The 66,912-nt window shown below is 41.0% G+C and overlaps 2 protein-coding genes and 1 long non-coding RNA gene across 3 annotated transcripts; 1 reads left to right on the top strand and 2 right to left on the bottom strand.

The window, feature by feature from the left end:
• Nucleotides 1–15,473: 15,473 nt before the first annotated feature.
• LOC138922991 (uncharacterized) lies at nucleotides 15,474–22,646 on the bottom strand. Its single transcript, XR_011436108.1, has 3 exons — nucleotides 21,921–22,646; nucleotides 21,650–21,802; nucleotides 15,474–16,220 (listed from the first exon to the last, which is right to left on the bottom strand). It is a non-coding gene; the product is annotated as an uncharacterized lncRNA (long non-coding RNA).
• Nucleotides 22,647–35,971: 13,325 nt separating this feature from the next.
• On the top strand, nucleotides 35,972–41,415 carry LOC138922990 (skin secretory protein xP2-like). The gene is made up of 2 exons (XM_070259481.1): nucleotides 35,972–40,354; nucleotides 40,806–41,415. Exons 1-2 carry the CDS (start codon nucleotides 40,223–40,225, stop codon nucleotides 41,391–41,393), a joined length of 720 nt encoding a protein of 239 aa, XP_070115582.1. The 5' UTR covers nucleotides 35,972–40,222; the 3' UTR covers nucleotides 41,394–41,415.
• A 10,845-nt stretch (nucleotides 41,416–52,260) lies between these two features.
• LOC138915124 (zinc finger protein 892-like) lies at nucleotides 52,261–65,898 on the bottom strand. The gene is given in 5 exon segments (XM_070259406.1): nucleotides 52,261–55,179; nucleotides 61,991–62,117; nucleotides 62,994–63,060; nucleotides 63,929–64,017; nucleotides 65,767–65,898. Coding segments are annotated over 2 exon segments (1,329 nt in total). The 5' UTR covers nucleotides 62,091–62,117; nucleotides 62,994–63,060; nucleotides 63,929–64,017; nucleotides 65,767–65,898; the 3' UTR covers nucleotides 52,261–53,950.
• Between the last annotated feature and the right edge of the window lie 1,014 nt (nucleotides 65,899–66,912).

The raw sequence follows: 66,912 nt of genomic DNA, 5'->3' as shown, positions 1-66,912 counted from the left end.
ATGATAGTTTAAAAAAATTTTCACTGAGGTCATTATAGTTGATAACATTGTGAAATTGCACGTGTTCATTACTATGTGTAAGTCACCGTATATATGTGCCCCTTTACCCCTTAGGCCCACCCTTCAACCCCCTTCCCCCTGGTAACCTCTAAACTGTTCTCTTTGTCCATGTGTTTGTTTATCTTCCACACATGAGTGAAATCATTTGGTGTTCATCTTTCTGTCTGGCTTATGTCGCGTAACATTATCCTATCAAGGACCATCCATGTTGTTGCAAATGGGATGATTTTGTGTTTTTTTATGGCTGAGTAGTATTCCATTGTATGTATACACCACATCTTCTTTATCCATTCATCAGGTGATGGGCACTTGCGTTGCTCCCATGTTTTGGCTATTGGGAATAATGCTGCAGTGAACACAGGGGTGCATAAGTTTCTTTGAATTGTTGATTTAAAGTTCTTTGGATAAATACCAAGTAGTGGGATAGCCGGGTCATATAATATTTCTATTTTTAATTTTTGAGCTATCTCCGTACTGTTTTCTCTACTGGCTGGACCAGTTTGCATTCCCACTAGCAGTGCGTGAGGGTTCCCTTTTCTCCACATCCTAACATTTCTTATGTTTTGTCTTGGTAATCACAGCCATTCTAACAGGTCTAAAGTGACATCTCATTGTAGTTTTGATTTGCGTTTCCCCTGATGATTAGTGATGTTGAACATCTTTTCATGTGCCTCTTGGCTATCTGTAGCTCTTCTTTGGAAAAATGTCTCTGCCCATTTTTTGATCAGGTTGTTTGTTTTTCTGTTGTTGAGTTGTGTGAGTTCTTTATGTATTTTGGAGATTAACCCCTTGTCAGATACATGATTTGCAAATACTTTCTCCCAGTTGGTGGGTTGTCTTTTTGTTTCGTTCCTGGTTTCCTTTGCCTTGCAGAAGCTCTTTAGTCTGATGTAGTCTCATCTGTTTATTTTTTATTTTGTTTTCCTTGCCTGAGTAGACATGGTATTTGAAAAGATGCTTCTAAACTCATGTCAAAGAGTGTACTGCCTATATTTTCTTCTAGGAGTTTTATGGTTTCATGTCTTACTTTGAAGTCTTTAGCCCATTTTGAGTTAATTTTTGAATATGGCATAAGATAATAGTGTAACTTTCATTCTTTTGCATGTGGCTGTCCAGTTTTCCCAACACCATTTGTTGAAAAGACTTTCCTTTCTCTATTGTATGTTCTTGGCTCCTTTGTCAAAGATTAGCTGTCCGTAGATGTGTGGCTTTATTTCTGGGCTTTCAGTTCTATTCCATTGATCTGTGTGTCTCTTTTTGTACCAGTACCATGCTGATTTGATTACTGTAGCTTTGTAGGATATTTTGAAGTTGGGGATTGTGATGCCTTCAGCTTTGTTCTTTTTTCTCAGGATTGCTTTAGCTATTTGGGGTCTTTTTTTTTTTTTAAAGACTTTATTTTTCCTTTTTCTCCCCAAAGTCCCTGGTACATAGTTGTATATTTTTAGTTGTGGGTCCTTCTAGTTGTGGTATGTGGGATGCCGCCTCAGCATAGCTTGATGAGCGGTGCCATGTCTGCGCCCAGGATCTGAACCAGTGAAACCCTGGGCCGCTGAAGCGGAACACGCAAACTTAACCGCTCAACCATGGGGCTGACCCCTATTTGGGGTCTTTTGTTGCCCCATATCTTTATTCTATTTCCGTGAAGAATGTCATTGGGATTCTGATTGGGATTGCCATGAATCTGTAGATTGCTGTAAGTAATATGCACATTTTAACTATTTTTATTCTTTCAATCCATGTGCATGAAATATCTTTGCATTTCTTTATGTCATCATCGATTTCTTTCTATAATATCATTTAGTTTTCATTCTATAGGGCTTTCACCTCCTTGGTTAAATTTATTCCTAGGTATTTTATTCTTTTTGTTGTGATTGTAAATGGGATTGTATTCTTGAGTTCTCTTTCTGTTAGTTCATTATTAGAGGATAGAAATGGAACTGATTTTTGTAAGTTGATTTTGTGCCCTGCAACTTAGCCCTGGTTCTGGATTGCTCCCAATGGTTCTGATGGATTCTTTAGGGTTTTCTATATATAGATCATGTTGTCTGCCAACAGTGAGAGTTTCAGTTCCTCTGTGCCAATTTGGATACATTTATTTCCTTTTCTTGCCTAATTGCTCTTGCCAAAACCTCCAGTACCAAGCTGAATAAGAGTGCCAAGAGTGGGCACTCCTGGCTTGTTCCTATTCTCAGAGGGATGGCTTTAGCTTTTCCCCATTGAGTATGATATTGGCTGTGGGTTTGTCATATAGGGCCTTTATTGTGTTGAGGTACTTTCCCTCTATACCCATTTTATTGAGAGTTTTTATCATAAATGGATGTTGGATCTTGTCAAATGCTGTCTCTGCATCTATTGAGATGATGGTGTGGTTTTTATTCCTTCTTTTGTTAATGTGGTGTATTACATTGATTGATTTGTGACTGTTGAACCATCCCTGTGTCCCTGGTTAAATCCCAGTAGATCATCTTGTACGATCCTTTTAATGTATTGCTGTATTCGGTTTGCCAATATTTTGTTGAGGATTTTTGCATCTCTGTTCATCAGTGATATGGCTTGTAACTTTCTTTCTTTGTGTTGTCCTTGTCTGGCTTTGGTATCAGGGTGATGTTGGCCTGGGAGAATGGGTTAGGAAATGTTGTGTCTTCAATTTTTTCGAATAGTTTGAGAAAGATAGGTGTTAAATCTTCTTTGAATGTTTGATAGAATTCTCAAGAGAAGCCATCTGGTCTTGGACTTTTATTTTTGGGAGATTTGGATTACTATTTCCATCTCTTTACTTATGATTGGTCTATTCAGATCTCTATTTTTTCTTGATTCGGTCTTGGCAGGTTGTATGAGACTAAGAATTTATCCATTTCTTCTAGATTGTCCGATTTGTTGGTATATAGTTTTTATTGTCTTGTAATACTTTGTATTTCTGTGGTGTCCATTTTAATTTCTCCTCTTTCAGTTCTAATTTTACTTACTTGAGTGTTCTCTCTTTTTTTCTTAGTAAGTCTGGCTAAGAGTTTGTCAGTTTTTTTATCTGCTCAAAGAACCAGCTCTTAGTTTCATTGATCCTTTCTACTGTCTTTCTGGTTTCTGTTTCTTTCATTTCTGCTCTAATTTTTATTTCCCTCCTGCTGCCTTTTGGCTTCGTTTGTTCTTCTTTTTCTAGTTCTGTTAGGTGTAGGTTAAGATTACTTTTTGAGATTTTTCTTTTTTGTTAAGGTAGGTTTATGTTGCTATGAATTTCCCTTTTAGGACCACTTTTTTTCTTTTTTTGATTTTTAAATTTTTCTCCCTAAAGCCCCCCAGTACATAGTTGTATATTCTTTGTTGTGGGTCCTTCCAGTTGTGGTATGTGGGACGCCGCCTCAGTGTGGTTTGATGAGCAGTGCCATGTCCGCGCCCAGGATTCGAACTGACGAAACAGTGGGCCGCCTGCAGCGGTGCACGGGAACTTAACCACTTGGCCATGGGGCCAGCCCCCCTTTTAAGACCACTTTTGCTGCATCCCATTTGAACTTTTATGGTGTATTTTCATTTTCATTTGTCTTCAGATATTTTTTCATTTCTCCTTTATTTTCTTCATTGATCCATTGGTGGTTCAATAGCATCTTGTTTAGTCTCCACATATTTATCACTTTCCCAGCTTTTTTCTTGTAGTAGATTTCTAGTTTCATAGCAGTATGTTTGGAAAAGATGTTTGATATGATTTCAGTCTTCTTAAATTTATTGAGACTTGCCTTATTTCCAAATATATGGTCTATATTTGAGAATGTACCATGTGCACTTGAGAAGAATGTGTATTCTGTTGTTTTTGGATGGTGTGTTCTGTATATATCTGTTAAGTCCACTTGGTCTAGTTTTTCATTTAATTCCACTATTTCCTTCTTGACTTTTTGTCTGGATGGTCTATGCATTGATCTAAGTGGGGGGTTGAGGTCCCCTACTATTATTGTGTTGCTGTCAATTTCTTTCTTTAGGTCCGTTGATAGTTGCTTTATATACTTTGGTGCTCCTGTGGCAGGTGCATATATATTTATAACTGTTATGTCCTCTTTGTGAAGTGTCCTTTTTATCATTATACTGCTCCTCCTTGTCTCTCATTGCCTTTTTTATCTTGAAATCTACTTTGTCTGATATAAGTATGGCAATACCTGCTTTCTTTTGTTTGCCATTAGCTTGGAGTATCGTCTTCTCTCCCTTCCCTCTGAGCCCATTTTGGTCTTTGGAGCTGAGATGTGTTTCCTGCAGGCAGCATATTGTTAGGTCTTGTTTTTCAATCCATCCAGCCACTCTGTGTCTTTTGTTGGAGAATTCAGTCCATTTATATTTAGAGTGATTATTGATATATGAGGGCTTAATACTGCCTTTTTATCACTTGTTTTCTGGTTGTTCTGTATTTCTCTTGTTTCTTGTCCTGTGTATTTCTCAGTATTTATTATTTGTGTCTCTGTCCTGACTTTTTTCTTCCTGCTTTTTCTCCCTCAACCCCCCAAGTACATAGTTGTATATTTTAGTCGTGGGTCCTGTCCTGACTTTTTATTTAGTGGTTACCATGAGGTTTGTATTAATGATCTCGTAGATGAGATACTCCATTTTCTGGTAGCCTCTTATCACCATTAGCCTAATCTGGTTCCATCTCTTTCCTCTTCCCTGTCTAAGTTATTGTTGTCACAAATTACTCCATTTTGTGTTGTGTTTGTGATTTAAACGAAGTGCTTATAATTATTTTTGATGCTTTCCTTCCCTTTATCTTTAATCTTATGATTAAGTGTTTGCTAACCTGTTCTGATAGCTGTAATTTTCTGATTTTATCTGTCTCTTTGTCTTCGTTCTCAAGGCTTTGTACACCCTTTCTTTTTTTCCCCAGGTATGAGGACCTTCTTGTTCATTTCTTGTAATGGGGGTGGGGGGTCTTGCCATGATACACTCTCTCAGCTTTTGTTTATCTGGGGAAGTTTTCATTTCTCGATCGTATCCAAAGGACATTTTCACTGGACAGAATAATCTTGGCTGAAAGTTTTTGTCTTCAGTATTTCGAATTTATCATTCTACTCTCTCCTGGCTCGTAGGTTTCCACTAAAAATCCGCTGAAACCCTGATAGGGGTTCCTTTGTAGGTTATTTTCTTCTGCCTTGCTGCCCTTAATATTTTTTCTTTGTCTTTGACTTTTGCCAGTTTTACTAATATATACCTTGGAGAAGTTCTTTTTATATTAATGTAATTAGGAGTTCTATTAGCTTCTTTTACTTGTAATTCCAGCTGCTTCCCCAGGTTTGGGAAGTTCTTGGCTATTATTTCTTTGAACAAGCTCTCTGCTCCATTCTACCTCTCTTCTTCCTCTGGAATACCTATAATCCTTACGTTGCATTTCCTAATTGAGTCAGAAATTTCTCAGAGAATTTCTTCATTTCTTTTAGTCTCTCTCCACCTCTGCCTGAAGGATTTCTGTATTTCTGCCCTCTAAATTACTAATTATTTCCTCCATAATATCAGCTCTGTGTTTTAAGGACTCCATATTTTTTTCATCTCATTCATTGTATTCTCCAGCATTTCTGATGTTTTTTTTTTAGTTTCAATCTCTTTCGTAAGGAATTCCCTCTGCTCATTAATTTTATTCCTAAGTTCATTGAACTGTCTGTCTGAATTTTCTTGTAACTTGTTGAGTTTCTTTATGATAACTATTTTGAGTGAATTATCTGTCATTTAGAGTGTAAATTTCTTTGGCTCAGGATTGGTTTCTGGGTACTTGTCATTTTCCTTCTGGTCTGGCATATTAAGTTTTTTCATGTTGTTTGATGGGGTGGACTTTTGGTGTCGCATAGTGGTAGTATCTGGTTGTAGATTCCACCTGCCACCACTGGGGCGGGGGTCAGGAGCTGTGTTTTCTGAGCCTGCCACAACCCGTCTGTTGTGCCCATCCATTGGAAGCTGTGCCAAAAGGGCTTTCTTCATTTTGCTGCCACTGCTTTACACAGGTAGGTACAGGCACTCTGGTTGGGATCCTCCGCTCTGGCCAACTGGCTAAGCTGATGAACCAGGTGATATGGGGGCCAAGGGGCACCTTCTTTCCCACCTGTGCTCCTTGCTCTGCACTCACTGGCTGCCTGCCTTGGCTGCTCAGCTTGGTGAGGGCAGCCCTGTGGTTGCTTACCCACCTTGGTGTGGAGCATTCCTGCAGAGGGCTGCCTTTTCCCTCTTCTCCTCTCAGAGTCAGCACCAGCTGTCACACGAGGGCCCATGTCCTAGATCACTGCCACTGGGGAGGGAGAGGAGATCCACTTACCTTCTTCCATTGCCTCCTGGGGTTCCAGCACCCCCACCTTTAGACATATGGCTGTGTGGATCTCTCAGATGTCTGTTGTGTTGTGTGAGTGTCCCCTATTGGTTTATGAATGTCCTTTTCATTACATCTTAGGGGGAGAGACTAAGGGAAGAGCTTACTCTGCCATCATGCTGATGTCATTCCTCAATAGTTTTTGTGAGGATAGAATGAAATGATATGTATAAAGTATCTGCCATATAATAAGCGTGAGTTGTTGGTTTATAAAGAAAATGTAGAAATAGAAGGATTTATTAAAAAACATGTGAATTTGGGGCTGGCCCCGTGGCCAAGTGGTTAAGTTCGCGCGCTCTGCTGCAGGTGGCCCAGTGTTTCGTTGGTTCGAATCCTGGGCGTGGATATGGCACTGCTCCTCAAGCAGTGAGGCAGCGTCCCATATGCCACAACTGGAAGGACCCACAACCAAGAATATACAACTATGTACTGGGGGGCTTTGGGGAGAAAAAGGAAAAAATAAAATCTTAAAAAAACAAAAAATAATGTAAATTCCATCCTAACGTTGCTATCCTAATATTTAATAATTTTTGTCATTAGATTTCCCCTCTTTTAACAAGAATCATAAGAAAAGAAATTTATCATCCAAATGAGTTTATACGAATATACACATATTCATATACCAAATGGAATTTGCTACTGGATTAAAACATCTTTGCTATACAGAGGTTCATTTACAAAGCATGCTCTTTGATAATGGCCTGGTGCCATGTGGAATTTTAATCATTTTTTTCCACTCTGTGAAAAACTTCCACTGCTCCTTTGTGGGCCACAGGAGCACCTGCAATGCATGCGTCCATTCAGTCTTTAAATATTTATTGAGAACATACTATATGCTAGGCACTGTATGAGGTGCTGGAGAGTCAGTAGTCTATAATACAAGTTCCCTGCTGTCATGCAGTGTATATTCTAGTTGAAGAAACAGACAAGAAATGAGAAAGAAAATTTTCAAATAGTGATAAATACTAGGAGGAAAATAAAACAAGGTGATATGATAATATATTGGGGAGGAAGGAGGTGATTAAATTGTATAGGCAAGGCAGGCTCAGAGGAGATGATTTTGAGCTGATATCTGAATGACAAGAGGGAGCTAGATACATAAAGCATAGAGTGACAAGCATACCAGGCAGAGGTAACACCACGTGCAAAGCCCCTGAGGTGGAAATGACTTAGCTTTATGAATTCCTAAGTAACTTGCATATAAATCCACTCAGTTTATTATTTGCTAGATGAGCTCACCATTTGAAAGAAAATGCTGCTGATTCCTTTTTTTTTTAAAGATTGGTGCCTGAGCTAACAGCTGTTGCCAATATATATTTTTTTCTGCTTTTTCTCCCCAAATCCCCCCAGTTCATAGCTGCATATTTTAGTTGTGAGTCCTTCTAGTTGTAGCATGTGGGATGCTGCCTCAGCACAGCCTGACGAGTGGTGCCATGTCCACGCCCAGGATCCAAACCGGTGAAACCCTGGGCTGCCAAAGCGGAGCGTGTGAACTTAACCACTCGGCCATGGGGCCAGCCCCTGCTGATTCCTTTTTAAAATGATTTCAAAATTCTAATGCAGTAGTTCTAACACTATCATGTGTGTAAGAATAACCTGAAGAGTTTGCTAAAATATAGATCATGATGTAAAAAAGCTGAACTTGTAAAAACAGAGAGTAGAATGGTGGTTACCAGAGGCTGGGGGTTGGGAGAATTGGAGATATGTTGTTTAAGGGTACAAACTTGGAGCTAGTAGACAAGTAAGTCCTGGAGAGCCAATGAACAGCATAGTGATTACAGACAATACTGTATTATAAACTTCCAAGTTGCTAAGAGACCAGATCTTAATTGTTCCCACCACAAAGAAGAAATGATAATTATGTGAACTGATAGAGGTGATAGCTAACACTATGGTGGTAGTCATATTGCAATTTATCAACATGTTGTATACCTTAAACTTATATGTTATATATCAATTATATTTCAAAGAAAAAAAACCCAGTTTCCTGGGTTACATCCCTAGAGATTCTGATTCAGTAGGTCGGGTGAGGCCCACAGATTTGCATTTGTAACAAACTCACGGGTGATGCCAGTGCTGCTAATCTGAGGACCATACTTTGAGAACTACTGCTTTAACAAATCTATTTTGTGAGTTTAGTATCCATTTGCTAAAAGTAAAGCTTGCCAATCTTTTCTTTCATGTAAAAAATGAACTTATTTGGCATGCTCATCATCTGAAATTAATTTTTGTAACTGTAGTGGAAAAGTTCATGAAATGTGAAAGATAAAAAAAGACCATAAATATTTCATGTTGATTTCTTAGCATCTATAATTGTATGAGTTTAATTTCAATATAACCATTAGTGAAGAGTTAACAGTTTCATTTGGAGAGGATTTCAAGGATTATTTTTTAAATGCTGAAAGGAATTTAAATGATAGAGTACTTAAAGATTTTATAAAATTATTTTTGTTTCTTGACTGAGAGATCACATAAATAGAAATTTGTACATTAAATCCTGATAATCCGGAGAATATGAGAAGGTCGTGCTTCCCATCAACTGTGCGATTTAGGAGGATACGCATGGAAAAGAGATGGAGAAAGGTAGAGCTCAAAGCATTCTGGTCAGCAGGGAGCCTGGCTGCTGCAGTCACACAGACTGTATGACGTATGTCAAAGAAGCCCATGTGCTCCTGTCCCTAGCAGTTGTTCCCAGGAAGGGAATTTATAAGAAGATTGTTTGTTCCTTGGGCATCATGACCTTAGCGGCACCAGGGATGGTATATGGATGGTGATACTAAGAACAGCCAACAGTTACCCAGCACTTTCCACATTCCATTGCTCTAAATGTTTTATGTGATTAACTGATGTAACCCCCAGAACACATCTATGGGGTAGATAGTGACAACATCTCCATTTTATAGACAAGAAAATGAGTAATTTAGGTTACCAGGCACTAAGCAGAAAAGCTGAGATTAAAACCTAGACAATTTGTGTTCAGTCTGATCTGTTAAAACATTTTACTGTATACTGCTTCATATTTGGAGAAGAATCCTGAAATCAAAGGTTTTCAGGATTTGTGTCTATACCTCAGGTTAAAATGAGGTATCTGATTCTTTTTCTGCACACCATTTAAGTTATTACACAGGAATTCCACAATGTCTTCTTTTTTGTTTTTTTGGTGAGGAAGATTGATCATGAGCTAACATCTGTTGCCAAGCTTCCTCTTTTTGCTTGAGGAAGACTGTCGCTGAGCTAACAGGCATGCCAGTCTTCCTCTATTTTGTATGTGGGATGCCTCCATAGCATGGCTTCATGACGGTGCGTAGGTCTGTGCCCAGGATCTGAACCTGTGAACCCTGGGCCGCCAAAGCGGAGTGTGTGAACTTAACCACTGCGCCACTGGCTGGGCCCACAATGTCTATTTTTTAATCTTTCTGCCTGGGTCTGACAGGACAACATTCCAAATGAGGACCAAGAGAGGAAGACTGTTGGAGTATTCACTGCAGAGAAAAGTTTTTTACCATTTCCTAGTGTGTGATCCTGGGCCCATCACCAAAATGTTCTGAACTTAAGTTTTAGTATCCATAAAAGGATGACAACGTTTACCCCACAGGATTAGGCAACTGAATGAGGACTTTTCTGGCCACTGATACAGACGTATATACTAGTCAGGTGTCCAGGTGGGTGGACACTTTATGATAATTTATAGGATTTTTGCCTTACCTGCTGATGAGAATCTTTGGTTAAGATGCAACTTCACTGAAAGACTTTGAATGACCGTGGATCTAGTGTCTTCAGAGGATCTCCTTGGGCTCTTTGTATGGTTGGGCTTGGGATGGCACACCCTAACTATGGAGAAAGTCTAGTGGCTGCCCAGATCAAACAGTAATGTAATGCTTGTAGTGAAAGCTGCTGTTGGAGCAGAGTGACAGTGGAGAGCAACAGAGTTCCAGGATGAATGTCAACTGTTCATCCAGCAGGTGTTTCATTTTCATTTACAAAGCAATAACCAAAAATAATTTTTGTCAACCTAATATAATGGTTCATGTCAATGTCTGCTTCTGAGAACCACCAGAAATAATATTTCAAGAATTCCTAAGCATTTCATTTCAAAGTTTTATGTTTGGAGTAATTCCTTGGAACAATTTTTAGGTATTATAATTTTTTTTTTGATGAGGAAGATTGGCCCTGAGATAAATCTGTTGTCAATCTTCCTCTTTCTGCTTGAGGAATATGTCTTTGAACCAACCTCTATGCCAGTTTTCTTCTTTTTTTTGTATGTGGGATGCTTCCACAGCATGGCTTGATGAGCAGTGTGTAGGTCATGCCTGGGATCTGAACCCATGAACCCTGGGCCGCTGAAATGCAGTGTGCGAACTTAACCATTATGTGACCAGGCTGGTCCCTATAAAATATTTTTCAAAGATAGTTGTGTTTACCTTTGCTCAAAAGAGGGAAAATATCATTAAAATGAGTAGGCCTGCATAAATATATAGAGGTAGGTAATCTTTGTAGATGCTTTTACTGTGTAACCTAGATCCTAAAATCTAAGGAAGAGATGTAGAGAAAATAAAAAGTGCAAGGCAGATATATGAGTAATGAATTGTCTTAACTTTTATTTGATTATTTTCATTTACAGTTCTGGCACTGACACTTTTTTTAAAAAAAGATTTTCATTTTATGTAAAGATTGAACTTCAATAAAATAACTTAAAAAACATTTACATATACATCACTAAATCTCCATAAAATATACAATACTTTTGATACAGCTATAGGCTAGAATGACTTTGAAGGAAATAATATTCATAATTTTTAAGAGAGATCCCATATGTCACGTGTGGGAATAAATATTTATATTGAATTTGCCAAGACATGTGAAGTGTTAAACACTATGTAACATGCACCTAGAAATTAAAATATATATTTTGAAAACATTTTAAAAGCATAAAACTGTGTTTTGATTTAATCTAGATGTACATTAGCGCTTCTAAATAGAAATTTGAACATTTATTACAAATAAGAGATACTATAACATCAAGTGAGATATAGTCCAAAAGCCGCTAGGAACCAGTTTGGACATGTAGAATATAAATTTCTACTTTGGCTAGAGTTAAATCTCATCTTTTTTAACCTTCAAATAAGATGGAATGATGTTAAATTTGCTAACATTTTAAAACTTTACAAAATACTGGTTTTTATTTTTGAGTACTTGTAAGCTGTATTTCTTTTTCTCATTTATACTGATGTGACAAAATCAAACACGTGAACTTAACTGTCTAAAATAAAAATCTGAACATTACTGCTAAATGAAAGTAAGTATTTAACATTCCAAAGACCAAATCACTCAAGTGCAACAGACTGTTTTATACATACAAAGTAAAGTTTTATAGGAATTACATTGTTTTACACTCACAAGCAAATTATGAGGATAAAATTCATGTACTTCTGAACGTCATTAATACTCTTAGGAACTATCTTTCTGATGTATATAGGCAGACAAAAATTTCCTTCTCTAGGAGACAATATATAAGAGAGTTGGTAGCAGTTAGCTGTTTGGCATTTTAAAATGATTACCCTTTCTAGAAAATAGTAGCAATACTGCTCACCCAGAAGAACTGAATGTACTGATAATTGATACGCTGCTACAACCTAAATCACTTCATCAAATTAGCTTATCATTACTGTACATGAGGCTAAGACAACTGATAGAAAAGGACAGAAAATAGGATATTAATGTTAATCCAGAGAACACCTCTGAGTCTTTTATAGGCAGCAGCTACACATGAGCTGTAAATTTTATCCACAATTTAATATGTTTTGCTATAAAGCACAAATTATGAATTCTCTGCTTCTGACCTGTTATGTCATTCTTTTATTCATAGTTAGTGCAAAGGTCTGAAATTGGTAATTTAAAACTTGTCCCAATAACTGTATAAATCTGAGTTGTTATGTGCTTAGTATAATTTAAGATTTTATAACTAGGAGAATGGTAAAAAAAAAAAAAATCTGATTATAACAAAACATCTCATTAATTTTATTGTTCTTAATTACTATGCCAATGAAATAAAATCAAAAGAATCCTCCCACTCCCCTCACTGCATTACAGTATTTAATGACACTGATAAAGTTTATAAATTGAGACTCTCTTAGAAAACATATGGATAGTATTTTCTAGACTGTCCTCCCCCAGGATCTGTGGATTATTACAATACATTTCAATTTTACTTTCTGTGTAAAAGCAAAAGGGTAAGTTGTCAACTTACATTTTTCCTCTTCATTCTTCCTCTGGATAACTGATTTTGAAATTATAGTAAACAATTTATAAATTCTTTGCTTTAATGGATTTACCATTTTAGAGTGAATAACTTAGAGAATAATGTTTAGACATATACTAAAATCTGGTTCAGTGGTAAAATAAAATTATGAAAAAGCACTTGATAGCATTACTTTCACAGCATTTTCTATCAGGGAACTAACTACCGCATATGACTGGGAACAAAATTCAAATGGAAATACTACATTTTAAGTCTAATTTTAATTTAGATCTTTAGATACATATTAAAAATCATGTCTTGGATAATTATTGACTAAGGTGCAACCATCAAAATTATTAGGAATGTTTATATTGAAGAAAAATATTAATACCAAATGTGTAAAACCTATGTGACATCACATTCAGCCTTATGTGTTCAGAGGCAGATGAAATGTTATATTCTCTTAAGTCTAGTGCAGATCTCATCAGCCATCCAGGCTAAGCCTCAATAGGGGTGATGACCTCCTTCACTAAATTTCCCTGAAACATAATATACCTCTGTTGAATCTGCAGCATGTTTAGAAGGAAACCTATAATTTCAGTTAAAAGCATGATGCTTAATGTGCTTTAATATGGTAAGTCAAATATAACACATATAAACAAATCGTCCTATAAAATATGTATTTCATGATGTTTCGGAATGAAAACGGAATGTTTTCAAGTTGATAGTGGTAGCCAAAGACTCTGAGAACTCAAAAGGTGCGTAATATAAAAAAGCCTGCAAAATTCAAACATTCAATTTTTAATATACTATAAATGTTCACTGAATCTAAAAATAATACCCTAATTTTATAAGGTTCCTTTTCAAGTAGTTATTTGTTTTTAAAAAATTATAAATAATTCTTATAACTATGCCTCTCTGTCTTGTACTTCAAAGATATGGAATATTATCTATCTTTATCATTATATAAATAACAAATAGTCCTTTAAAGAAGTCGAGGAGAATAGGGGAGGAGAGCTGTGGCTGATTTTCCCTGTTATGTGCATTTATGGATGGAGAGTTGCAAACACCATTTGCTTACGTCGGGGAGAACAGGCCATGTTCTGCTTTAGGAAATAATAAGAGTCGAGTTGCTCCTTTAATAAAGTTACTGTGCATTCAGCCCAGCTGAGTATGTAAGCATATAGTTAAGGCTATATATACAATAAAGAGAAGAATTGAGGCAATTACTTGGATAAATCAGAAACATAAATTTTTAAAGAGGGCACTTTATTGGTCTAAATATTTTTTCTCCCCATCATATTCTGATTTTACCACACAGTAGCTTGTTTTCCACTTCACTTGATCTGTGAGAAATATTACACAGATAAGAAATTTCTTACGGGGTAAGAAATATCAATAGAATAATAATTTTCTCCATTAAATCTCATCTGCTTTTCTGGGAAAAATTAATATTACTATCCCCTTATAAATCAATTGTCAAAGCACCTAATTGAAGGAAAAAATAATATTTTTTATTACATGACATGACCAAGGGAGAAAACTTTTTTGGCTGAAGGATTTTTAGGCCAGTAAAGTGACCGTTTAAACACGTATCATACCCCTGGATGCTGAGAGAATGAACCTTCTTGGCTACATTCTCAGCTTTGATAACTGTGATGGGAACAAGCCAGACTTTAAGAGAAGAACAAAACATCTTGGAGACTGGCAGAAACACATTGAATTTAGAGACAGCCACCTTTTCATTCCAAAAAGTACCTTATTTAATGTTTAGAGCCATGTTAACATGCACCAAACTTATGTGTTCCTAACTGGCCACAGGTGAGTCATTCATATTTTCACTGGAACTAATAAGTAATTTATGAATAATTTTGTACATACTATATAATTCTTAATATAAGAGCAAAAATTAGAGTTCCTTGATGAATGAGCATAAAAACCAATGAACACTTTGAAAAGACATTGTAGGCATGTGGTAAGTCAACATTTCTTAAAGTTATGTGCTGTATGAGAACCAGCAATCTGTTCCAATACATAATCCCAATTTTTAGACAAGAAGGAAAAAACCCAAGCCAACCATGAGAAAAAAGGAAACACTCTCAGACAAATCTATGTATCTTTTTTTTTTTTTTTTTTTTTTTTTGGTAAATTGTCAGGGAAAACAAGACAGGGTGTGCAAAAATAAAAACTGGTTTATGTTCTTAGAGTAAAAAAAGACAAAGTACTATTAGGTAATAAAATGTGACAATTCCATTAGGAAGAGTTAATAAGTTAAGAAAAAAATAAGTCCCACTCTTTAACTGAACAAACATCAATAACAGCAGGATTATTTCTGTCACTGATTTTCTTCCTTTTTTGTTTGAGAAATTTGATTAAAAGAGGGGGGGAAAATAGTCTGCTAGCAGCTATTTAACACAAATGAAGGCACAAATAGGACTCCAGAGTTGACTATTGCAGGTGTGGTGAATATCAGGTGCTTCTGGCATGAACAAAAACTGACCCTGAAGTACAGTTGAAGATGTAGCTCTATTTTGTGTTGAAGTTGCATACCTAAGTGACTAACTCGATCAGGGGTCCAGAAAAATCTTTTCTTTCTTACTTTCTAGTAATAAAATATACTTATCAAAACTTGTTAGCTTATCTGTGCAAATGTATACTTATCACTGCTGCAAAAAAATATGTATGAAAATAAACCCTAAAAGACCTGCTTTTCATAATGTTCAAAATAGCCTGTACATAGTCAGTTTCTGAAGAACTCTCAAGAGCTGAATTGGAGAGAGAAACCAAATATGGAATCCAAAGGAGATAAGGACAGCTGTGCCCTTGTAGCAGGCACTTTCGAATCTGTTGATGAAAGCTTAAAGGGAATTTACTTTCTAATAGCTGATCACAGATAAGCTACTTGTCCTTAGGAAAATTTAGGGCCAATAGGCCATGTTTTGACAGAAAACACCCTTGGATCATATCCCAGAATCCTTCTTTATAAGTATATCATACATATTATGATTTGGCTAGATCAGCACTGACTCAACTGCCACTAATAATATATATGGTCTTAGGAAAAAAGGATACCACTGAAGTCACTGGATACAGTATTCATTTTAGACTACCTCAGGAAGGAATTGCACATATTTGCTCAATAATTATTAGTTTAAAATCTCCGTAAATATTTTTTTACATTTCTGCTTGTGAAAAAAACAATGTCATCATGGTTGTCTCTTCCTCCTAATCAAATATTCTAGAATATGAAGTCATTCCAAACTAGACTGTGGAAAGAACCAGATTAGAAGCAGGGCAGTGAGGTCATCCATTGCTGCTCTTCTCCCCCAAGTTTGTTTAAATGACTAAATATGTCAGCAGCTGAAATTTATTCCACATCAGAAGCATCGTTGTCAGAAAGATGATAGTTACTTCCCTTCACCCGAATATATTCACTGTATCTCCCTTCATCAGAATCTGAAGCGCCACATGTACATAGCCTGTTGTCAAAGAGTGATTCAATTTCCTCTAATTTTTTCCCTTTGGTCTCAGGAAGACAGCCATAGATGAAAAGGAGTCCCACGGCAGGGAATCCAGCATAAAGGAAGAAGGCTCCTGCAATGGAAAATAATATGTATGTATAAATACACATAGATATACTTAGTCTATATACATATGGTCTATATATAGAGAGAGAGGGGCCTAGGTTAGAAACAGTCCTTGATTTTGACTTTCCTTTCTGGTCAGTCATGCATAACTGTGGTATGAAATGGAACCAAAAATTACTGCCAGCCTGGTTTACTCTAATTGTTCTAATCCTGTGAATATAATGTAATTTGCCTTTCTAAATTTGTAAGGCCAAACTCAAGAAGAATGATAGACCAGGTTCAGATGTAACTTCTGCTTTGCAGTCTTTTCTCATGTGGCTGGATAGAGATAACTTTTCTCTATGTGCTTTCACAGCACTTTGCTGAGGCCTCCTATCATAATAACCAAGAAATATTATAATTATGTGCATGTATTATTTGTCTTGTCTACTAGACTGGAGGCACTTTGAGGGAGAAATTCCTTTCTCATTTATCTAGTATTTCCAGAACCCACATACAATGATGACACTGCTGAACTCATGACTCACTGGAGTACATGGCAACTCTATCCTTCTGGTCTCTCATTCCAAAAGTCTGATAGTCAACCTTGACTTTTCTCTCACTCTCCTGCCCAGTATCCAATCTGCTGGTTAGTCCTGTTGGATCTGCCTTCAAATATAATCTGAAGATGACCACTTGTCCTCATTCCGCTGATGTCTGTGATCTGACAGCCATCCTCCCGCATCTGCACTGCTGCAGTGGTCTCCTAACTAGTCTCCTTGTTCCTTCTCTTAGATCCTTATAGTTGTCCTCTTTTTCTTTTGGTGCAGAGCACTTATCACCATCTGACATACTATAAAGCTTACTAATTTGTTTTATTTTCCTCCTCTAGAATGTAAGCTCCATGAGGTCAGAGAATTTTGTTCTGCTGTAAGACTATGCATGTCAATGCAGCACAACCACAAAGACATAATTACTACCTGGTTGTGTTTTCCAAGTGTCAATTCAGCAAGCCAAGATGGATGAGATATATGAGTATGTGACTTGAGCATGTTCTTACATATTTCCAAGATGGCCTTTCCTTATATAGTCCAATTCCCAATTTAAATATAAGAACCTATGCTTTCACTTTCGATGGATGGAAACAACTAACTATAATGGAGTCCTTGCCTAATTTTAGGCCTTTGGTCCAGACCATCGTGTATATGAGATGGGGGAAGGAAGATGACAAACTAATGGGACAAAGGCTGGAGAAAGGATATCAGATTGGGAGTTGGAAAATCTGGATTTCAATCTTGCTATGTGACTTCTAAATAGTCACTTAACCTCTTCTCTGGCCCTCAGTTTCCTGATTCAGCAAAATAAGATGGTTTCTCAGCTATGATTTAAGTTTATAATTCTATAAATTTTATAACCCAAATCAGGACCAGGTTTTGGAGAGATGGTTATGAGATGCTTGAGAGAGAGACATCCTCTTCTGTTTCAGTAGCAAAAGTGGTCTTAAGGGCAGAGTCTATGGCTTGTTTGTCTGTGGGTTCCCTAGTACAGAGCCTGACACACTGGAGCGTCTAGAGAATGAATGTGCTCTTGTTGACTGCCGGATGGAATATATTGAGTAACAGATCTGAAATAAAGGGCTAAACTAGACAACATAAAGCTTGACTTTCAAATATGTCTTTAAGATGAATAGCATAGCAATTAAAGAACTGAATTAACATTTCTCAGTTCTGCTGAATCATTACAGAATAGGAAAGACATTATTAAGACTACATTCTTAAAGACATACGTATAAATAACCATTTCAGGAATATACACAGAAGCATTTCTTGGGAAGGCTCAAGGAAAACTACAGAGGAAAAATGCTGCTCAATTTGCCACCCAAAAGAATCTGCTCTCTGGAATGAGGAGCCGCGAGAAAACAGAAGGGAAATAGAGATAAATTATGAGAAATTAGAAAAAATATTAAAGAGTTGACTAAATCAAGACATAGTTTGTTAGATTAAGTCATCAGAAGCCATACAATCTTAAGGAGCTGGACTTGTATAAATCAAATTCTCTTTAATAAAAACACAACTCTATTTACAAATATAGGGCTCATTTATTTCATTTGTTTGGTTCACATTGAATACTTACTACAAACATACATTTTTTTATGTCTTATACTTGGTAAATAACCAAAAAATAATACTAGGTAATCTGGGATGCGTGGCTGAGTGTTACAGTGAAAGGAAGGCACCATGGCTCTGTAGAGTCTGACAATCACAAAGCAACCCAGGCTGAATCCTTGGGCAGTTTCTTAAATTCTCTTGACCTTAGTTTCCTGATTTAATGGAGAAAATAATTCCTGCCTTGCCAAACTGCAAGAATAAAATAATGTATGTTACATGCCTGTTAGAATTTGGATGTTAGCTGCTCAAAAAAGTGATAGACAGAATAATCAAATTCTACTAAATGAGTAGGGAACACAACAGATGCTTTCAGAGATAGAGTGGAACAAGGTTGGTATGACCAATAAATTGGGAATGTTTTCATCAAAAAGGTGATACTGACAAGCTAGCTTTTGGATAATGTGGGAGTTTCAAGAAAAAAATGAAAGGAGATGAAGTCCTGTGGTCTGTTTACAGATAAGCAAAGTTGTGGAGGCAAGAACAGAATTGGAATCTTTAGCAGAGAGGAACAAAGAAAGGATCATAATCATGATGATGAGAAACAGAAAAAAAAAAGTGCAACTGGTATAACATTTTAGACTAAACCAGGCTGCTAAACTCCAAAAACTCTAACAGAGCAAACCTAGTTTGGCTTTATAAAATGTAGTATTGAGGAAATATTCATCACAATTCACAATTTAGGAAGAGAGGCATGATCAGAAGTAACAAATCAAATCTGTTAGTGCTAAACTCGTACAGTTAAAACCAACTAGATGGGTTAGGAAGATTCTTGAATGCCGTGCAGCTTCTTGCTTGTGACCCAGATTCCCAAGCCAAATAACATCAGGGAAATTCTATTAAAATACAAGACCCTTTTATTAAATCTGAGGAATCTAAAGCAAGCAAACGCCAAAGCTAAGTGGGCTTCTCTGGTGAGACCTGTGGTTAAGCCACAGAGGTGTGGGCAGGCCCGGAGGCTGTGACCTACTGCATGTAACGGGCAGGTCAATTATGTAACTCACTTTCTTAATTATTCCCCCCTCAGAATGAAAATGGAAAAAATGTCTGTCAGGATTGTTAAACAGTGCAGATACTCCTCAGCTTTATTCGGAAGGAAATAAATCTTATTAGAGTCCTACATTAAGTTTCAGATTAAGACAGGTATTTAATTGAATTATGCAAAATGAGGAATCAAAGACCATGTTTGATTAAATTTCAATACCTCAACCCAGGAACTTTGATCTAATGCTCTCCAAAGGATCACTTTAGTCACACATGCTATACATAAAATGGTATACTGGTGACAGTTTAATGATCATTTTTAGTAATATTACAAAACATTACTGGATGGGGTCCAAGGCAGACCTGTCTAAGCAGTATAGTTTATGAAGGAATCAAAATCTGAGGTCTTACAAAACAAAAAAAGAAGGAAATAGAAAGACATGGATATTTCCAGAGAAATACATGATTATGGTGTATATTCATAAATTAGGAATAGAAACATATACCTTACATAAATCAGTAACATGTAGATTAAAATGTACATCAAAAAAAAACAGGGAAAAAATGAACCTGAACTGAAATATTGTTCCAGTACTAGAAAGCAGTAGACCTAATGGACTGACCGGTGCACTGACATGATAGAAGCTTGGCTTAGTAACAAAGCAAAAAGCTTCTTCTAATGGGATATTTTTGAAAGAAGTCTGGCTAGGCCCTATTTAAATTTTACTTCTGTTGCCTCATGTTTTTCTGGCAGTATAAATTCAAGAAAGAGGAGCTTTGCTATTAGAAGTCTTACCAAGTAGACTATTATTTGGTCTATGAATTTCTATAAAAAATGCTTCCTCAGGATGTTAGTCTATATTTAGGTCTTAAATGTGTTCTCAGGAATCAGCAAATATGGGTAAATATTTATTGTGCTCATACTCATGGTGTCAGGAAGATAACTTTATGAATTTATGTAAAAGTTTTAATTGCCAAGTGGGATAAAGCTGAACATACTGAATATATATCCAGTTTAAAATGCCAGTGCATTTCCTTTCCAAGAAAATAAGTATTTCTAAATGTTCTAAATGGTGGTTGGGAGAGAGAAGAGTTTATATAGATAATACTCAGTAGATAAATAGTATTAAATAAAAGTAAATACCAATTCAGCATGTTCAGAAGGGAGGAGGAATAAATTTTTATAATGTTTCCTTTATTCATCACTCATCTACAAAATTCATCTGCATGTGTATTCATTTGACAGACACTTCTGAGTGCTTATCAAGTGAATGGCACACCCTGGAAGGCACTGGGAATTTAATGGTGAACAAGGTGTAGTACTTGCCTGAGCTCATGGGACTTATGGTCCAGCAGTAAGGGGAGAGGGGCTGACAAACGAACCTGTTATTGCAAAAAGGAATCATGAGTGCTTAGATCATGGGGTGGGGTGAGATGAAGGGAGGTGAGTGATAGGGGAGGGGGTCAGAGGATGGCCTAAGCAGCAGGCATTCCATATACAGCATAGAGGCTTAGGGGGTTAGAGTGAAAACCTCATATTTCATCAATTTAGAATCCAATCACAATCTATAAACTTATACAGACAATGAAGAAATCATCTTGCTAAAAAAAGAAAGACATTTCATTTTGGTAAAAATGGACTTGAAGTACCTTCCCAAAGTTTTTTCCTAATTCAGCCACTTCCCAATATTGTTTTCTTTGAGTTATGGCCTCCACACCTTTTCACTTGAACTCTTCTGTTACGTTTACAGTTTTGGCAGTGGTAAGTGCCATTCTCAGTGGACACTGAAATGCACATGCCGTGGCCTGAATGGCGTAGATGATACAGTGGAAGGCATAACTCCCAGCACGACATTTGGGGGAGCTACTTTCAGCCCTACCCTGATTCTGCTCTTGGACAGGACTCCATCCCTGTCGTGGGACATCTTCAAGCATTAGCCCTAGACTTCCTGCCTACCTCTTTCTACCATTCTCTGTTGTTTGTGCTTCTTCATTAAACTAACAGCTCTGCTGTGAAGATTTCCAACTGGCGAGATAGCTGGGAAATGTTTGGGTTGGGAGAGTGGGTGGGTGGGTGAAGGCTATGAAGCGCTGAGGGACAAGAAGCAGTGCTCCTCAGGAAGGGAGAATTCCTCTTCTTTTTTTCCAGGTCCATTTCCAAGGACTTTGGGGAACAAGAAAGCCACACAGAGATATTTATAACAGCAAAAATATAACCATCTAGTCTTTTCAATCACAAATGATAGCATATCTAAAAACAGTAGGAAAAATAAAAATGAAACTATAGCTGGAAAAAATACTCTCTTACCATAGTATGTGAGATACTCTGCTGTGTGTAAAAATGTCAATGAAACCAGAACGTTGAAAATCCAGTTTATTCCAGATGAACATGCGTTTCCGGTACTTCTTGCCCAAAGGGGATATATTTCAGAATTCACAGTCCAAGGCATTGGTCCCATTCCTGAGAAATACAAAAGTAAAAATTTCAGTAAAGTACTATGTAAGGAATTTTAAAAAGAGTAGCTTGTCTCCTCTAAAAAGAGACAATTTAATTAACACAACAATAGCCTTTGGTTTACCAGGTGCGAAGAAAACAAGATATAAAATAAGGCCCAGAAGTGCAGTCCAGGAGTACGGAGTAGGGCAGAAATTGTAAGCCCAGAATACTTCTTCTGTTTTGAATTTGGTTTCATTTTCACACCTGAAAAATAATGCAATATAAATATTAACTTAGTGTTTTAGGGTATAGTTGCAGAAATTCAATGTGATCATTTAGGATGTATTTGGAAGTTCCTTAATATCATTAAGGAAAAGGGTCCAAGATGTTTTTCTTGAAAAAGAAAGTTAAGATTTAAATATACAGTATTAAATATGCAAGCTCACATAGAACTTTTTAGAGCTGAATATAATTCAAGAGCAACACAAAGAAATACATTGTACATACAACTCAATAGAAAAAAACCTGATTAAAAAATGGGCAGAGGCTCTGAATAGATTTTTTTTTTTTAAAGATTGGCACCTGAGTTAACATTTGTTGCCAATCTTCTTTTTTTTCTTCTTCTTCTTCTCCCCGAAGCCCTCCCAGTACATAGCTCTATATTCTAGTTGTTGAATAGACATTTTTCAAAAGAAGACACACAGATTGCCAATAGGCACATGAAGAAGTGCTCCACATCACTAATCATCAGGGAAATGCAAATCAAAACCACAATGAGAAATCACTTCACATATGTTAGACTGGCTAGCATCAAAAAGAGAAGAGATAAGTGTTGAGAAGGATGTGGAGAAAAGGGAACCCTTGTGCACTGTTGGTGGAAATGTAAATTGGTTCAGCCTCTGTGGAAAACAGAATGGAGGTTCCTCAAAAAATTTAAAATAGAACTACCATCTGATCCAGCAATTTTACTTATATTTACCCAAAGAAAACAAGAACACTAACTTAAAAAGATATCTACTCTCATGTTCATTGTGGCATTATTTACAATAGTGAAGACACGGAATCAACCTAACTGTCCATCAGTGGATGAATGGATAAAGAAAAATGTATATATACACAATGGAATATTATTCAGCCTTAAAAAAGGAAATCTTGCCATTTGAGACAACAGAGACAGACCTTGAGTGCGTTATGCTAAGCGAAATAAGTCTGGCCAAGAAAGATAAATAAGGTATGATCTCACTTGAATGTGTGATTTTGTTTAAAATAACAAAACAAGCTTACAGATACAGAGAACAGGTTGTTCATTATGGGAAGGGGGTTGGGGGGGGTGGTGGTGGGGTGAAATGGGTCAAAAGGCCCAAACTTCCAGTTATAGAAGAAATAAGTCCTGAGGATTTAATATACAGCATGGTGACTATAGTTAATAATATTGTATTGCATATTTGAAAGTTGCTAAGAGAGTAAATCTTAAAAGTTCCCATCGTAAGAAAAAAAAATCTGTATATATGGTGACAGATGTTAGCTAGACTTATTGTGGTGACCATTTCACAATATATCCAAATATTAAATCGTGTTGTACACCTGAAACTAATATCATGTTATATGCCAATTCTACCTCAAAAAAAATATATTGTGTTTCATAGCATTTTTCATACAAGTCCGACACGATTTCCAGTTAGTCCTTGAAAGCTGCAGTAACACTTTTAGACCACTGAGAGTCAGTATGTTGTAGAAAGACTAGATTTTGCAGTCAGGACAAGACTCAAATTTCAGAACCAGCTTTTTCTTATCTGTAAAATAGGGATAATGCCTTACAAGTAATGTTAAGGATTAGAAGGGTCCTGTAAAGAGGTGATAGGGTAGATGAGGGCAGAGAACAATGCTTATATCTTATTCCAGCCAACCCTTTCCTTTTCTGCTGTGCATCCTTGCTTACTTCTCTATCAGTCACTCCTTGCTGTTTGCCTCCTAGTTCAACGGTGGAGCAAAGTCTTCTATGGTCTTAGATGGATTGTCAGGTTGAACTTCCAATTCTTTACCTTAATTGAAATCTGAATTGCACCTCAAGATACACTCAGCCTCAAAAACATTCTTATCCCTTCTTGTTATTTTAGACTGTTGTTCTGCCTCCATCAACCTCTGTTTTTGAACCTTGACATCCAAGCCCTATCCTTATTGCTGTGTCTATGACCTCCATCACAACACCCTACCTGTCTTGATGATTTCGGTGCCTGGTCAGTCATCTTCTCCACCCGCTCTCATCCTTTGCCACGTTTATCGATTTTTACTTCTAGCCCATCTAATACCATGGCTTGATACTTCCTCATTTAACCTCTGAAAACGCAGACAGGGCACTTCATAATTTGCTTGCTCTGAAACTATTTTACTTTAAGTTCTCAAACACAGAGTATTCCTTTTCTGATTACAAGCACTTTATTTCCTCATTTCTGATAACTTGCTCCACACCCAAATCACAGTGTTTAGATTCTAAACTCCTCTCAGTATTCATTCACCTCATCGCTCAGCTTAGTCCATGCCAATACTGTCTTCTCTCGCCTCTAGAATCCATCTTTCTTTCCTCCATCCTTGTCTGCCATTCTCACCATTTCAGTTCCTAACCCTGTGCAGCACCATTAACTTCCTTCAATAACCACTTTTCAGAAGCTGGGCAAAACTGTGAAACCATGCTGCTGGGTTCTATGAAAAGTTCATGCTATTTCTTCTCAGTTGGGTCCCTAATTATGCTTCTTTATTTTTATCCCTTATGGTCTTCTCTACTGAATTCTTGGCTTATAGCAGAGTAGGCATTCAATAAATTTTGTCAACTATTGCCTCAATTAATTAAAATATTTCTTACTGTCCTCTAGCCTTGAATCTTTCCCTCTGCTTTCTAGGTACTAAGACCTTGGCTCCTTTCAACTTGAATGCCCTCACTTTTTCTCTACTGAACCTTTACTTTTCTATATTTTCTTTCAGCTTTTCTCCTACCTCCAATGGTAACATGTCTCTTGCCCTTTCTAAGGACTGCCATTCCTGCATCTCATTCTCCTGCATCTCATTCTCCTGCTGTCTCCTCTGGGGTCATGTTCTATCAGTAGTCTGTTCTCTTTCTGCCATCTTTAGTTCCTTCCTACTAGACCCTTCTTTTTACAACACAAAAGATCACTTCTACTCGAATGTTCAACCCCTCTCATATTACTACTACTAGCTTGTTTGAAATTACAGACAAATTTATCCTAGTGAGCTCTACATCCTCACTACCCACTCTTTCCTTCACAGCCCTGTTCCCCTATCCACCCAGATGCCAGCTGACTCTTACTCAGGCTGTTTTCCGAATCTGCTCACCCAAAAGTCCTCAATGACCTCCTGATCCCCAAATTCATGTATCTTGCCTTAATTTTGAGGCTCTGATGACTCTGTGGTGGTTGATATTGCTGACAACCCTCCTTCTCCTTCCCCTTTACTTTTAGATCTATATCTTCACCTTATCTCACTGACATATATGTCTTCATTGCCTTTTTAAAATGCCTCTTCCTCCCCTCAACTCTAAATATAGCTGTTCTCTAAGGCTCTATTCCGGGGTTTATACCCTCTCTCTTAATCATCTCATCTAATTTTAGAGCTTTTCAATCTCCACGTGGATGCTGAAAGGTTATTGTAGCCTCGACCTTTTTGCACGCTCCATTGCTGGAACTTAGGTATCTGCTGTGCATCTGCAGCTAGATATCCTGCTGTGGCCTGAGCACAGTATGGCTGCAAGGGAATGCCATGTCTTCTCCAGGAGGTGGGAGTTGGGCTGTTCTGGGTTCAAATCATGACTCTATCCCTTATTAGCTGTGCTCATTCATTCAAAAATTTAGATAATGAGTGCTTTTTATGTGTCAGACATTAGTGATATAGCTCTGAACAAAATAACCACCGTCTGCATTTGTGCAAACTAGAGTTTAGGGGCACAGGTGCAGTCCTGTTTCCTGATCTGTAAAATAGGGCAAAAGACCATTATCACAGGCTGTTGGGAAATTAAATGTGAAAATGCATACTGAGTGCTTAGCACACTGCCTGGCATGTAGTGAGTATATGCACAGTAAGTATTACTTTACTAGTGCCTCTCATGACATTTCTGTTTGAGTTAACACCTCCATTCCTTGACTGGAAATTGATTAAAATCTTGGAGTCATCTTCAATCTTTTCTTATCCATCTCTTTTTTTAAAGTGTATTTTCTTTATTGAGCTAAGATTGGTTTATAACATTATGTACATTTCAGGTGTACATCATTATATTTTAAATTCTGTTTAGACTACATCATGTTCACCACCCAAAGTCTAATTACCATCCATCACTGTACACATGTGCCCTTTTACTCCTTTGCCCTTCCCCCTCCCCTCTTTGCCCTCTAGTAACTACCAATCTAATCTCTGTATCTATGTCTATGTTTCTTCTTGTTGTTTTTACCTTCCACTTATGAGTGAAATCATATGGTATTTGTATTTCTCCCTCTGACTTATTTCGCTTAGCATAATACCCTCAAGGTCCATCCATGTTGTCACAAATGCCAAGGTTTCATCATTTTTTATGGCTGAGTAGTATTCCATTGTGTGTATATATCCCCCTCATCTTCTTTATCCATTTATCCATTGATGGAAACTTGGGTTGTTTCCATGTCTTGGCTATTGTGAATAATGCTGCAATCTTTTTGACTTAGTGTTTTCATGTTCTTTGGATAAATACCCAGAAGTGGGATAGTTGGATCATATGGTAGTTATATTATTAATTTTTTGAGGAATCTCTATACTGTTTTCCACAGTGGCTGCACAAGTTTACACTCCCACCAGCAGTGTCTGAGGGTTCTCTTTTCTCCACATCCTCTCCAACACTTATTTCCTGTCTTAATGATTATAGCCATTCTGAACGGCGTCAGGTGACAATAGCTCATTGCAGTTTTGATTTGCATTTTCATGTGCCTGTTGGCCATGTGTATATCTTTGGAAAAATGTTCAGATCCTTTGTCCATTTTCTAATTGGGTTATTTTTGTTGTTGTTGTTGAGTTGTATGAGTTCTTTATGTATTTTGGATATTAACCCCTTAACAGATATATGATTTACAAGTATCTTCTCCCAATTGTTAGGTTGTTTTTTCTTTTTCTTTCTTTTTTTTTTTTTTTTGAGGAAGATTAGCCCTGAGCTAACTTCTGCTGCTAATCCTCCTCTTTTTGCTGAGGAAGACTGGCCCTAGGCTAACATCCGTGCCCATCTTCCTCTACCTAGCATGGCTTGCTAAGTGGTGCCTTGTCTGCACGCAGGATCCAAACCAGCGAACCCCTGGCTGCTGAAGCGGAACGTGTGAACTTAACCACTGCACCAATGGGCCAGCCCCTGGTTTTTCATTTTGTTGGTGGTTTCCTTTGCTGTGATGAAGCTTTTTAGTTTGGTGTAGTCCTACTTGTTTATTTTTACATTCATTTCCCTTGCCTCGGGGGAGTCATTGTATTCAAAAAGATACTGCTAAGACCAATGTTGAAGAGTTTATTGCCTATGTTTTCTTCTAGGAGTTGTATGGTTTCAGAATTTACATTCAAGTCTTTAATCTATTTTGAGTTAATTTTTGTGTACAGTGTAAGATAATGATTTTTTTCTTTTGCATGTGACTGTCTAGTTTTCCCAACACCATTTATTGAACAGACTTTACCTTCTCCATTGTAAGTTCTTGGCTCCTTTGTTCAAAATTAGCTGTCCATAGATGTGTGGGTTTATTTCTGGGCTCTTGATTCTATTCCATTGAGCTGTGTGTCTGTTTTTGTGCCAGTGCCATGTTGTTTTGATTACAATAGCTTTGTAGTATATTTTGAAATCAGGGAGAGTAATACTTCCAGCTTTGTTCTTTTTTCTCAGGATTGCTTTGGCTATTCAGGGTCTTGTGTTGTTCTATATCATATAATTTTGGGATTCCTTGTTCTATTTCTGTGAAAAATGTCATTGGGAAATTTTGATAGGGATTGAACTGAATCTGTAGATTGCTTTAGGTACATTTTAACTATGTTAATTCTTCCCATCCATGAACATGGAATATCTTTCCATTTATTTGTGTGTCTTCTTTGAACAATGTTTTATAGTTTTCAGTGTATAGGTCTTTCACCTTTTTGGTTAAGTTTATTCCTAGGTATTTTATATTTTTGCCATTGTAAATGGGATTGTATTCTTAATTTCTCCTTCTCCTATTTCATTGTGTTACAGAAAGGCAAGTGATTCTTGTATGTAGATTTTGTATCCTGCATCTTTACTGTATTCGTTTATTATTTATAATAGTTTTTTTGTTGGATTCTTTAGAGTTTTCCATACATAAAATCCATCTGCAAATAGTGACAGTTTTACTTCTTCCTTTTCAATTTGAATCTCTTTATTTCTTTTTCTTTCCTGACTCCTCTGGCAAGGACTTTCAATACTGTGTTAAATAAGAGTGGTGAAAATGGGCATCCTTGTCTTGTTCCTGTTCTTAGAGGGAAAGATTTCAGTTTTTCACCATTGAGTATGATGTTACCTGTGGGTTTGCTATATATGGCATTTATTATATTGAGATACTTTCCTTCTATGCCCATTTTATTCAGTTTTTAAAAATTATAAATGGATGCTCTGTCTTGTTGAATGCTTTCTCTGAATCTGAGATGATCATGTGATTTTTATTCTTCATTTTGTTAATGTGGTGTATCACACTGATTGATTTGCAGATGTTGCACCATCCATGCACCCCTGGAATAAATCCCAATTGATCATGGTGTATGATCCTTTTAATGTATTGTTGTATTTGATTTGCTAGTATTTTGTTGAGGATTTTTGCATCTATGTTCATCAGTGATATTGGCTTATAATTTTCTTTTTTTGTGTGTTGTCCCTGTCTGGTTTTGGTGTCAGTGTAATGTTGGCCTCATAGAATGAGTTAGGAAGCGTCCCCTCCTCCTCAATTTTCTGGATGAGTTTGAGAAGGATAGGTATTGAGTCTTCTTTGAATGTTTGGTAGAATTCACTGGGGAAGCCATCTGGTCCTGGGCTTTTGTTTTTTAGGCGATTTTTCATTACTGTTTGGATCTCCTTACTAGTGATTGGTCTATTCAGATTATCTATTTCTTCTTGATTCAGTTTTGGAAGGCTGTATGATTCTAGGAATTTATCTATTTCTTCTAGATTATCCAATTTGTTGGTGTATAGCTTTTCTTAGTATTCTCTTATAGTCCTTTGTATTTCTGTGGTGTCCATTGTAATCTGTCCTCTTTCATTTCTGATTTTATTTATTTGAGCCTTCTCTCTTTTTTTCTTGGTGAGTCTAGCTAAAGGTTTGTCAATTTTGTTTATCTTTTCAGAGAACCAGCTCTTAGTTTAATTGATTTTTTCCACTATTTTTTTAGTCTCTATTGTATTTATTTCTGCTTTAATTTTTATTATTTCCTTCCTCCTGCTGATTTTGGGCTTCATTTGTTCTCCTTTTTCTAGTTCCTTGAAGCGCACTGATAGATTGTTTGAGAAAAATCTTGTTTTTTGAGGTAGGCCTGTATTGCTGTAAACTTCCTTCTTAGTACTGCTTTTACCATATCCCATAAATTTTGGTATGTCATATTTTCATTTTCATTTGTCTCCAGGTATTTTTTGATTTCTCCTTTAATTTCTTCATTGATTAATAGTTGTTCATTAACATTGTGTTTAATCTCCACATATCTCTGGCTTTTCCAGTTTTCTTCTTGTAGTTGTTTTCTAGTTTCATACCATTATGGTCAGAAAAGTTGTTTGGTATTATTTGAATCTTCTTAAATTTTTTGAGACTTGTTTTGTGGCCTAAGATGTGATCTACTCTGGAGAATGTCCCATGTGCATCTGAAAAGAATGTGTATTCTGGAGGCTGGCCCAGTGGCATAGTGGTTAAGTTCATGTGCTCTGCTTCAGTGGGCCGGGGTTTGCCAGTTCAGATGCTCAGTGCAGACCTACACACTGCCCATCAAGTCATGCTGTGGCGGTATCCCACATAGAAGCACTAGAAGGACTTACAACTAGGATATACAACTACGTACTGGGACTTTGGGGAGAAAAAAAAGAAGAGGAAGATTGGCAACAGATGTTAGCTCAGAGCCAATCTTCCTCACCAAAAAAAAGAATGTGTATTCTGCAGTTCTTGGATGGAATGTTCTGTATATATCTACTAAGTCCATCTGGTCTAATGTGTCGCTTAAGGCCAATGTTTCCTTATTGGCAAAAATGAAAGACAAAGAAAGAATACTCAGGGCAGCAAGACAGAAGAAAATAACCTACAAAGGAACTCCTATCAGACTTTCAGTGGGTTTCTCTACAGAAACCTTACAGTCTAGGAGAGAATGGAGTGACATATTCAAAACTTTAAAAGATAAAAATCTTCAGCCAAGAATACTCTATCCAGCAAGAATATTCCTCAGATATGAGGAGGAAATTAAATCTTTTCCAGACAAACAAAAGTTAAGGGAATTTGTAATCAAAAGTCCTCCACTACAAGAAATCCTCAAGAAGGCTCTCATACTTGAAAAAAGAAAAAATGGAGAAAGGGGTCACAAACCACAGAGTAGCGAGACAGATCAATAGAACGAGAATAGGATAGCAAATATTCAACTATAGCATTAGGATAAAGGTAAGGAAACTACCAAAGCAAAGAGGATCTTATCACTCTAACTACAAACTCATAACACGAGTTGGAATAAGAAACGAAGATAATAATTTAGGAGGGGAAGAGCAAAGGGACTAAATCAGTCTAGGCCAAGTAACTAAGAGACCACCAGAGAATAGACTATATTATACACGAGATTCTAAATACAAACTTCAGGGTAGACACTAAACTAAAAAACAGAACAGAGACACAAATCATAAATCAGGAAAAATCTATGAAACCCAGCGTAAGAAATTGCCGTATCAAATGGGTAGGATAAAGCACACAGGAAGAGAAAAGCAGGAAAGCCAGATAATGAGCAACAGATTGACAGCTTTAAGTCCACATGCATCAATAATCACTCTCAATGTAAACGGATTGAACTCTCCAATAAAAAGACACAGAATGGCAGAATGGATTAAAGAAAAAGATCCAACAATTTGTTGCCTCCAGGAAACACACCTCAGCCCCAAGGACAAACACAGGCTCAGAGTCAAGGGGTGGAGGATAATACTTCAAGCTAATAGCAAGCAAAAAAAAAAGCAGGTGTTGCAATTATTATATCAGACAAAGCAGGTTTCAAAATAAGACAGGTAAAGAGAGACAAAGTGGGACAATATATAATGATCAAAAGGACACTTCATCAAGGAGAAATAACACTTATAAATATCTATGCACCCAACATAGGAGCACCAAGGTTCATAAAGCAACTATTAACAGACCTAAAGGAAGATGTTAAAAACAATACAATAATGGTAGGGGACCTCAACACCCCACTCACATCAATGGACAGATAATCCAGACAGAAAATCAGTAAAGAAATAGTGGAGCTAAACGAAAAACTAAAACAATGGGACTTAGTAGACAGATATAGATCACTTCAGCCTAAAACAGCAGAATACACATTCTTCTCAAGTGCACATGGAACATTCTCAAGGATAGACCATATGTTGGGAAACAAGGCAAGCCTCTACAAATTTAAAAAAATTGAAATAATAAGCATGTTCTCCGATCATAATGCTATAAGGCTACAAATTAATTACAAGAAAAAAGTTGTGAAAGGCACAAAGATGTGGAGACTAAACAATACACTACTGAACAAGCAATGGATCATTGAAGAAATTAAAGAAGAAATCAAAAAATACCTGGAAAGAAATGAAAATGATAACATGCCCTATCAGCTCATATGGGATACAGCAAAAGCTGTATTAAGAGGAACATTCATCACAATACAGGCACATCTTAACAAACAAGAAGAATCCCAAATAAGCCATCTTAAACTACACCTAACTGAACTAGAGAAAGAAGAACAAATAAAGCCCAAAGTCAACAGAAGGAGAGAAATAATAAAAATCAGAGCAGAAATAAATACTAGTGAAACGAAAAAGGCAGTAGAAAGGATCAATGAAACAAAGAGCTGGTTCTTTGAGAAGATAAATAAAATTGAGAAACCCCTAGCCAGACTTACAAAGAAAAAAAGAGAGAAAGCTCAAATAAACAAAATCAGAAATGAAAGAGGAGAAATAACAACAGACTCTGCAGAAATACAATGGATTATAAGAGAATACTACGAAAAACTCTATGCTAACAGAATGGATAACCTAGAGGAAATGGATAAATTCTTGGACTCCTGCAATCTCCCAAAGCTCACTCAAGAAGAAGCAGATAATTTGGACAGACCAATCACAAGGAAAGAGATTGAAACAGCAATGAAAAATATCCCAAAGAATAAAACCCCAGGACCAGATGGCTTTCTTGGGGAATTCTACCAAACGTTCAGAGAAGATTTAATACCTATCCTTTTCAAGCTATTCCAAAAAATTAGGGAGGATGGAACACTTCCTAACACATTCTATGAGGCCAAAATCACGCTGATACCAAAGCCTGACAAGGACAGCACGACAAAAGAGAACTACAGGCCAACATCACTGATGAACATAGATGCAAAAATTCTAAACAAAATTTTGGCAACCAGAATTCAACAATTCATCAAAAGGATCATACATCATGACCAGGTGGGATTCATACCAGGGACACAGGGATGGTTCAACATCCGCAAATCAATCAACGTGATATGCCACATCAACAAACTGAGGAATAAAAACCACATGATCATCTCAATAGATGCAGAGAAAGCATTTGACAAGATCCAACAGCCATTTATGATAAAAACTCTGAACAAACTGGGCATAGAAGGGAACTACCTCAACATAATAAAGGCCATATATGACAAACCCACAGCCAACATCATACTCAATGAGCAAAAACTGAACGCCATCCCCCCAAAAACAGGAACGAGAGAAGGATACCCTCAGTCACCACTCTTATTTAACATAGTACTGGAGGTCCTGGCCAGAGCAATCAGGCAAGCAAAAGGAATAAAAGGAATCCAAATAGGCAGGGAAGAAGTGAAACTCTAGCTGTTTGCAGACGACATGATCTTATATATAGAAAACCCCAAAGAATCCATTGGAAAACTCTTAGAAGTAATCAACAACTACAGCAAAGTTGCAGGGTGTAAAATCAATTTGCATAAATCAGTAGCATTTCTATATTCTAATAACAAACTAACAGAAAAAGAACTCAAGAACACATCACCATTCACAATTGCAAGAACAAGAATAAAATACCTCGGGGTAAATTTAACTAAAGAAGTGAAGGACCTATATAATGAAAATTACAAGGCCTTTCTGAGAGAATTGAATGATGACGTAAGGAGATGGAACTACATTCCATGTACATGGATTGGAAGAATAAACATGGTTAAAATGTCCGTTCTATCTAAAGCAATCTACAGATTCAACGCTATCCCAATCAGAATCCCAAGGACATTCTTTACAGAATTAGAACAAAGAATCCTAAAATTTATATGGGGCAAGAAAAGACCCTGAATTGCTAAAGCAATCCTGAGAAAAAAGAACAAAACAGGAGGCATCACAATCCCTGACTTCAAAACATACTACAAAGCTACAGTAATCAAAACAGCATGGTACTGGTACAAAAACAGGTGCACAGATCAATGGAACAGAATTGAATGCCCAGAAATAAAACCACACATCTATGGACAGCTTATCTTTGACAAAGGAGCTGAGAGCATACAATGGAGAAAAGAACGTCTTTTCAATAAATGGCGCTGGGAAAACTGGAAAGCCATATGTAAAAGAATGAAAATTGACCATTCTTTTTCACCATTCACCAAAATAAACTCAAAATGGATCAAAGACCTAAAGGTGAGACCTGAAACCATAAGGCTTCTAGAAGAAAACGTAGGCAGTACACTCTTTGACATCAGTAGTAAAAGGATCTTTTCGGACACCATGTCTTCTCAGAGAAGGGAAACAATAGAAAGAATAAACAAATGGGACTTCATCAGACTAAAGAGCTTCTTCAAGGCAAATGAAAACAGGATTGAATCAGAAAAACAACCAACCAACTGGGAAAAAGTTTTTGCAAGTCATATATCCGACAAAGGCTTACTAGCCATAATATAAAGAACACTCACAACTCAACAACAAAAAATCAAACAACCCGATCCAAAAATGGGCTGGAGACATGAACAGACATTTCTCCAAAGAAGATATACGGATGGCCAACAGGCACATGAAAAGAGGTTCCTCATCGCTGATCATCAGGGAATTACAAATCAAAACTACACTAAGATATCACCTTACACCCATTAGAATGACAAAAATATCTAAAACTAATAGTAACAAATGTTGGAGAGGTTGTGGATAAAAAGGAACCCTCATCCACTGCTGGTGGGAATGCAAACTGGTGCAGCCACTATGGAAAACAGTATGGAGATTCCTCAAAAAATTAAAAATAGAACTACCATACGATCCAGCCATCCCACTACTGGGTATCTATCCAAAGAGCTTGAAGTCAGAAATTCCAAAGTCCTATGCACCCCAATGTTCATTGCAGCATTATTTACAATAGCCAAGACATGGAAGCAACCTAAGTGCCCATCAACAGATGATTGGATAAAGAAGATGTGGTATATATATATACAATGGAATACTACTCAGCTGCAAAGCAGAACAAAATCATTCCATTTGCAATAACATGGATGGACCTTGAGGGAATTATGTTAAATGAAATAAGCCAGTTAGAGGAGGATAATCTCTGTATGACTCCACTCATATGAGGAATTTAAAAAGATGGACAAAGAGAACAGATTAGTGGCTACCAGGGGAAAGGTGGGGTGGGGGGTGGGCACAAAGGGTGAAGTGGTGCACCTACAACACGAATGATAAACAATAATGTACAACTGAAATTTCACAAGATTGTAACCTATCATTAACTCAATAAATATAAATAAAAACATAAAGAATTAAAAATAAATAAATAAATAATAATAAAGAAACTAATAACTCAACTTAAAAATGGGTAAAGGAGCTAAACAGACATTTCTCCAAAGAAGATACACAAGAGGCCGAAAAGCACAGGCAAAATGCTCAAGATCCTTATTCAGAAGGGAAAAGCAAATCAAAGCCACAATCAAGATATCACTGCCCATCCACTAGGACGGTGGTAATTTAAAAGGTAGATAGTAAGAAGTGTCGACAAGGATGGGCAGAAATTCGAATCCTCATACGTTGCTGGCTTGAAATAAAACATGGTGCAGCCCTTTGGAAAACAGCCCGGCAGCTCTTCAAAATCTAGACGCAGTTTCCATACGACGCCACAATTCCACTCCCAGGTATGTACCCAAGAGAAATGGAAACATGAAAAGTTTGAACACGAATGTTCATAGCGTTAGGATTCACAAGAGCCAAAAGTTGGAAACAACCCAAATACCCCTCCACTGGTTAGTGGATAAACAAAACATGGTATATCCAGACAACAGAATATTATTTGGCATAAAAGAGAATCAATTACTGACATGTGTTATAAATGCAGATGAACTTTGAAACATCCTACATTAAAGGAGCCATCAAAGGACCTGTATTGTATTATTCCGTGTATATGAAATGTCCAAAATAGACAGAGAGAGACAAGAGTAGTTGAGGGGTTGCCTAGGGCCATGGGGATGGGAGAATGGAGAGTGACTGCTCATGGGTACAGGGTCTCATTTCGAGGGGATGAACATGTTCTACTATTGTGGGGATGGTTGCACAGCTCTGTGAATATCCCACAAACCACTGAATCATACACTGAAAATGGGTGGATTACACGGCATGGCAGTTATATGTCAACAAAGCTGTTTCAAAAAAGAAAAAGAAGAGCAATTTTCTTTTAACTTTGTGATGTGTCTTTGTCCCACGATAAGTAGCACGAGGCACTGGCTACAGCTGAGTCCCAACCAATCCAAAGGATGTGGGTCACAGCCCCACAAAGCCCACCCCCAGGGAAATGGGCAAAGACATCCTCAGAAGGAAAGGATGGGGGATGCTGGTGTCAGGAATGGGGTGCAGACTTGCTCCAGCCAGCAGCATGGGCGGGAGCAGCCCTAACCCTAGCCTTCACACTAAAGAAATTTTGCCTTGAATTTATGCCTCGATCTTCCCAAGGGGAAGCAGGTGCAGCTTATGGTGTCTCTCTAGGCAAGAGGGTAGCTGGCAGAGGACAGAGTGGAAATTTTATCTTTTGATTTTCAAAGCAGCTATTCCATGTGGGAAACACACCGAAAGGGAGAAAACGAGAGTGCATATGCTGTAACATTCTCTCTAATTCAATCACTCCAAGACACGGAGGTTTCCTTAGAAACTTGCCCAGAACAGAGCTGGAGATGGGATTTTAAACAACAGGACTTGGAACAAGTGAACATTATTGACTCATTGGTGTGATAGTCAGGGACCCACGAGGGTGAACACAGATCCTGCTGAAAGATGAATGAAAGTGCCCAAGGGCATCGATGAACTCTGGTGAGACAGAAGGAGCAGGACCTGTGCAGTGAGCATGGAAATGGGAACTTTCCATGACACACAGGCTGTGAGCGAGTTTCACTGGAACCACTCATCTGAGAGCTCGGCCTCTCTCGTCTGTCTGTTTACCAGTTTAGACCCTCAAGGGGAAAAAACTATTTTTGTCTCCTGTTTCATGTCTTCAGGAACATTTGGTACCTTAAGGCATCAGCTGTCAGAGCTGCAGGAACTTCTGGAAACCACTTAGGCCCTCCGGCCAAGCCCGATGTTACAGATGAGGAAACTGAGACACAGGGAGGCTCCAAGGACACGCTGGTAGTGTCTCTGACAGCTAGCCCAGGGCCTTTCAACCTGGCGAGACATGAAAATCTCTGCTCCCTGTGCCAGGAGTGGCCTGATCATTAGAACAAGACATTTTCGAAGAAAGCTGCCTGTTTACCATCAAGTGACCCCCAAACAAAACTTGAAGGATACCAGTAACTTTTTACATCATTTTAAAGAAACAAAGGTTGGTGCTTTATTTTTGCAAAGGGTAAAATATACCATCATTTTTGTTCTTTCCCCAACGCAGAAAGGAAACAGTCTACTGGACAGGAGAAAACTCTAGGGCGAGTTGCCATTTTCAGTTTATCCCCACGGACATTTGAACCAAACGACTTGAGTCCTGACCCCTTCGTCCCTATAGTCCCCCACAGTAAACGCATCAACTCATCACAAATGAGCAGAGACACATTGGTCTCCTCGGCCAGGTAGCATCCACATTCGCGACAGGTGTGCTCCTGCCACCAGGTCCCTGTCCCTCCCTCAGGGGTCCAGACAGGGCCGGACACAGGGGTGGCAGCATGGTGCCGCCTTTGGTGGCGGGCAGCAGCTGTCTCACCTGTGGGCTCACCAGGCCAGGGCTGTGTCCTTCATCGAGGTGACGGAGGTCTCCTGCTGTCCCTGCAGATGCCGACGAACAGCCCTCGGTGATAAAGGACCGGGACACGGAGCAAAGGGCCCCTGTCCCCTGCGTCCGGCCCACAGGGCGAACCACAGGCGGGTCTCCAGGCTCAGAGGCCTTCTCTCCAGCCCCGGAGCCTCTTCTGCCGGCCTCTGGGCGCCGGCTGGCCTGGGACGCGGGGCCGAGGCTTCTGGGGGAGCGGGCCACCTCTCTCTGCTCCCCTCGCCGCGCCCACAGCCTGGCCCCTGGGACCCAGGACCTCTCCGCACGCCCCACCCAACCTGGCCACGGAGCAGAAGGCGGGACAAGACCCTTGGGAGCAGCCCTTGGGCGCCATTGGCGGTGCACATGCGCGCAGCGGGCGGTCACGGGCACGCGCTTTCTCTGGCCGTGTGCACAGGGCCAGGAAGCGAGCCCTGCCGACCTTGGGGTCCGCCCATGTCCGCCGCTGGAGGGAGGCCGTGCGGCTCCGAGCGCATCCCCGCCATAGCCCGCGGGGAGAGCCCGGCCATGGCCGCGCCAAGCTGTGCTGCTGCAGCCCCACCACCCGCCCCTCAGGGGACAGTGGGGAAACGGAGGCCAGGAGCGGCAGGGACTGGCTGGGCCCTTGAGAAGGGCAGAGGCCCCAGGACAAGAAATAGAGCCTCCTCCCATTTGCATCGCGGCGTCTGTGTTTCCGTTCACTGGCTTATTCATCCACTCATTCACTCATGGCCTCACTCACTCACTCATTCATCCAGTCATTCATTCATTCAGGCCTTCACTTGTTCCTCATCCGTTCATTCGTTCAGGTAGGAATTCATTCTTTTAATCACTCAGCCAGTGGCCTCTATTCCCTGCTTGTGTGCCCAGCACTGTAACTTCACCAGGGATCAAAACCCAATATGTTTCCTGCCCACGTGGAGCTCAGGTCCCTTGTGTGACATGAAGAAAACGTCAGAGAAATCCCATGCTGGGCGCTGCCATCTTGGGTGACCCTTGATCCCATGTTCAGGCCCAAGAGCCCATTACCACGTTTCCTCCAGGCTGCAGGCAAAGGCGGACCCTGGGGGCAGCCGTGGCTCAGGGAGGCCTGAGGAAGATGCCCCATGGGGGCTGAGGGTCTCTGGGCTCAGGGTGGGGAGGCAGGCGGCACAGGGAGGGAAACAGGGTTCCTGGGCCAGGCTGCTGGGAGGCGGCGTGAGTGGGCGCCGGGAGCCGCCACCTTGGCTCTGAGCTTGTGTCTTTGCCTCTGTGCCTCTCCCTGGTGAGAAAAGCTCAAACCGTCTACACTACCCCCACCCCTCGCCCCTCGCCCACCCCATCCCTGTACAGTCCAGAGTGGTGAAAGCCAAGGAGGGGAGAGGCAGGGACAGGGGGAGCCCTGGGCACCGCTTCCCTCACTCCAATTAGAAATGTCTGCTCTGGCTCCACCCTCAGCATGGGCTCCCCTGGTTCACTACAAACCTCCTTCTCCCTCAGCCCCAGTCCTCACCCACAGAGAGTTGGGCGGTACTGGCTCTGCATCTCCATCCTCCACGGGGGTCTCCCAAGTCCCCCAAGAGGTGCTGCCCATGCCACTGCCCTCCGCCCAGGCACTCATCCAAGCTGGAGAGGTGTGCACACCTCAACTCTCAAGATTCAGGGGTTCCAGAGCCCCCCAAGCACCAGCAGGCTCCCCTCCCACCCTCTTCAGGCCACAGGCCTCTGGTGGAAGAGAGGGAGCCGGGGAACTCAGAGATGCCAACTGTGGCCTCCCCACCGGGCAGCATGGCCTCGGTGACCAATGTGGTGTCTGGGGGGTCTCATCCCCTGTGAGGTGACAGAGGAAGCCATGGAGGTCAGCAGAGAAGGCTCTGGAGAGCCAGGAAAGTCGTGGCCCCCACCCCAAGCTGATGGCACCAAGAGAAACTTGCCCACCTACCACAGGACCCTCCTGGCAGCATCTCCCAGGCTGACCTTTAGGACCCCATGGCCATCTTGGGCCACCTTTCTGAGCCACTGGGTCTGGATGTGGGGACATGTAGGGTCCTTCCCAGCCCCAGCTAAGAGAGGGGACCTTGGGGAGCTCGCAGATGAGAGCAGAGCACGCCAGTCCTTGGACTGAGGAAGTTTTGATGCCACTCTGTGAGTGGACACTGGGCAGAAGTTGGCAGGAAACCCCCCAATATATCTGTGCCCATTGTAACCCAGGGAAGGGGGCAGCCGGGCACTGCTGTCACAGCCACAGGTTGGCTTTGTGAGCAGAGCTTGGGGGAGGGAGTTGGGGACTGCCAGCACTGGAAAGACACGGGCTTTGACTTTTCAGCTCTGCTAGGGCTGTGGAGCCAGCTGAAGACAGGGCCCAGGAGCTGGGAGAGCCATCCCCTGCTCCGGCTCCTGCTGGGACTCTGGCCTGGCTGAAGACTCAGCCATGGAACAGGGAGAGCCATGCCCTGCTCCAGCTCCTGCCAGGGCCCAGGAGCAAGCTGAAGTCGCAGCCAGGGAAGAGGGAGAGCCATCCCCTGCTCCAGATTCTCCCTGTGCCTGGGAGACTGCTGAAGCCCCAGCCACGGTCCAGAAAGAGCCATCTACTGATCTGCCTCCTGCTGGGGCTGGCGAGCCAGCTGAAGCCACAGCTGGAGACCATGGACAGCAATCCCCTGCTCCACATCCTCCTGGAATCCTGGAGCCTGCTCAGGCCCCAGCCCCGTCCTCGGGAGAGCTCACTCTCCAACCCCCGTCATCCCCAGCTCCTGACCCATCCCTTCCACCTTCTTCCTCACCACAACCTCCCTTCGTCTCCCACCTTAACCTGTATATCTGTGTAGCCATTTATAATTTTCGTTTTCTTGTTGTGGTGTTTGTGTCACCTTGAAATAGATTTATGGATTTATATTTTAAGAAATCTGTGTTTTCTCCTTTTAAATTGTACAATTCCTGAGCATTAAGTTCCCAGCTCCTAGAGACAGCCCCCAACAGCTCAGTCATCTAGCAGTTGTCTAGAAGGAGCACCATGATTTCCTGTTGTCTTCCCATGTGCCGGGGCCGCAGCCTCAGCAGAGCCCGCAAGGAGCACCCAGGATGCAGATACGGGCTCCCGTCCCGCTCGAGACATCTCAGGACATTTAAACGGAGGGACACAAAGGTAACACGGGGACGGACAGGGTGGGCCAATCCAGGCCAGGCCACCACTGTGGTCCCACTTGGACAGCCCTACCTCCCCTCCCTGGGTGTGTGTGTGTGTTAGTGTGTGTGTGCGTGTGTGTGTGTGTGTGTATATGGAAGGGTGGTTTGTGTGAGTGGACCACCGCGAGGAGGAGCAGGCTGATGAGGGGTTAGAAGCCTGGTGGGCGGGTCCCATTCCCACCCCAGCTCATGGCTGATCGGGTGGGACGTGGAGTGCCAGACAGCACCGTCTGCCCGAGGTTTCTCCCGAGCCCCTGAGGTCTATCTGTTTCATCCCGGGGAGAATTCTGCGCAGACACAGGGTGGTGCCTGATCTGGGAGCATTAGGCGCAGAGGGCAGAAGAAAGAGCAGGGGCAGCTGAGCAGGGCTCTGATGCTTCTGGGCTGACTGTTGGTCACTGTCTTTGCAGAGGTCCACTCGGGACACGGAGTCCAGCTCCCCGAGGGAGGAGAAGCTGGGCAGGAACAGCGTAGCGGCAGGTGTGGGGAAAAGGCTGGCGTCCTCAGGGACTGTTGGACAAGGATCAGAGCCAGCACAGGACCCAGCCAGTGTGCGGGGAGCACAGTCACATCCAGCAGCTCCTGCACAAGGGCAGGAGAGAAGCGGCGCCCCAGGACGGGAGCAGGGAGAGCCAGCCCCTCCTCAGGCTCCGGCAGGAGCCATGCAGCCGGCTCTCATGGAACCAGCTGAGCAGGGAGAGCCATCCCCTGCTCTGGCTCCTGCCAGTGCCCTGGGGCAGGCTGAAGCTGTCGCCAGGGAGCAGGGAGAGCCATCCCCTGCTCCAGATCCTCCTGGAGCCCTGGAGCCTGCTCAGGCCCCAGCATTGTCCCCGGGAGAGCTCCCTCTCCAACCCCCGTCATCCCCAGCTCCTGACCCATCCCTTCCACCTTCTCCCTCACCACAACCTCCCTTCCTCTCGCTCCTTAACCTGTATGTCTGTGTAGCCGTTTATGTTTCTCGTTTTCTTGTCTTTTTTTGGTGTTTATGTAAATTGTAGAATAAATTTATTTATATTTTAAGAACTGTGCATTTTCTCCTTTTCAATTGTACAATTCCTGAGCGTTAAGTACAGTCCCAATGCTCGGCCTCCATCACCACTGTCCACTTGCTGAACATTCCCTTCACCACAAGGGAAGCCTGTTCCCAAAGCGCTCATCCCCCGTTCCTCCCTCACTGCCTGACAACCCATAATGTGTGTTCTGGCAGGTTGTGGTCAATCTTTTCTGGATGTATGTGATAAGCGGTGTCATGCAATAGGTGGCCATCCTAGTCTGCTTCCATATTTTCAGAAGCACTTATCGAAAGCCGCCGTGTGAGGAGCCTCTTGTGGCCCACATGCGTGCTGGGGGCGGGGACACCCACGTATGCTGCCGGCAGGGCTGCTCTGTATGCCTGGACGTGTACAGGAGGCCCGGCTGCCCCGAGGGAGAGAGGCCAGGGAGCCCCTGAGGGCGGCCCCGTCACACCCCAGGGGGCAGGAGCCCAGGGCTGTGTTCGTGCTGAGCAGGGCTGATGCCGTTCCTGCGCAACCCTCACGGGACAGTTGGGAAGCTGAGGCCAGGGGAAACAGGGACTGGCCCTGGGCCCGCGAGGTGGGCAGAGTCCAGAGGAGGAGCGGGGCTTCCAGGCCCCTGGGCCAGCTCTAGCGTCCCAGGAGATTGGCCTTGGGAAGGAGAACCCCTAAGATCCTGGGGGACCTCTGTCCACGCCCTCCCATTGGGGGCCCTTTCCTTTGGGCATCCGCACATGGGCGCACACTCACTCTCACACTCAAACACACTCTGCCTGCCCAGGGTGGGGGTCAGGAGGGGAGTGCACACTGAGGAGGTGACAGCCGCAAAGAAGAAAGAGGTTGGAGGTGGCTCTGCCTCGGCCCAGGGGTTTCCAGTCCCCTAGGAACATGCCCAGGTCTGCAGCATGAGGAGGAGAGATGCCTGACAAGGTCTGGGGTCCTGTGTCCACCACTCTGGGCACCTGGATGGAGGATGTGACACCCCCCCTGTCCCCGCCCCCAGTGTGGAAGGGGCTAGTGGATAGAAGGCCTGAGGTTACTTCTCCGTCAATTGAGGAGCCTAGAGGAGTGACTCCAAGGACCCCACAAGCTTGTAGAAGAGTCTATAGATCTCGGTTGTCCATCCATGACCCACTGTTCTCCGAGGCCTTGGACAGGGCCTTCTAGTCCCTCGAGGCCTTTCTGGGCAGAGGGCAGCCTGAGCTGTAGGTGGGCTGGGCACCTGGCACCTGCAGACTGTGGCAGAGCACAGGACCCCTCTTCTGGAGAGCAGGACCGAGGCCATCCTTGTTGGAGCCTCGGGGTCCTCATTCGGACGTGGAGTAGAGTCAGTGCCCTGGCTGCGGTGAGGAGGCCTCGTGGGGAAAGTGCACAGTGCAGGGAGAGAGGGAGCAAGAGAGGCTTCGCAGGTCCCTCACATCACCCCCGGAGCCTGCACGGCCTTCTCCTTTGCGCCCTGGGCCCTGGTGGAACCGCTGCCTCCAGGCCCCGAACAAAGGTGTGTCTTTTCTCTCCCACTGTCCTGCTTGTTGCTGCAATGCTGGGCCTGACCACCAGGGGTTTGGTGGCCACTCGTGCTCAGAGGAGTAACTGGAAGAGGGAAGGCACACTCAGCGGTCATTCTGGGCGTTCCCCCAGCCAAAGCAACAGGTACCTTTCGTGATTGGCATCCATGGCCACGATGGGAGCTGCTCAGAGGTGGAAGGCCCTCTGAGATCATCCCCTTCTTTCAGCTGCTGTGGGCCCTGCACTCACTCTGTGAAGGCGCACTGTGAGCCTGGGGGCGGTTCTGAAAGCCCTCACGCGGCCCGTGGCCTCCAGGAGCTCACCGACTGTGAGGGGAAGGGACCAAGTGAGGAAAGCAAATCCATGTGGAAAAGACACGCAGGTGCTAGAGGGCAATGAAGCAGGGTGCTGGAGGGAGGGCCTGCAGCCCTGAGTGCCAGACGCAGTCCTGCAACTGCTGTAGCCCAGTGACAGTGTCGGGTCACATGAACCATGGGAGTTTGCAAAGCAACCCCGGCAGGAACGGCCAAGGGTCCTCCTTGCTCAATCTGATGTTACTAGTTGCTGTATTGGCTCTCTTCATGACGCTTGTGCTTACCCAGGGGAATCTGCCAGGAAAGGTGAATCTCACTGTAATAGACAAGAAAGACCCTCTTCTGACTAACACTCCTTCAATATCCCCGGGACACTGCCAAAAAAAGAGGATGAAAAGGTCAGATGTCTCAGTGTGGGAGTTATAGAAGAGGATGTGGGGACCTGTATGTGCCTGTTCTAGACGTACCTTGGCTCAACTTTGCCCCAAGGCTTGCTCTGTCCAGCATAACCTGAGTCTCGCCCCCTGCAAAGAATACTGTAGAGATCTATAAATATTAACTGCACTTACCCAGAAAATGAGAACAACTCTTTACCAAAACTGAATAAGGGAAGTAACCTTTAGAAATTGCTCGTGACTCAAATAGATTAAGGAAGTAAAATGATATCATGGGGAAAAAACCAGCTATTTCAGGGCAGAAAATAGATGTACCCCAGACGCTTATGTAATCCTTAAAATGTACATAAACGCACGCTTGACAATAAAGACTTCAGACGTGCTTTCACCAACTTGGTGTGCAGTCTCATTCCCTTCCCCTCCCTTTGCCGACGTGGTTCCTCCCTCAGGAACCTGGACTCAGCTGGAGCTGGACTCCGGCACCTGAGGTGGGTCTAAAGGCCTCTGAGTGGACATTTGTGCCATGAGCAGAAGGACAAGAGGAGCCAGCCCTGCACACATCTGGGAGCAGTGTGCCAAGGGAAGCTCCAAGGGCCAGACACTCGGAGGAACAAGGGAATCTGGCCGAGAGGAGGTGAGAAAGGAGCTAGAGTGGCTGGAGAGAGCTGGGGAGGAGAGGAGGCTGGAGGAGAGGAGGGCAGGGCCAGACTCAGGCCTGGAAGGAGCTCCCAGCTGTCTATGCTGGGTGTGAGCACGACCCTAACTTAGTACTCAGAAGAACAAACAGGTTTCTCTCCCAGGATCCAGGCTCAGCTCAGCTAGGAACCTCTACCTCCAGGTCTCCCGGGAGGCCAAGGCTGCAGGCTCAACGGAGGCTAGAGGGGCGGGGGCTGTCTCGGACACCACTGCCCGACTATTGGCAGGACGCCATTTGGATGGATTTGGGAGTCTTTTCTGTCTGGGAGCCGGGACCCTCTACTAGCTCTTTGCACGCAGGCCACCAAGCACAGCTCCTAATATCTCGTCTTGCTTCTCCTGAACAACGGATCAGAGAGACAGAGAGAAAGACTGAGAGAGACACAGACATAAAGCCAGAGAGGAGAGACAGAGAGACAAAGAAGAAGAGATGGAAATGGAGGGAGAAAGAGACAGAGAAACAGAGACTGGGAGAGACTAGGAGAGACTAAGAGAGACAGAAAATGACACAGCCCCACAGAGAGAGACAGAGGCCCAGAGAGATGCAGAGAGACACAGAGAGAGAGAGATGGAGAGAGAATGAACACAGGAGAGAGGGCAGCAGGCAGAAGTCACAGACTTGTCTTAAGAGGAGAACGGGTCTTCTCTTTGAGGCTCCTAAAATGTCTCCTCCTCTGTCACTCCATTTCTATTAGACTTCCTAAAGCCCTGCTAGCTTTTATGCTCCCCAGAAGTATCCCTCCGACTAGTCAAAGCCTGGATTTTGCCTCTTGCCCATGCCTAGAGTCAGCAACTGACCCCAGAGAAAAGTAGAGCAGATTTTCAGCTCACTTCTCCGCAGTTCTCTCTTTCCTTGAATCTTAGTCCCTTTAGTCCTCATTGCTTCAGCACCTCTTGCATACATTTAAGAGAGACTTTTTTGCATTTCATGTAGCTTTCGAGGTAACATCGATCATCTCAAAAGCACTATTCTACTCAGAACCAGAAGATTCCAAATTAGATGATATTATTTTCTTCTTACTGTTTACATTGTTATGATATATTAGATATATAAGACATTAAAACAGTGCAGGATCCAAAGAATGAGTCTATGAAGGTGGACATTTTTAGATGTGTTTGAGAAAGGGAAGGGAAACATAAGTAACTAAAATAGTTGCAACAAAACCTAAACTATCCTCAGGGAGGAAACTCCTTAAAGGAGTTACAATTCAGGAAACTCCAGAAGACAAGGCATAACTCCCAAATATTTTGAATCTATGATGCCATTGATTGTAAGATGCAACATTATTTTATGTACCAATAGGAAGGAAAAAGCACTGCCAATTATAATTATAAAATGTTTTGATTCTAAGATACGTCTTATTTTCAGCTGTGTTAAAATTTGAAAAAGTAAGGCTCTTAAAATCAATAAATATAGTATAAAAGGAGATAAAGATCATAATATAACACTGAAATGGGAGTATTTAGAGAAAAACCACATCCAACACAATAAACACAGCGATATTTGAAAAGGGATAGATCAGAGCATGCTATGGGAGATATAGAAAGGGAATCTGACTTAGTAGCATGAAGGGATGTTTTTCCCAGATCTATTCTAGTTCCTTCTACAACTTTTAAAATGCTTTGACTTGATAATCTCCTTGGATCTTTGCATCTCAAAAATTCTGTGTTACAGACATTATGCGTGAAAAGAGACACTATGATTTGCCGGGGGCTTAAAGAGAGGTCTCATTGGAGGCAAGGGGAAGAATGGTAAATATTTCTCTGATTCTTCTTTCTCCCCTGGTATCCTCCAATATCAACATCACTGGTTCCCTCTTTTCTCTGATCACCTTTCTAATGTGGGTCTACCTCCCTCTAGGATGTTAGTATTTCTCTGTTCATGACGGTTGGGAGTCTGGGTAGCATGTGGACATAGGGAGTGGGTGGGGTGGAACGGCTTAGTAATGTCCAAAGCTGTTCACTAAGAATCCAAATCACGGCCCCTTTCTTCCTCATTCTGAAATTCTGTTTCTCTATAGAGCAGACTCCCTGCCAACACTCTCATCTTCTGCCCTGCTGGACTAGGTAACTCCTTGCTCCTTTCCAGTTGTAGTGACGGAAGCCTTTCCTCAGAATTCTCCTATAATAAAATACGATTTAACTTGGCTGACAACCCTCATTTGTTATTCTTCATCTAGTCAAATCCCAATTATCTATTGTCTACCTATTTCAGAAGCAGTTTATGATAAGTGGTTTAGACTATAAACCACAAAGACCGCCTGGGTTTTAATCCTAGCTCTATCACTTACTAGCTATGTGATTTTTGGTAAACTATTTTATTTATTTTGACTTTTGGTAAATTATTCCATTTATTTTTGCATTCGTTTGTCCCATGTAAAACGAAGATAATGATCATAGAGTTATGAGGATTAAATGAGTTAATATATGTAATGCCACATAAGCTTTGTAATAAATAAAATAATAAAATAGTAATAATAATTGTATTACATCAATTCCTGCATTCTTGGAAAAACCCTCAATTTCATTCAGTGATTTCTATTATAGGCACCCACTTGCTTTAGAGGGTTTCCTTTCAGGAGCCACATTCTAGGCATTACATACTTATGAATGAGATACAAGATCATATCTATGAAAACATACGAAAAATATAGATTGGTGACAACTGAGCATTTTATTGGATGCCACAGTCAGAACTTTTATACATTTTTCTAGGAACTTTTTATTTATTTATTTAAAGATTGGCACCTGGGCTAACAACTGTTGCCAATCTTTTTTTTTTTTCCTGCTTTTATCTCCCCAAAATCCCCCTGTACATAGCTGTACATCTTAGTTGCAGGTCCTTCTAGTTGTGGGACGTGGGATGCCGCCTCAACGTGGCCTGATGAGCGATGCCATGTCCGCACCCAGGATCCGAACCCTGGGCCACCGCGGCAGAGCATCCGAACTTAACCACTCGGCCACGGAGCCGGCCCCTCTAGGAACCTTTTAATCAGCTTCTTCTATTCGGCAACTCAGATAAACTCCTATATCACACACACTCCTTTTGGGAATTTCCCTGGTAATTTTAGTTGGAGTTAGTCTTCCATTCTCAACAAGTAATTCTTGGAAAGTGAACAACTTGAGAATGGTTCCCGTGCTGAGAGCTAACAAAACACACATCCTTAGAAAACTAGGCTTTTTATTATTGTTTTGTATATCGTGTGGGATATGCAAGCTTGGAATGAGAGGACGGAAACATGAAGGTTCTGTATCCACCAAATCTTACATTAAATCACCTTTGAACTGAACCAGACCACCAAAAATTCTGAACTCATGGTGCCATGGGTTGAAGAGTGTTCCTCAAAGCATGGCTCTTGAAACAACCACCTCAAGTGGCACATGCAGTATAAAAGGGCTATTTCCTGTATTCTTCTTCTTATCTACCGAGAGAAAGCCTCCGGGGGTGAGACTAAGGGATCTAAAATTTTAACAAGCATTTCAGTTGATTTTTATATACACAGCAAAATTCAAGAACCACTAGAATAGAGTTTGACCTGCAACCATCTGTTGCAGTCCAGAGGCCAGCTGAGGAAATTATTTGAGAGCAGCATTTGTGGGCATGCATGGACTGATGGTCACTGACTGTCTCATACACTACACGGAGAACCATTACTTTGTAGATTTGTGGAAAGTAATCTGCAATTTTTATTAATACAAAAAATTCATGTTGAAAAAATACATGTTCATATTGGCCGATCAATCCCACTTTCCAAATCTTTTCTGTAAAATGAAAAGCTAATGTTAAAAGAGAAAAGCGGGGCCGGCTCTGTGGCCGAGTGGTTAAGTTCGCATGCTCCACTGCTGCGGCCCGGGGTTCGGATCCTGGGCGCGGACATGGCACCGCTCGTCAGGCCACGTTGAGGCGGCGTCCCACATCCCACAACTAGAAGGACCTGCAACTAAGATATACAACTGTGTACAGGGGGGCTTTGGGGAGATAAAGCAGGAAAAAAAAAAGGAAGATTGGCAACAGTTGTTAGCCCAGGTGCCAATCTTTAAAAAAAAAAAGTGAAAAGCAAGTTACATTGTAATTCATATAGCACAATTTCACTTTTTATAGACAATAAACAGTAAAGCGAATTTTTTAAAAACCTATTCATTTATACATATTTGAATAGAAGATAATTGAAGAAATGTATAGAATGATATATACTGTGCTCTCAAGGATGTGAGTGAGGAAATGGAAAGTAGGAGCTAAACACTACGGCTTTTTAATATATATTTCTATATTGTTTCACAGGTTGTGGTAAACATGTATTTCTGTTGTAATTTTTGAAGAAAACTCAATAAAAATCATTGCTAAAAATCCACCTATATAGAAAATCACGCATATAAAAGTTTTGTTAAAAACATAATCAAGAATATACTGGACAGCATTTTAACGACATTTTAAAAAAAGAGTGACATTGAACACAATAGAGCAGAACAAGCTGGCCTTCACTCAAAGACAGGCCAAGATGTTGTTAACATTGATAGTATCTAAAATAAAAGTAGTTACAAGTTACTGAGCGCCCCCTATGCGCCAGGATATTTGAGGATATCGTTAGAAAATGCACCTCACCTTCTCTGTCCAAGTGCTAGACCAGTGGTCAGAACCAACTAAGTTACTCACTTTAATGGGTCCAGAGGTGAAATTCAATGGCGATGAAGGCTCTGTCATGTAAATCGGAAAGATGCCTCCAATGATCACATCCCCTGGTTGCTCCAAACTTGGGGTTCCCATCTTTTTGTTTGGATTCTCTAACTCTGTGGTGTTGGTGATGGGCAGGGCACTCAGGAATAAGGCAAGCAGAGAGCAGGGAAACATTCTGGGATGCAGGTCACCTTCACATTGAGGGGTGAGAGGTGCAGAGGATCAAGAAAGAAGAGTCAGTGGTGCCTCTGACGGAGCCTGTGGTAATGACCCTGTAGGAGGCTGTTGGGCACCTGCTGACCATTAATCTACATATTCAGGACCCTCCTATCCTATTGATCTCTCTCAGGATCTTTCGGGATCAAATAGTATTTGTCTGAGAAGAGAAATCAAAATTTCACACTTTCTGGTTCCTCAGACTTAAAAGAAATCTCGATGGGTCTTGGGAAAGGAAATGAGACCCGTTTGAAAACAACTCAAGACTGCAGTGTTTAGAGCCCTGAGACTCAGTAACATGAAATTTGTTTTGCTCTTGGCTTTCTCTCCAGGGTATCATTTATCCTCACTCATTAAATGAGTCCATATAAGTGAGTTCATATAAGTGAGTCCACGTAAGTGGACTTAGAAATGCTTCCCCCATTCCCCAAACATTCCCTCCCAACTCCGATGCAACTCCTCAAGGAACCTCAGAAGGACTCACTTCTCAAGAGCCTTTCTGGGCCTAGGAAAGGACTCAGACCCCACTGCAATTGGTCTTGACCTCAAGGCCATGGGGACAAAGGTTTTGCTTCAGAGCTGCTAGTGTGCTAATTGGAATCAATTCAGCTAATTATGGTAATTTCAGGCTTCTGTAATTACTCCCCCTTGGTTTTAGACCATGAGGAGCAGCTGGATGAAACTGCTTGGAAATAAAGTGAGAAATGTCTCGCAGCAACATCAGGATTATAGTAACAGATGGAGGCCCATGGAGGCTCCCAGGAACTCTTCAGTAACTCACTGAATTCGTTGATGTCTCACAGAATATCATCTAGAGGGCTAAGAACTGGGGTGGAATAGTAGAGAAGTTGTGTTTAAAACAATAATCTATCCTTTCCCTCTTTGAAAGGGAACGAATTTTGCTCTGTGGGGACCAAGTGGGCAAGTTATGGGATCCTAGTGACTCCAGACACAGAGAACACCGAGCACTGGAGATTTAGAAGACATTTAATTATCTAACTCATAATTTTCACCATCCAAAATAGGATACCATGCCTTCCTAATTTAAGAGACTTGCCCCCAATCATGGAGCGAGTTAGTGGCAAATTAAGGACTACTCCTTGGTCCAAATCCAAGGTTCTTTTCATGTTGATTCTAATTCCAAAGCAAATATACCATTCTGAGTAGCTGTCAAGTTAGGCATGGTTCATCCACTCTATCATTTCACCATGATTTATTAAATATATAATACATGGCATGCAATGAAAATAAAGCAGTAAACAAGAGAGACTATTTCTTTGCCCTTACAGAACTAATAATATCATTGGAATGATGCTCAACAAGTAATTATAGTAAAGTATCTGCTTATCATATCATGGGAAAGACATTGAACCAGAAATGATAAGAAAATGTGATGATGTCAGGAGAACTAAAGGTGGTTGGAAGAACATGATATTAGAGGTAAGTCAGGGATAACTTGAATTAATACTGGAAGGATGAAGAGGAGTAAACCAGATGAAGGGAGGTCACAAGAATGTTCCAGGAAGAAGCTGCTGTATATGCAAAGGCCCCCAATCAAGAGAGGGGGTGATGCTTGAGGAACTGACTGATCATAAATGCTGGTGCATAATGTGCAAGCAGGGATGGTAGACACAGATGAGACTGGAGAAGAAAGTGGGACTACAGAAAGGCCACAATCATTCAGGAAATGTTCTTACTTAATCTGGAGGGCAATGATGTGTCTTATTTACTGTGTATTCTTAGAGTGGAGATATAAAAGTGAGACTTGGCCTTCCAGGTGAGATGGCAGATAACAAACACAATTCCCCTTTCAGTCTCAAGCACATAAAATAGTAGATAAAATATTTTAAAAATCTATCACTGAGGGGGCTGGCCCCGTGGCCGAGTGGTTGGGTTCGCGCGCTCCGCTGCAGGCGGCCCAGCGTTTCGTCGGTTCGAATCCTGGGCGCGGACGTGGCACTGCTCATCAAACCACGCTGAGGCAGCGTCCCACATGCCACAGCTACAAGGACCCACAACGAAGAATATACAGCTGTGTAGTGGGGGGCTTTGAGGAGAAAAAATAAAAATAAAATCTTTAAAAAAAAAATCTATCACTGAGCTAAAAATCATGGAAGTCTGTAAGGCTAGACACAAAGAGAGAAGAGGGAAATTATAATGGTGAAGAAGAACTGAAGGAGCAAAGCCCAAATCAACACTGAACATACATTGCAGGAGAGCACAGCTACATTATTGCAAGGCTTTAAGCTTAGCAAGAACAAATTACAAAATGTGTGACTGAGAAATATGCAATCTGCTGATTCTCATAAATTACTGTGTTAGATTGTTTGTGCTTTGGAATCAAAGGCCAGAAGGTAGTATCTTAACAAACATGAAGGCAAGGGGCTTAAGGACGCTGGGCCCTTGCAGGAATGGAACACCATCTGCATCACTTGCCAGATTGTTTGTTCCCAGGATACTCCCTCAGAGAATGGCCTTGCGTAACGCCGGGGTACATTGAAGGGGGGGAGATTAGAACTGCTGAGCTTTGACTTGCATATCCCTGCTGGCAAGAGTTCCTGCTATGCTTGTACTTCTTGGCCTGCAAATAAATACGTGGCGATCAGAGGGATGTCACCTCTGTCCTAGAGACTGATGGTTGGTCCCCTGTCCTGTTAAAAAATGTAGAGTGTGTTGTGTCTATTAGATAGACTGTGTTCTGTCTATTAATTCCATCCACCCCTTCAGCTGGCTGCCTAGCTGGTCTCGGGAACACAAGTGGTCAAGTTCACGCACTCCACTTCAGTGGCCCAGGGTTTCGCCAGTTCGAATCCTGGGCGCAGACATGGCACTGCTCATCAGGCCATGTTGAGGTGGCATCCCACATGCCACAACTAGGAGGACCCACAACCAAAATACACAACTATGTGCTGGGGGGATTTGGGGAGAAAAAAAGGAGGAAAGAAAAAGAAGATTGGCAACAGTTGTTAGCTCAGGTGCCAAGCTTTAGGAAAAAAAAGAAAATGAAGAATAAAAATCACATGATCATCCCGATAGACACGGAGAAAGCATTTGACAAGATCCAACATACCTTTATGATAAAAACTCTCAACAAAACGGGTACAGAAGGAAAGCATCTCAACATGATAACGGCCATTTATTACAAACCCACAGCCAACATCCATGTTCATCTTTTGAACTTTCAACCTGTAAGCCCTTCTGTATTTAAAGTGTGCCTCTTTCAGATACAGTTGAGTTAAGCTTCTTTATTCAGTCTGACAATCTTTGAATTTTATCTGGGGTGTTTCTTTTTCATTTAATGTAATTACTGACAGGGTTAAATTTAGGTCTACCATTTTGCTCTCTGCTATTTGTCTCAGCTGCTTGTTTCTCTCTTCCTCCTTTTCTGACTTCTTTTGGGTTAAAGATTTTTTTAATACGTAAATTCCTCTACTTGCTGTATCTTTTAATGGATGTTCTATAGAGATGACATGATCTGTAATAATCTCCTTAGAGTTATTACTGGGCTTCATGTTAGATATAGGAACATTCTCGATTTACCCTCCCTCCCACCTATACCCCTTAAAGTTGAGTATTAATTCATGCACACAACTAAATTTTACTATAATTTCTGGAAATTCTAAGATACATACTATCCAGTTGGAGTCAAAATTTTAACTCTTCGAAAGTCCCTTCCCATCACTCTGTCTTCAATCCTGATTTCCGATCTTCAGGCCCTCCTCTAAGCTTGTTTCTTACAGTTAATTTTTGCTATGACTGAGCCATGGGTAGCAGGCACAATTTATGACTCTAGTAGGTAGAAATGGTTGAGAAAGCAATAACCAGGCTTCAAGGAGCACATTTAGCAAGATTCACGGTCAAAGCAGAAGTTAGTGTCAGGCAGGTTGGTTCACACAAAGTCAGAGAAAACAAAAAAGGCCCAAGGAAAGGGATCCAAAATCAGGTCAAAAAGATGATGTTATACAATTAGCAAGAGAAAGGAAAAGCAGCAGCAAGGACACAAGGAACTCTTATCCTTTTGGTTGCCTGTAATCCTCTTATCGTATTGAGTTGATCCTTGTGCAGAATCTGAATCAATGGTTCTTAATCTGGGCTGCATGTTGGAATTACCTGAGAAGTTCTAAAAATTCCTGATGCCCAGGCTACACCCCAATCCAATTGAATCAGAATCGCTGGGGCTGGGACCCGGGTATTTTTTTAAAGCTTCTCAGATGATTTCAATGTGCATCCAGGGTCAATAACCACCGGTTTAAATGTTTGCAAATGTGTGAGTGAACAATTGGAGGGCAGGGACAGAGAAAGGAGGCTCTTCTGGGCTCAGACTTTTTTCTCTTTTTAATTCCCTAGTGAAACTTCCTGGTAATTTTCCTCTTTGGGGTCCTGATCCTCCCCCACTTTGGTTTCAGGTTGAAACTACTATCTAGAGAGTCACCAGCCTCAAGCAACATTCAGTCTGCTCCCCTGATTGGTTTTCTACTGATACAGATGCCCAGCTCTTTACTCTGTTCTCTGACTAGACTTTCTCCTTCTGTGCTTCCCTGGAAATTCTCTTCTCCACTGCTTCAGGTATTCTGGTTTCGTAACCGAGACACCCACATGTACCTCTCGTCCTCTTCCATACCTAATAGCATTTCAAGAAAGAGGGCTATTTTCTGTGTGACACAGCATCACAAGTTTTTGCAATATACCCTGTCATAGTTAGAACAGGTCTATCCAATCAGGAGAAAATACATAATTATTTCATGAATCTACTGCATTCAGTTCATCATGAATTTCTTTATGTTGATGAAAGGCTGAATGCACACTGAAGGTTTTCTCAATTTTCTTACATTTGTAGGGTTTTCCTCCTGTATGAGTTTTCTGATGTTGAATAAGAGATGAACTCTGGCTGAAGGCTTTGTCACAATCATTGCATTTATACGGTTTCTCTCCAGTATGAGTTCTCAGATGCTTTGTAAGGTATGAGCTCTGACTGAAGGCCTTCTCACATTCTTTACATTTGTAAGGTGTCTCTCCAGTATGAATTCTCTGATGTCTTACAAGAGCTGAGCGGTCACTGAAGGCTTTCCCACATTCGTTACATTTGTAAGGTTTCTCCCCAGTATGGGTGCCTTGATGTTGAATAAGGGCTGAACAGTAACTGAAGGCTTTCCCACATTCACTACATCCATATGGCTTTTCCCCTGTATGAGTTCTGTGATGTTGAGCAAGCCCTGACCTGTCACTAAAGGCTCTCCCACACTCTTTACATCCATAGGGTTTCTCTCCAGTATGAACCCTTTGATGTTTAAGAAGGGATGAGGTGTCATTGAAAGCTTTCCCACATTCTTTGCATTTATAGGGTTTCTCTCCAGTGTGTATTCTGTGGTGTTGAATAAGGTAAGTGCTTTGGTTGAAGGCCTTCCCACATTCATTGCATTCATAGGGTTTTTCTCCAGTATGAATAATATGATGCTGAATAAGGGCTGAGCGATGACTGAAAGCTTTCCCACATTTGTTACACCCATAAGGTTTCTCTCCAGTGTGAATTCTCTGATGCTGAATAAGTGATAAGCTCCGACTGAAGGCCTTCCCACATTCATTACATACATAGGGCTTCTCTCCAGTATGAATTCTCTGATGTAGGATAAAGGCTGAGTAGTAACCGAAGGACTTCCCACACTCATTGCACTTTCAAGGCTTTTTTACCGAGTAAACCTTCTGATGTTTAATTGGGCTTGACTTTTCCCCCATATCACTACAACCTTCCATAGGGGTTTTCTTGTGTTTAATTATGACTTGCCTTAAATCTTTCTCCTGATTTCTTTTCTGCCTTTCCAATGTGCCTTCACATTCCCAGGCTTCTATCAATCTGGGATCCCAGGAATCATCCTTTTTAAGTCTTTCTATTACCAGCTGCCTTTCAGATGATACTTCATAAACTTCCTGCTTTGAAAGGGACACTTTAGTTTCAGGTATAGATTCAGAATCTGAAATAAATAAAAAGGACAAATGTTTGTGCTCTCTGTGCTGAGAGAAGGAAAACTGCTGAGGTGGCAAGAGAATACAGAAAATAAAAGTGATGTCTATTAAAAATGCTTATTTCAACGTTTCAGAAAGAGCCTTGTGGCAATGGCAGATGAATAAGTCTCAGGGAATAACAGAGATGGGAGAATCACTAAGATAAGGCACAGCAAAAGGTCAGACAATGAAGATGCTCTACCTAAGAGAATGGAAAACTGAACAGACTAACCAGGGACGAGGATAACCAGAAGGGAGGAGAATAAATGTTAACATAAAATGAGGAAGGAGGGGAAAGATGAAAACATAGGTTGAGATTGGGCAGTTTTGAAAAAGTATTAGAAAAAAATCCCTTATAATAATACCAGCTGGAGACAACCAGTTTTGACTTTTTAAATCATTACCCTTAACCCTTTTTTAAAGGCACAGATTTTTAAAATATGTTTAGCATATGCTTTACATATGATTTTGTGTATCCACTAACCACGGCCACCTTTCTTCCTTCTTTCCTTCCTCCCTCTCTCCTTGCCTTCCTTCTCTCTCCTTCCTTTCTTCCTTCCTTTTTTGTTACAGCAAAATTTCTCAAACAGGTTTTGTATATCTGCTCATCACCTACTTGCTCCTGAAGCCACTGCAGCCTGGCTTCTCTCCCCACCACTTGACTGAAACTGCTCTCAGTGACATCACTAGCCATTTGTATGTCACCTAAATCCAGCAGATCTTTTTCATTTCTTGCTTAGCTTGGCCTCTCAACAGCACTTGACAGTCTCGACCATGCCTTCCTCCTAACAACATTCTCCCTTTTGTTCCCCAACTTTATTCAGATATATTTGACATATATTCTCCCCCTCAACTCTGCGATTCTAAGCTCTCCATGTTTTTCTTCTGATCTCTATCTCTTTGGAACTTATTCTGTTTCTTCTTCTTAAATGTTGATGGTTCTCAGTGTTCAGTCTTAGGCTCCTCTCTTTTGCCCCCACTCTACCCTACCCACACTATCTCCTTGAAAGACATCCAGTCCATGGCCTTAAGTGCCTTTTTTATTGAAACATATTTGACATATGACACTGTGTAAATTTAGGGTCTGCAACACGTTGATTTGATACATTTATATATTATAATATGATTGCCATTGTAGCAATAGTTGGCACCTCTATCATGTCACATAATTATCACTTTTTTATGATGCAATAACTAAGACCCAGTCTCTTAGCAAGTTTGATGATTATGATAGACTATTCTCGTCTATATTCACTACACTGTGCATTAGATCTCCAGGACTTATTTGTCTACTAGTTACAACTGCTTTCTATATATCAATGACCTTAAATCAATATCTCCAGCTTAGTTCTCTCTCCCCCAGATCCATATATTCAACTATCTACTTCACGTATTCACTTGGAAATCTCGAATTCATTATATCCATACCTAACTCATCTTCTTCCTCAAGCTGTACATTCCCCAGGTTTTGCCACCTAAGAAAATATCGCCATTATCATTCATGTTAATAAAAAGACATTAATATAATATAAACTCTACCATCAAAAGGTAAGTTTTCTGAGGGTAGGAATCACACCTCTTTTGTTCACTGATATTTCTCAGGGCCCATCATAGCGCTGGTGAAGAGCAAGCACATGTTAAATCTATATTGTATGAACTGAGTTGAACACAAATAATACAAGCAGTGAGGCAACGTTGGATGATGATAAACCCTTCTTAAGATCCTTTCATCCCATTATAGAAACATAACCCATGTTTGAGTAAAACATATATTTTTTAAAGATTTTATTTTTTTCCTTTTTCTCCCCAAAGCCCCCCCGGTACATAGTTGTATATTCTTAGTTGTGGGTCCTAGTTGTGGCATGTGGGATGCCGCCTCAGCGCGTGGTTTGATGAGCAGTGCCATGTCCATGCCCAGGATTCGAACTGACGAAACACTGGGCCGCCTGCAGCAGAGCGCGCGAACTTAACCACTCGGCCACGGGGCCAGCCCCGAGTAAAACATATTTTTAATGTTGTCATGATTTTCAGAAGTTGAGAATATCATTGTACATAAAATTTAATCTATGCTGTGAACTATAATATTAGACAAACACTTATATAGTGTTTATTATGTGTAAGCTACTATTTTGAAAGGTTAAATACATGTACATATCTAATCCTCACAAAAGCCTAAACACGTTTTCCAGCCGAAAGTCAGAAACTTGAGAATCACATTGAATTCTACTTTACCAATCACAGCAAATAAACCAAGATCTATGGATTATACCTCCCAAATCTCTCTCAAATCCATTCTGTACTTTCCCTCCCCACTATTACCACCCTGGTTCAGCCACCATCATCTCTCATCTAAACTAATGCAGCAGCCTCACAATGGGTCTGCTTGCATCCTCTCTCCATGCGCCCCTTCCCAGCCCCATCCAAATTCGATTGTATAAAACCATAGAGTAACAGAACCAGATTCAATGATTACCCAGAAATTAGAACTATAAGGGAATTGAAAATAACTATGAGTAATATGTAAAAGGCTCCAGTGGAAATGGTGGACAGTGTGCATTAACAGTTGGGGAATTTCAGCAGATAGTTGGAAACTATAAGAAGAAGTCAAATGGAAATGCTAGAAATGAGAAAATATGATCAGAGAGAAGAAGAGTGTCTTCAGTGGGTGCATCAGGAGAGTCAACATAGCTAAGAAAAGAATGAGTAAACTCACAAATAAGTCAACAGAAATTACCCAAACTAAAACACAATGAGGAAAAAACAGTGAAAAATAAACCAACAAGCCAGAAGAGAGCATCTAAGAGCTGTGGGACAATTTAAAATGCTTGAACATACATGTAATTGGAATCCTGGAAGGAGAAAAGACAAAGAGAATGGACAGAGACAATATTTGATGAGTTAATAGCTGATAATTTTCCAAAACTAATGAAAGACATTAAACTAAAGACCCAAGGAAGCTGAGATAACCCCAAGTAGGATGAAATACACAGACACACACATCCCTAGATAAATCATATTCAAACTATTAAAAAACAAAGATAAAGGGAAAATCTTAAAGGCAGCCATAGAAAAAAGACACATTACATACAGAAAACAAAGATAAAAATTACAGAAACTTTTGGTCACAAACTATTATAAACGTGAAGACAATAAAGTGACACATTTAAGGTGCTGAAAGAAAAAAAAACTGTCACCATATTCCACATTCAGTGAAAACATCTTTCAAAAATGAAATACAGACTTTTTCAGACAAATAAAAGCTGAGAGAATTCAATACCAGTAGACCTGAACTATAAGAAATGTTAAAGAAAGTTCTTCAGGCAGAAGTACCTGATACTAGTGAGAAACTGAGATCTACATCAGGGTTCAGCAAATTACGGCCCACAGGCCAAATCTGCCCACTCCATTTGTTTACTACTGTTTACGGCTGCCTCCATGCCACAATGGCAGAGTTAAGCAGTTGCAACAGAGAGTGTATGGCCCACAAAACAGAAAATATTCACTATCTGGTCCTTTATAAAGAAAGTTTGCCCACGCCTGCTCTATATAAAAAAAATGAAGAGTGCTAGAAATGGAATATAAAATTCATTTTTTCTTATTTTAAAATGCTCCAAGAGATAATTGACTGTGTTAATCAAAAATAGTAGCATATATTGCAGATTTATAGCATATATAAAGGCAAAATGCATGACAACAATCATACAAAAGATGGGACGGAAGAACTAGCAGCTTATAGAAGTAAGGTTCCTATACTATATATGAAGTGTTATAACATTCTGTAAAGGGATACTATGATTAATGAAAGAAGCATATTGGGAACTCTAGGACGACCCTTAAAGAAAATCTTTAAAAATAAGGTTTAATCACGTGGATAAAGAGAACAGATTAGTGGTTACCAGAGAGGAAGGGGGTGGGCATAAGGGGTGAAGGGGCACATATATATGGTGACTGACAAATAGTAACGTACCACTGAAATCTCACAATGTTATAAACTATTATGACATCAATAAAATAAAAAAGTTTTAATGATAAGCTAATAGTGCAGATAAAACGCAATAATAAGAAATAATCAAAAAAACAGGCAGAAAAAGAAAAAAATGAACACTAAAAAGAACAAATAGAAAACAACTACAGGGCTGGCTCCGTGGCCGAGTGGTTAAGTTTGCGCACTCCGCTGCGGCAGCCCAAGGTTTGGATCCTGGGCGCGGACATGGCACCGCTCGTCAGGCCACGTTGAGGCGGCGTCCCACATCTCACAACTAGAAGGACCTGCAACCAAGATATACAACTATGTACCAGGGGGGTTTGGGAAGATAAAGCAGGGAAAAAAAAAGCAGAAGATTGGCAACAGTTGTTAGCCCAGGTGCCAATCTTTAAAAAAAAAAAAAAGAAAAAAGAAAACAATTACGTGTATGAAAGACTTAAATCCAACCATACCAATAATTACTTTAAATGTAAATGGTCTAAACACACCAACTGAAAATCACAGATTGTCAGAATGGATTTAACCACCAGACCCAATTCCATGCTGTCCACGAGAAACTCACTTAAGTTAAGCAAAAAGAATGGGAAAATATACTATGCAAACACGAATGAGAAGGAGGCTAGAGTGACTATATTAATATCAGACAAAATTAACTTCCAAACAAGGAATATTACCAAGGTTACAGAAGGACATTATATGAAAAAGAGGTCAATTCACCAAGAAGACATAACAATTCTTAATGTGTATGCACCTAACAAAAGTGTTTTGGTACACATTAAGCAAAAACTAACAGAACTAAAAGGAGAAATAGACAAATCCACAATTATAATTGGAGAATTCAACACTCCTCTGTCAGTAATCAATAGAAGCCGATGGGAAATCAGTAAGGACAGAGAAGACCTGAACAACACTGTCAATCAACCTGACAATAATTGACATTGATTTTCAAGTGCATGTGGAACAATTATCAAGATTAGATTATAGATAATACAACAAACTTCAAAAACTTTTAAGAACTGAAATCATACAAAGTATCTCTGACCACAGCAGAATCAAACTATAAAATCAAAACTAGAAATTTATTGAAAATCACCTAAAATTTGGAGACTTGTAAATAACCCATGGGTCAAAGAGGAAATCACAAGTGAAAACAGAAATTATTTTGAACTGAATGGAAATGAAAATACCACAAATCAAAATTGTGGAACATGGGGCCAGCCTGGTGGTGTGGTGGCTAAGTTCGTGAGCTCCACTTTAGTGGCCCAGGGTTTACAGGTTCAAATCCCAGGTGTGGACCAAGGCACCACTTATCAAGCCACGCTGTGACAGCATCCCACATACAAAATAGAGGAAGATGGGCACATATGTTAGCTCAGAGCCAGTCTTCCTCAGCAAAAGAGGAAGATTGGCAACAGATGCTAGCTCAGGGCCAATCTTCCTCACAAAAAAAATTAAAAAATAAAAAAAAAAACATTGTGGAACATAGCTAAAGCAGTTAGAAGGAAATTTATAGCATTAAATGTTCCTATTAGAAGAGAATAAAGATGTTATATGAAGATCTTATATTAATGATCAAGATAGAATAAGAAACATACTACATTAGACAGTCATGTGTCACTTAATTATGGATCATTCTGAGAAATGCATCGTTAGGCAATCTCGTCATTGTTCAAACATCACAGAGTATACTTACACAAACCTAGATGGTATAGACTACTACACACCCAGGTTATATGGTACTAATCTTATGGGACCACCATCATGTTTGTGGTCTGTCATTGACCAAAACGTCATTACGCAGCGTGTGACTGTATTACATTATATTAAGATCTTATATAATGCTCAAGCTTCCACCTTAAAAAACTAATAAAAGAGAGCAAATTAAACAAAATTAGCAAAGGGGAGAAAATAATAGATAAGAGTAGCAATGAATAAAATTGAAAACAGACAATAGAGAAAATCGATGAAACCAAAAGCTGGTTCTCTGAAAAGATCAATAATATTGTTAAACTTCTAGGAAGACCAACAAAGGAAAAAAAAGAGAGAAGATACAAATTACCAATATCAGGAATGAAAGATGAGAAACCATTCCCAGAGCTCACTCAAAAAGAAATAGATAATCTGAACAGTCCTGTATCTAGCAAAGGACTTAGATTCAAGGTTAAAAACCTTCCAAGAAAGCAAACTTGAGATCCAGATGGCTTTACTGGATCGAGCTTTTGGTGTCATATATAATAAAATTTTGCCTTACAAAAGGTTACAAAGACTGTCCGTAATGTTATCTTCTAGAAGTTGTATAGTTTTAGATTTTATACTTAGGTCTGTGACCCACTTTGAGTTACTTACTATATATGGTGGGAGGTATAGATTGAGATTCTTTTTTTTTTTTAATACAGGTGTCCACCTGTTCCAGCACCATTAGTTGAAAAGGTTCTCTTTTTAACACTGAATTGCTTTTGCACCTTTGTCAGAAATTAATTGACCATATAAGTGTGGGTCTACTTCTGGACTATCTGATCTGTTCCATTGGTTTACAGCTATCTTTTCACCCATACCACACTGTTTGAATTACTGTAGCTTCTAAGTCTTAAAAGCAATATAACGAAGCTGTCCTTTTTCAGTTCCACATATGGTGAACTTTTGCTTGCCAAAAGAGAAAAGAAGCCCAATTCTGAGCTCCAAGTTATCAGGGGCTCTCCAGATCCTAAGCAAAACTATGGCATTTTAGATGCCATTAGTTGTTAAGGAAGCTGACGTCTCAGTAAGCACTCTGCATTACAAAATGACTTCCTTACCCCAAAATACCAGGCTTCCACAATTCTCCACCTTCAGATCCAGGCCCATGTTCCTCTGGGCAGAATTCAGCTGGTCCACCTCCACATGGGCAAAATCCATTTCCTCATCCTTCACTGTCACCAGTTCCTGGAAGTACAAGCACATTCTTCGTAATCCTTGAGGGAAGAGAACAATCTAGAAGAGGAAGTGTCTTTTAATCTGAAGGTTAAATCTTTATTTTAACCATTTTAATGGAATATTCTAAAATTTCCAAGCATTAATCTGTGTTAGGGAAAATAATAATAATAGCTAACATTTATAATTTATTTTCTATGTGCTAAGTCCTTTGAATGAACTATCTCTTGTAATAATAACTATATGAGGTAAGTACTATTATTAACATTATTTACAGCCATAAGGATCAGATCTGAGATTTGGACCCAGGCAGTCTCACTCGAAAGCTATACTTTTAACTATATTCTTCTATATTATATAGAACAGATACATATATATATATATATATTCTTTCATATTATATAACTATATTCTTCTGCCTCTTACATATTTCGTTAAATAAATGTAATATAACCACTGAATGATAACCAAACTTTAATTATTGATTATATTGTAGATGGGATAAGGCTCAGATAAGTAATTTATACTGATTCCTGGGCTAGTCCAAGATTTTACAGAAATTCAGCTTGATATCCTGAATGTATGTAGACACTCACGCTGTTCTCATGCTCTTCTAATAGAGGCGCCTTCTTTCTCTGTACTTAGGGCCATGACTTTTACATTTTTTTAGTTATCCTTTAGCAATTAAAGTTGTTCTGAATGAGTGAATTTACTGATTTTACATTGAAATGGATCAAATGTTCTAAGATAAGATTCATACTTCATGTTATATTGACAGTCACATGAGTGTCCTTTGTTGACCGTAATTAATTGGAGAATACTTTGTGGGAAAGGATGTCTGTAAAAGAATAGAGTCATTAGAGGCATAGGATTTAGCATCAGACATACCTGGGTTCTGATCAGGGCTCAACCATTTATGATTCTGAGCATGTTACTGTAGCCTCAGTTTCTTCATCTGTGAAACAGGTTATAAATAATCACAGGATTAATTTAAAATAAAGCAATGTTTGAAAAGTGGCTCTAAACGCTGGAGTTCTCCAGAGTTCAGTCCTTAGACATCTTCTTGTCTCCATCCATCTTACACACCTATGAACAATCTCTTATTTCTCCTGTCTTTAGGGGAAAAAAAAACCTCTTTGGTCTTACTACTCCTTCCAGCTATCACCCTACTTCTCTCCTTTCCCGGAGAATAAAACTCTCCAAAATAGTTATCTGTAGTCCCTGGCTCCAATTTCTCTCCTCTTACTTTTTTCTGAACCCATTCCAACAAGGCTTCACTCCTACCGATCCATGGAATGGCCCTTGGCGGTCACCAATGATCTTCCTATTTTAAAATCCAATGGCCAATTCTCAGGCCCCATCTTACTTGACTTAGCAGGAGCATTTAACCCAGGCGATCACTCCCCTCTCCTTGAAACACTTTCTTCAATCGGTTACCAGGATGCCACACTTTTGGCTTCCTCCTACCTCACTGGCCACCTCATCTCAGTCTCCTTTGCTGGTTTCTCTTCATCTCCCTGAACTCTAAGTGTTGGAGAGCTATAGGACTCAGTAATAAGATCTCATCTCTTTTCTAGCTACACTTATTCCCTTACTGATCACAGTTTCATGGTTTAAAATACCATCCACACAGATTATTCCCAAATTTAAAGCTCTGGCCTGAGCTGTTCCCAGAGCTTCAAGTCTTCAAGGAAAAATTACTTGGGCTCAGTTCTCTAGAGGGGATTTCCATGGACCTCAGAAGCAAGATGAAGAAAGAAATGAGGACACACTTTGAACAACAAGCTAAGATTTCAGAGGAGGGAAATTAAACCCAAACTCGCCTGGAACTCCACAGGAAGGAGCTCAACAGTAGATTCCATTTCTTCTGTGCTCTGCTTTTGGGGCAGAGAAGCATCAGCAGGAGTCATGGCTGGAAGGAGCAGGAAAAAAGCCATGAAGGAGGTAAACTCTATCTTCTCACTCCCAAATTCACTAGGACGAAAGTTATCGCAAGCCAGCTGAATTATATATATAAGGCCTACTCTACTTAACTCAAAAAGTTCAGATGAAGCTAGGGTAAGACAATTAAGTGAAAGTGCTTTCACCAAAAAGTTAAACCCACAGAGCCACAAATACATCAACCTTTTGGAACACTCCAATGGGGGTGGAAGAGTGTGACCTGCCCTTTATCACAAAAGCAAGCACTATGGAACATTCTCCCTTCCACAGCTTCAGAGGGAATGTGGATGAGCACAGAAGTGCTGAAAGAGGAAGATGGGGCCGGAGAATGTGCCACAAGGAGACCACTTAGTGATTTTCAAACACGGTAGTTTTGAACTTTTGAAGTTTTGAAGTGAGAACTTCTCTACTTCAGGGCTTTCTCCTGACATGTGTCTGTTCCCTGTTCATTCCCATCAAGGGTATTTCCTCCACTTTCAACTCCATGCGTATTTCTGTAATTCCTACCTTCTTCCTCAACTTCAATGGTCAGATAATCCATGATCAGCTTCTCTTCTTTGTCCTGTTATTGCTATGACTCCCTCCTTATTCACTGTTTCAAATGAGAGAAACACGGACTTTTCAGCAATACATAATCTGCTTCTTCGTGTAAATCATTCAACTCTACTCTGAAGCTCTGGGAGGAGATTTTGAGGTTAGGCTTCCCCTCCTCTGGAACTGATTCCTGCTCCTTGAGGCATCATCCTCTCTCTCTATTCCTAGGAGGCTTATTCCTATGCATTTAAGTGCTAGGGCCTCAGAAGTAATCCTAATTTACTTGGAATCTTTATTACTTAGGCTAAATTAATCTCCACAGCTGGAAGACCATCCTCTGGATCACCAAGATCAGTCACTACATGCCACACCAGGGCAAAAGGAGGAAAGAATCAGGGCAGTGAAGTATGAGCCTCAGGCACACACCCGGTTCCAGACAGTGCAGAAACTCCCATGAGAAACACCCTAAACACACAAGCGGCCATAGGCGGCCTGTGATCATGGTGGCAGTAACTAGAAGCGGGGGTCCCTCACTTGGTTCATCCCTGCTGTTCATAAACACAAGGCAGTTGATAGACGGGGCTCTCAGACAGCCGATTCCTCACTCGCTCTTTAAGACTGAGAACATACAGGCCAGGATTCCCTTGCACGTTCGAAGTCGAACCCCTTGAACTGGCCCCCAAGCACAGGCAGGCTAAAAACTCTGTTAGGGCAAAGCACAGAAGGGGAATGAGTAAGACACGGACTCCGTTTTTTCCTTTCTACCCCAAAAGTTCAACACCTTAACGCTCTCGGTGGAGTGACAAGACGCACGGCCAAAACCAGGGGGAGGGGCCCAAGCTCTCTGCACGTGGGACCGTAAGCCCTCAGCCCCCGGACTCCCACTCCCAGAATCCCCCGCTGCGCCACGCCCCCTTCACGCTGCCGGACTCCAATTCCCAGAGGGCTTAGCGGCAACCCCGCTTCCGGGACGCCGTCCGCTCAGAAAGCCTCAAAGCTGGCTGGAGACCCCGCCGGGGTAGCGCGCGCAGAGCCCGGGGGTGGGGCCAGGGCTCAGGCAGGGCCCAGCCCGTCCTCCGCCGAGGCCGGAAGCTGAGGGCCCGGCCCGGGCTGCGGCGGGAGGCGTTAGACCCGTGCAGGGACGGGCGGGTCGCGGAGACCCGCGATCAGGCCCGCTTTCTCTTACCCGCGACGCGCTGCGGACCTGGCTCCGGCCACAGGGCTGGATCCCGCCGGGCTGCGCTCTGGGACGGGCGGGAGGGACAGAGCCGCCTCGCGGACCCACGAAGTCGCGGGGAGACAAAAGGCTCAGGCTCCGTCTGGAGTCGCATCTGCGCACATGGAGGCGACCGCCCCCGGTCGGGGGTCCCGCTCGAAGGACTGCAGTTCCCAGAGGGCTCGGGGACTCGGTGCCTGTCCTCGGGGGCAGAACGGCGGGTCTCTCCTGTCAGCCTTAAAATGGAGATAATTCCCCACCTGATTGATAGGGCTCCAAAAGCTCCAAATGATTTTAGTGTCTGATGATTATTTGGGGGTGGGGGGATGAGGACCTGATACACAAAGTCTTTTCCCTGGTATCTCTCATTCTTTCTTAGAATAAAGCCCCAAATCTGTAAACTGAGTTGCTACTGCTGATTTTGTTGAAAGCATTCTGGCTGATAAATAAAGAGCACGGGCAGGGCTGATTGAAGAGACGTAGAAGAAGAAACATGATTGAGTTCACGAGGAAGAGTAAGATGTGAAAAAGAAGTAGGGAGGTTGGCTCTGAAGTGGAGAATTGTGCGGACCTGGAGTTTAGGTCCAGGAAGGGCCCCTCGCCCTGAGCCAAACATAAACCAAGCCAAAAGAGGCTTTTTTACTCAGTGTCAGAGACTCTGGGCTGTAGCTCCAGTTCTTCATGGAAATCGGGGAAAGACCAATTGTATCACAAGTGCCATTCTAGTCCAAATTACCATAGTCGCCTGAATCGTGTCTCGACATCTAATCTTGCCTTTCCTCGAGCCTTGCTGTTCAAGGCAGCCAGATGGACATTTAAAGATTCATCTGTTTATGTCACTCTTCTCAGAACCCTTCAGTGGCTGCCCTCTGCCCTGGAGTAAGGCGTAAACCCCTTAACACAGTTTATAAAACCCTGAAATCTGGCTCTGCCAGTCCTGAATTACCTGCTGCTATCTTCCTGTTGTTCTCTGTCCTCGGGCCACGTGGGTTTTTTAGTATCTCCCACATCCCAAATTCTTTGCTGTCCCTTAATCTACACATTCCCTCTGTTTAGAACATCTCCCTCTAGTCATCCTTCAGATTTCAATTCAAATGTCTCTTCTTCAGTGAAGCC

Source organism: Equus caballus, unplaced genomic scaffold, assembly GCF_041296265.1.
Source record: "Equus caballus isolate H_3958 breed thoroughbred unplaced genomic scaffold, TB-T2T haplotype2-0000437, whole genome shotgun sequence".
Lineage (NCBI taxonomy): Eukaryota > Metazoa > Chordata > Mammalia > Perissodactyla > Equidae > Equus > Equus caballus.
This window is presented reverse-complemented; position numbering and strand designations above follow the sequence as displayed.

Coding starts and splice junctions, on each gene's coding strand:
- LOC138922990 (XM_070259481.1), top strand. CDS start 40,223: ATGATTTCCTGTTGTCTTCCCATGTGCCGGGGCCGCAGCCTCAGCAGA. Junction 40,355..40,805: donor TTAAACGGAGGGACACAAAG/GTAACACGGGGA, acceptor CTGTCTTTGCAG/AGGTCCACTCGGGACACGGA.